We start from the raw sequence: 69,659 nt of genomic DNA on the forward strand, positions 1-69,659 counted from the left end.
CCTGCCAGGACCATCACAACCCATCCCTAACAGGTCTTCTTGCCCCCTTTCTTTCTGCTCCGACTAGATCATACAGTGGTTAGAATGCTGGAGCTGGTGCCAAGAGGAGCTGAGTTTGAATCTCAACTCAGTCATTTACGTACCAGCCATGAGACCCTGGGCAAACAATCTGCTTTTTGTCAGATTCAGTTGACCCATGTATAAAATGAGAATAATAGAATTCTCTAGGATTGTTGAGGATAAAATGAGATAAATGTAAAGCATAAAGTGCTAGATAAATGTTAGCAATTACTAGTTTAAAAATGATCATTTTTCATTACACTGCTGGCAGCCTAATCTTTTTTATGCGTAGATCTGGCTGTACCATTCTCCAGGTGAAGAATCTTTAGCGTCTAACCCATAGCCCACCAAGGAAAACTCAGACTCTTTTGCTTGACACTCAAGGGTATCTCACTGTACCCCTCCCTTTCCTGCTTTACTTCAAATTACTCCCTTGTATGAATTCTATACTCCTTTGAAAGTGGGCTGCTCTTTGTTCCCCAAACATACCCCGTGTTCTCTCACCTCTTCGGCTTTGCTCATGTTATTCCCTATGCTTGAAATGTCCTTCCTCCCCTACTTTACTTGCTGAATTCCTACCCATCTTTTAAAGTCCGATCAAACATCACCTCCTTCGACAAGCATTTCCCGACTCTTCCATCCCACTCAACCCCACCTTGAACTTTGTTGTGCAATGCTTGAATGCATTCATCACGTACTATCTTGTATTATAATCACCTCTGTTGTGCCATCACTTCCAGACCCAGCTGCACTTTTATTTCTCTCCTCCAACTCACTGGTCATGGTGGAGGAGTTGGAATACTCCTTGCTCCTCATCTCTTCCAGGCTTGCTCTCTCTACCACCACCACTCAATAACCTCTTTTCTTTTGAAGTTTATATAATCCATATTTACTGCCCAATCAAGATTCAGGTAGCAGTTACCTTTCTACCTCTATGACTCTTTTCTTCCTTCCTCAATTATCACAGTACTTATCTCACAGTCTTTTCTCCTCAACTCCTATTCTTATAGTAGGGGATGTATACACACATCTATGTATGCATATGCACACATGTGTACATACACATATATACGTACATGCTTGCACATATGTATGTATACATATGTGTGTATATTCCCACACACAAATAGATATAGAAACTCTCTCAAACACCTTAACCTCGACTTACTAATTTTCCATTATCTATTTTACACTACTTCAGCTATCCACAGAAATGGTCATACTTTAATCCTGCCATTACCCACAGATGTCCCACTTCCATGTTCACAAACACAAATTCTTTATCTAATCACAATCTATTGTGATCTTACCTCTCCCTCTGCCTTGCAACTCCAAACCCTGTTCTGTCCATGACCTCCAATCCCTCAACTCCTCAGTTCTTTTATTGGGTATCACCTCTGCACCAGCCACATTCTCCTCCCTCCTCCTTCTTGAGAAACCAGATCAACCCTACACTGTTCTCTTCTCTTGAATCCCTTGACCCCCTATTCTATTGCCAATCTTGCCTCAAGTCTCCGCCTTAGCCTACTCCCACCATCTGTTGCCTTTGCTCCTACTTACATCCTGGAACTAAGCTGTAGAAAATCACAAAACTGTGCTGACTGCGTCTACTACAAAGGTATGTTATATAATCTCAACCAGACTCCCATTGAAGCTTTTATGCCTCCCTAATTGATTCACTATGTCAGTCACCACCATGGTTTTTCATACTCTTTCATCTCTCCTCAAACCTCTCATGGCTTCCCCTTCCCACATGCTCTCAGCTAAAACCTTGCCTCATATTTCATTGAAAAAATTGAGGCCATTTGTCAAGGGTTCTTTCTTATCTTCCTCCTCCTCATCTCACATCACTCAGATTCACTCTGCTCTGATCTCCTTCACCCCTGTTTCCAGCAATTTGCTGGAGAATTTGCCTGACTTTCCTATTACTGCTGAGGGTACGATCATCTTCTCTGTCTCCCAGGGTCACAACCTATGTGTCTTCCTCAACTCGTCACTCACTCTCACCCATCCTATTCAATCTGTTGCCAAAGTCTGTCTTTCCTACATTTACAACATCTTTCTATGCCACTTCTTTCCTCTGATGCTGTCCCCACCCTGATGCAGGCCCTCATCAACTCCTGCAGGTTCTATTGCAATAGCCTGCTGGTTGGTTTTCCTTCCTCAAACTTCTCCCCACTCCATCCCACACTCCAGTCAGTTGTTAAGATGTCAATTGTTCTTAAAGCACAGGCCTGATCATACCACTGCCCTATTAAATTCCAGTGGCTTCCTATAACCTCTGGGATCAAATATAAAATCATCTGTTTGGCATTCAAGGCTGCTCTTCATAACCTAGCCACTTCTTACCTCTCCAGTCTTCTTACACCTTATTCCACATCCCAAGTACTGTGTGATCTGGCTTCTTGTTATCCCTTGAAGAAGGTACTCCATTTCCTGGCTCCTGGCATTTTCACTGGCTATCCTTCATGCCTAGAATTTGCTCCCTCCTATATTCTCTGGCTTCTTTTCAATTCCAGGTAACTTCCCACCTACCCATCTTTTCCTATCCCCTTAACGCTAGTGCTTTCCCTCTGTTGATTACTCTGGTTTATCGTGTTTATAGCTTATTCTACCTGGTTGTTTGAAGGTTGTCTTCACAATTAGACTGTGAGTTCCTTGAGAGTAGGGACGGTTGTCCCTCCATTTAGTACAGTGACTGGTACTTAGTACAGTGATATAGCAGGTACTTAATAAAGGCTTGCTGACTGACTGCTAAACTGTAAGCTCTACAAAGGCAGAGGCAATATCTTATTTATATTTTGTACTTTCTTATGAACAAACTGAAGCGCTCTGCATACAGTAGGTGCTTAATAAATGCTTGTTCAATGGATTAATGAAGTGAGGCTTTTGAAAAATTCTTAGGACAGTTTAAAAAAAAGACTCTTTGGTCCTTTATCCCACTTTCCAATCATGCTGAGTTAGATCTCCCAAAAAAGGCTACCTGAATCTCTCCCTCAAGGTTCTCAAGGTATCTGAACAGCTGGGCATTTTCTATGGCAATAGGATTAAGCCTAAGTTCTGCTATGTTCTCCCCAAATATCAATGACCAAGGATTAGCATCCCAGTATCATTTAACACAGGGGCAAACTATACTGAGGGATAAATCTGATCCGTAGGACCCCAAGCTAAGAATGGTTGTTACATTTTTTAATATAATAAGACTTTATTCAAAAATGTAAAAAAATTTCTTAGCTCAAGCACAGTTCAAAAACAGGAGGAGGGTCAGATTTGGACCATGGGCTGTGATCTCTGATTTAATCAATTAACATCAATAAGCTTTTACAAAGACACATTTACTAAGAAGATATTGCAAAAACTAAAAGTACAAAACCTCTCTCCCTAAAACAGTAGCATTATTCTTCCTTATATCACTTTAGTCCCCAGAATAGGCTTAACCATAAAGTGTTGATTACAAAGCATCACCCGACCTCTGTTCCTCTGACCTTTGGAATCTCACAAAGTCATTCCACCTGCAATACTCTACCTACAGGCAAGGAAGAACAGACAAAACAGGTTTAGAAGCAACAACAGGGCCATGTGCTCATGACTTCATGTCAACTTGGGTAGGGCTGTAGGCTGTTGGCTCTCTCTCTCCCTCCACCCCTTCTTGGAAGCTTATAGCCTAAGTCCTTGTCTCCTCATTGGAACACGGCCAAGCAGGAAAGAGAAAGAGGCTTAATTTGGCCTGTTTTGTTGTTGTTGTTCAGTCACACCCAATTCTTTTTGAGCCCATTTGGGGTTTTCTTAGCAAAGAAACTGGAGCGGTTTGCCATTTCCTTCTTTAGCTGCCCAGGATCACGCAGCTAGTAAGTGTTTGAAACCAGATGTGAACTTGGGAAGATGAGACTTCCTGACTCTAGGCTCAACACTCTATCCACCGGGCTGCCTACTGAATTTACCAGTTCTAGATCAGCAGCCAGTCCAAAGTCCATTTCCTTACTATGTGGTTATCAGAATAGAAGTGGCTATAGAACACCTGCATATATCCCAAAATAGAGTTGGGAGGAGAGTCTGTTTCTTTTCATTAGTCATTTCCAGAAGCATACTCAACAACTGTGCATGCTCAAAGGACTGAACCCTTCTTATACAAAAGCTACGTTATGAATTAGAAGATCAAAGAAGATTTATTGCTTACGGCACATAATGTATTGTTAACAAATACTAAGAAAGAAGACAGAGCTACTTTAATTTGACCTTGCCGACATGTATGTGCTTTTCAAATGATGTACTTTTCAAGCTAAAAGGTTAGGAGAAAAGGTAGAGAAGAAAATAAAATCTAAGAGGTGAAGACAAAGTAAGAGACCATCCTAACCTGTTTCCTCATCTATAAAATGAGGGAGTTGGACTCTAAGGTACCTTCCAGTTTTTTCATCTAGGATCTTATGAAATGAATGTATCTCTACCAGGCACAATGAATCAGACATTACTTTCAGGATGCAAAAAGGAAATTCTTTGTGTGAGGCCAGAGCAACTCTCAGTAATCTTTAAGAAATCAGGGATAATAGAAGAAGTGCCAGAAAACTTGGGAGGGGCAAATCACATATTTTTCTAAAAAAAGTATTTCTCCCATCTATTTGACAGATCTTTGGAAACTACAGGCGAATAAACCTGACATCACGAAAATTGCAAACTATTAGAGTTATATAAGGGGCCTTAGAGACCGTTTAGTCCAACTCCCTAATTTTACAGATAAGGAAATACTTTTTTAAAAATTTTGAAACATTTTATTGATTCAAAATTTTTTATATTACATTAATTTCCAATTATATCCTTCTTTTCCTCCTCAAAGAACCATTCCTTGTAATTAATGAATAAAAAAGAGAGGAAACAAAAACATTTTATCAGAACTAACTGACACATCAATTGAATCTAACAGTATATGTGATATTCTATACCTGTGGTTCACCCCACATCTGAAAAGAAGGTTTGGAAGTACATTTTCTCATCTCTTCTTCAATCATTCACTTTTTTGTTTCCTTTTAAATTGTTATAGTTATTATGTATATTGTTTTCCTGGTTCTGCTTACTTCACTTGGGATCCATTCATATAGGTCTATTCAATTATCTGTGAATTTTTTTTATTCATCACTTTTGGGGTAATATTCCATTATGTTTATACGCCACATTTTGTCTGGGCATTCCCCAATTGAAGGGCTTCTACTTTGTTTCCAGTTCTTTACTGCAACAAGAAATGCTGCTAGGAATATTTTGCTATATAGAAATGCTTTCTTTTTCTCTTTATTTTCCTGAGGCGCGTGGCTAGCAGTGAGATCTCTAGCATGATTCTAAATTCCTTGAAGGAATTAATTATTAAACTCATGAATCATGAGCATTTAGAAAAAGAGCGATGGTGCTTAGAAATCATGGGATTGTAGATTTAGAGCTGGAAGGGATTGTAGAGGTCATATGGTCTAACCCCTTCACTTCACACATGAGAAAACTGAGGCTCAGAGACATTAAATAAACTTGTCCATGGTCAGACAGCTACTAAGTGTCAGAAGTGGGATTTGAAGCAAGGTCTTCTTGGCTCCAAGCCCAGAACATACCCCACTATGGTTCACAAAGAAGTTATGCCAAAGTTGTTTCATTTGCTTTTTTGATAGGGACAGCTGGTGGTGTGGTAGATAGAGTTTTGGACTCCCAGTTAAGGAAGACCTGAGTTCAAATTCTGCCTCAGACATTATATTTAGCTATGGGATGCCAGGCAAGTTGCTTAACCTCTGCCTCAGTTTTTTTCATCTGTAAAATGAGGATAATAAGGGCACCTGCCTCACAGGGTTGTGGTGAGAATCAAATGATTGGGAGACTCAAGTTCATGTAAAGTGCTTTGTAACTCTTAAAGTGGTAGATATAAATGCTAGCTTACCAGACAGGTTTCTAGACTGGCAGACCGGAGTAATGATGCAGGTACGATGTGTCTTGATTTTAGGGAGACATTTGGTAAGTTTTATAATAATGCCATTGTGGAGAAAATGGAAAAAGATGGGAAAAAAATGTTAGCGTAGAGTGTCACCCAAAGGAAGAAAGGAAGGCAGGAAACAACTGTTTGTTTAAGTTCACACTATGTGCTAGTTACATGCTAAGTGCTTTAGGGTGTTATCTCATTTGATCCACACAAGTCTTAGAGGCAGGTGCTGGCATTATTCGCATTTCATAGTTGAGGAGACTAAGGCAGGCAGATTTGTTGTTGTTGTCCGGTGGTGTCCAACTCTTCATGACCCCCTTCAGGGTTTTCTTGGAAAAGATGCCGCAGTGGTTTGCCATTTCCTTTTCCAGCTCATTTTACAGAAGAGGAAACTGAGGCAAATAGGGGAAGTGACTTGCTCAGGGTCACACAGCTAGTATTAAGTGTCTGAGGCTGGATTTGAACTCAGGACTCCAGGCTTTGCACTCTATCCACTGCACTACCTAGCTGCCCCTAGCCAGACAGAGGACATTGATTAATCCTAGAAATATCTGGGGAGAGGTGTCTCAGTAACATGCTGCAGGGCTGCGCCCTTGGACCTGTCCCTTTCTATCTATAGTCAACAATTTGTTTTGAGTAGAAGACATTTTCTTTGAATTTTCAGATGGTACAGAGTAGTGAGAGTTGACTAATAACAGTTTAAATATTTCAAAACAGTTCAAATAGTTCAAAATACTAATAATTCAAAACCTAAAATTACCTTGATAGACAAAAAGAATGTAGCAACACCAGGATGAAATCTGACAGAGATAAATGTGGATTTCATTTAGATTCCGAAGATCAGTTTCACAAATACAATGGCTTAGTCATTTACAGGAAAAAGAAGGTAAGGGAGCGGAGCGAATTGCAAGCTCCGCACAAGTCAGGTGTGATACAATGGCCAAAAAAAGCTTATGCTACCCTGGGAGAGCTTAAGACGCAGAGCTTCCAGGAATAAGGAGTCCTATTCTATCTCACCCAAACCAGACCTATCTGGGTACTGTGCTGGTTCTGGACACCGAAGCTTAGGAAGGACATTGATAAACTGAAGGACATCCAGAGGAGACCAAACAGGATGGCCAAGGACCTTGAGGTCATCCCCTGAGCGGATCAGTTGAAGGAACCGAGAGTATTTACCCTGGAGAAAAGAAGGCTGGGGGAGGGGGTGGGGGTGGGTGGGGGGCAGAGACAGACCATAATAGCTGTCAAATATTTGAATGGATTGTTATGTTTGGCCCCAAAATTCTTGGACCAGAGTGAAAGGTATAGAAAGGTAGATTTAATTTCGGTACAAGGAAAAAAAAGTCCTAAGAATTAGCACTGACCTAGGGTGAAAGGTACTGTCCAGGGTGGTACTAAAAGACGGGGACGAACAGAGCACCGGAACTAAACTAACCCTCCTACGGTTCCTAGCCGGCCCTCCCAACGCATGGTCGCTCTAGGTCCCCACCCCATCCTGCCGAGGGGCTCGCTGGGAGTTGTGGTCTGAGGATGCCTCCCTACGCTTTCACGAAAGAGCGGGTAAAGGCGTGGACTCGGATTCCCAGCTTGCTTTGCAGCCCCGTTCTCCCTCCCCCTCGCCCCTCTCCTCGGTCAGTCCTGGAGACTTGACTGCCTTCCCTTCGTCTCCCTAAGCTCCTCCAGCCCCTCCAAGCCGGAGCTGCGGGGCGGGCGGCGGGGGCGCGGAGGAGGACGCGAGGCCGAGGCCGGGGTGAGTGTGTGCGACGGCGCTGGCGGGAAAGGGGGACGGACCTGGAGGAACCCGAAGTTGTGTGCGCGCGTGATGTATGTGATGCGGTGTGTATGGACTGTGTGTGGTGTGTATAACGTGTGTAGGGTGTCGTGTGTGGTGGGAAGAGCGTAGTGATGGGTGGTGTATATATAATGCGTGTGGTGTTGATGAAGTGTGGTATGCATTGTGTTTAGCGATGTGTGTAATGTATGTGCTATACATAGAACGGTGTGTGCGTGTCATGTGTGTAGTATGTTGTGTGCACAGTAACGTGTGTAGAGTGTAGTGGTGTGATGATATGTGTAGTGATATATGTTATGTGTGTAGGGTGCGGCGTGTACGATGTGTGTAGTGTGTGTGTTGTATGTGTAGTGACGTGTGTAAGGTGTGTAAGGTGTCTAGTGATTGTGGTGTGTGTGGTATCTACAGATGTTCGTGCCACACGCCTGTGCAGGGGGAGGCGCCCTTGTGCTGCATCCTCTAATCATAATTCTGTCGCGCTTTGAGGTTTGTGAAGGGCTTTCCTCACACTTCTTCCTTTAAATGCAAGAATCCCATTATCCCCCTTTGGTCAGTCACAGAGCTAGCAAGCATCTGAGTGGGTGCTTGAGGTCAATGCCAGTGCTGATTCCACTCTGCAGTGTTGCTTCTCCCCAAAGGGCTTTAAGATAAAACAACTGAGCTTCTGAGAGATGAAGTGACCTGCTCAACGTTTTATCGCTACTAGCTGGCTGAAATGGAACCCAAGAATTTAGTCCAGTTGAGGGAGGGGGATGTGGTCCCCCTCTTTTGAGAAGAAAGGATCTTGAGAGAGACTAAGAAGAGGGATTTGATTTTTAGGGAAAGAGATGAGGTGCATGGTAGTACAAAATCATAAAATTCAGACCTGAAAGTAATATTAGAAATCATTTAGTCTAAATCCCTCACTTATTGTCAGTCAACAATCATTTATTAAGTGCTTATACAAGCCAAGTAGTGTCCTAAGTACTGGGCGTACAAAGAAAGACAAAAAAACTCTACCCCCAAACAAAAACCCAGTTCCTACTCTGTAGGAGCTCACAGTCTAATGGGGGAGACGACATGTAAATAACTATGTACAAACAAGATATATGCAGGATAAATTGGAGGTAATCTCAGGAAGGATGAAGTTTTAGTGACTTTAGAAGTTAGTCCACCAAGGTTACCTGGGTGTTTGTTAAGTGGCAAAACTGGGATTCAAATCCAGGTCATAGAAAATTGGTTCAACGTCCTCATTATGCACATGAGGAAAAAGAGGTGAGGTGACTTGTCAAAGGCCTTAGGATGTGAATTCTGAGCTCCTAGATTTCAAATCTAGCACTCTTTCATCATGACTTTCTAGGGTAAAGCCATCGTGCAGTAGGAGAGGTAACATCTTGAAGCAGAACTTTGCTGGGAATTGGGAGACCTGTATGATATAATCTGCCCGTAGCTAGCTGCGTGACTGGGCAGGCCACTTAACCCTGTTTGCCTCTGTTTCCTCATCCGTAAAATGAGCTGGAGAAGGAAATGCAAACCACTCCAGTGTCTTTGCTAAGAAACTCCTAAACGGTCTGACACGACTGAACAACAAAAAGCAACAAAAACATGTATATACTGTGCTTTACAAATATTTCACATCATCATAAAAACATTCCTGAGAAGCATACAGGGCAGGTATCCTTGTCGCCATTTCTAGATGAAATTGAAGGGACTTGCCCAAGGTCACACATCTGATTAGGTATGTTTTCAAACCTATTGTCTGTCCACTGCTCTTCACGTTACATTGTATCATATCATATCACTCTCAGTTCTTTGCCCCAGAACAGTCTACTGAATTATGGGATGTCTGGCAACTCTCTAGATGAGATACAAAGAGGGCAGAGAGACTGGTGAGGAAGACAAGTAGATGCAAGTTAGATTTAGCAGAAATATGGGTTGATGTTGAAAGGAGAATGATGTTGGGGAGGATGGAAACGATGTTGACTGCTAGGTTGAGAGAGGTAATCTGTTGGTTGTTGACATTGATGGCGCTGCAAAGATTAATCCTGTATTTCTCCTCTCTCCTCAGATGATGGAGGGGACTCCGCCTCGGACCGGGCTGAACCGGGGACAGCTACAGTGCCGTAACCTGCAGGAGTTTTTGAGGGGTTTGAGTCCTGGAGTACTAGACCGACTTTATGGTCACCCAGCCACCTGCCTGGCTGTCTTTAGGTGAGAGAGACCCTCTTTGTGACAGGGACCCAGAAACTACTAATTGTGAAGGACTCAGAGGCTGATCCTGAATCACCATGAGAGAGATTGAAATGCCAGTCAGCCTGGCATGGGAGGAGGAAGAAGGGCCAGGATACTATCAGAGATGGTGTTTTGGATATAGGAAATTGGAGAGACCCTTGGTAGCAGAGAAACAGTTAGGGCAAGATGAATTATTATGCTAATGCCTCATATCTTTTTTTTTCTTTAAGTCTCAAGGATATTTTTATTGTCTGTTGTAGAGCATGGAATTTTTTTTTAAATTTAATTTATTTATTTAACATTTAGTTTTCAGCATTGGTTTTCACAAGAGTTTGAATTACAGATTTTCTCCCCATTTCTACCCCCCCCCCGATGGCGTATATTCTGGTTGCCCTGTTCCCCAGTCAGCCCTCCCTTCTGTCACCCCACTCCCCTCCCATCCCCTTTTCCCTTCCTTTTTTGTAGGGCAAGCTAAATTTCTACTCCCCATTGACTGTGTATCTTATTTTCTAGTTGCATGCAAAAAACTTTTTTTTTTTTGTTTCTGAACGTCTGTTTTTAAAAACTTTTGAGTTCCAAATTCTCCCCCCTCCTCCCTTCCCGCCCACCCTCCCCAAGAAGTCAAGCAATTCAACATAGGCCACATGTGTATCATTATGTATAACCCTTCCACAATACTCATGTTGTGAAAGACTAACTATATTTTGCTCCTTCCCAACCCATCCCCCTTTATTGAATTTTCTCCCTTGACCCTGTCCCCTTTCGAAAGTGTTTGTTTTTGATTACCTCCACCCCCATCTGCCCTCCCCTCCATCATCCCCCCCCTTTTTTATCTTCTTCCCTCTTATTTCCTGTGGGGTAAGATACCCAATTGGGTATGTATGGTATTCCCTCCTCAGGCCAAATCTGATGAGAGCAAGATTCACTCATTCCCCCCTCACCTGCCCTCTCCCCTCCTCCCACAGAACTTCTTCCTCTTGCCACCTTTATGCGAGATAATCCACCCCATTCTATCTCTTCCTATCTCCCTCTCTCAATATGTTCCTCTCTCATCCCTTAATTTGATTTTATTTCTTTTAGATATCTTCCCTTCATCTTCAACTCACCCTGTGTCTGATCTCTCTCTCTCTCTCTCTCTCTCTCTCTCTCTCTCTCTCTCTCTCTATATATATATATATATATATATATATACACACATAGATATACACATACATACTTATATATATATATATATATATATACATAACCATATATACATATGTGCATATTCCCTTCAGCTACCCTAATACTGAGGTCTCATGAATCATACATGTTATCTTTCCATGTAGGAATGTAAACAAAACAGTTCAACTTTAGTCAGTCCCTTGTGATTTCTCTTTCTTGTTTACCTTTTCATGCTTCTCTTGATTCTTGTGTTTGAAAGTCAAATTTTCTATTCAGTTCTGGTCTTTTCACTGAGAAAGCTTGAAAGTCCTCTATTTTACTAAAGTCCATATTTTGCCTTGGAGCACGATACTCAGTTTTGCTGGGTAATGCCTCATATCTTTATCCTATCTCCTACAGGGAGCTCCCATCCTTGGCTAAGAACTGGGTGATGCGGATGTTGTTTCTGGAGCAGCCATTGCCCCAAGCAGCTGTAGCCCTGTGGGTGAAGAAGGAATTTAGCAAGTGAGTCTCTCTGCCCTCCCCACATTCCTCTGGGGCCTTCTTCATTCCCTCTTCTCAGGTCCCCAAAAGCTTATGTCTTCTATGTCACTTCACTGCTGCTGTTTTAACCAGAGCCCAAGAAGAAAGCACAGGACTGTTGAGTGGTCTCCGTATCTGGCACACCCAGTTGCTCCCTGGTGGCCTCCAAGGCCTTATCCTCAACCCTGTCTTCAGACAGAATCTTCGTGTTGCTCTTTTGGGAGGGTATGTCATCTTTCTTTGGTACAAAATACTGTCCATAGGAATGGGGCTGGAGGAAGGTCTCCCCAAAGTACTTCTTGTGACTTCCACAGGTTTCGTAGATCTCCTCCCCTGCTTCATTGGATAGGTTGGCCTGAGATGTGGCTTAATCTAGGGTGATAAATGTCATGCTTGTAGCTGATGAGGAGGAGGGAGGAAGCTTTTGGTGTGGGGGACGGAGGGAGACAAAGCATATTTTTACTCTAGACTCATTTGGCCATAGGGGGAAGGCTTGGTCAGATGACACAAGTCAGCTTGGCCCAGACAAACATGCCCGGGATGTTCCATCACTGGACAAGTATGCAGAGGAAAGATGGGAGGTAAGATTCCCCAAGGCCTACTCCTCGTGTTCCCAGAGATTCCCTCAAACTTGTTTATCTTAAGATCTGTGTGTTCCCCCTAAATGCCTCCTAGCCTTCTATAGAAGCTCCTCTGTCCCCTGCTCCACCTGGATGAGACTCAGGCTTCCCCATCCCTCAGGTGATCCTGCACTTCATGGTTGGCTCCCCGAGCGCAGCCGTCAGCCAGGACCTGGCCCAGCTACTCAGCCAGGCCGGGCTCATGAAGAGGTGAGGCCAGGGGCCTGTGGGGCTCCCGCCTTCCCTTCTTCCCTGTGGGTCCTTGTTGTGAGGGTGGAGAGTAAAGGGGGTTTCTCAGGGAAAAGCCATGGGGGAAGGGTGAAACAAGGTGAAAGAATGTTAGGGTATGTGAGGAGGCTGTCGGTGAAGGGCCCAGAGTGGAACGATCAGCGAAATTGATGCTGTTTTTTCTTCTTTGCCCCGCAATGACCTTGTGTATGCCCAGTTCTGAGCCTGGAGAGCCACCCTGCATCACCTCTGCGGGCTTCCAGTTCTTGCTGCTAGACACACCTGCCCAGCTTTGGTATTTTATGCTGCAGTATTTGCAGACAGCCCAGGTAAGGAGGCTGAGCAGTTGCTGAGGTCACCAGCTGCTCCCCTGTGCTCTTTTGACCTCTCTCCCTGCGTCTCTGTTTTTCCCTAAGAGCCGAGGCATGGACCTGGTTGAGATCCTGTCCTTCCTCTTCCAGCTTAGCTTCTCTACTCTTGGAAAGGTTAGCAGGGAGTTGGAAGGGGGTATTGCAGATAGAAGATGTTGGGTGGAGGGGGAAGGGGAAGGGGCATGATGAGGAAGGAGATTTTTGGGGTCATGGAGGCAAAACAGCAAAACGTGGAGAGAAAAATGATTTGGGGAATTAAGCAGAAGAGGGTGAAATAGGGAAGGGGGGAGCTGGAAAGGAGAAAGCCATTTGGACATCTCAGCCAACCTTTGCTACCGCTCTATCGTAGGATTATTCTGTGGAGGGCATGAGTGATTCCCTTCTTAACTTTTTGCAACATCTGCGAGAGTTTGGGCTGGTGTTCCAAAGGAAGGTATGAGTTCTCGTATATATTTATTTAGTGCCTACTCTGTGCCGGGTACTGTGCTAAGCGGTTTACAGTATTGTTCCATTCAGTCCCCACAGTAACCCTGGAGGTGGGTGTTACTATCATTATTCCCATGTTATAGTGAAATTGAGGCAGACATAGGGTAATTGATTTTCCCAGACTACTAGGTCTCTGAGGCTGGATTTAACTTGTGTCTTCCTGAATTGATAACTAATTTATGAAGTTGTGAAATTGTGAAAAGGAAGCAGCCATTTCTGGTTCTTTGGGTGCTCACTGGGAAAGACCATGGCGGCAGTGATAAATGGAATGGCAGTCACACTTTATCAACCACTAAGGGTGTGAGGGCAAACAACACAGAAAATACAGAGACAAGTGGTGAAAAGTGAGGAGGGATACAGAGGCAGTGTGGGAACAGGGGCTGGAATGATGAAGTAAGGCAGGTGGCTCAGAGAAAAAGTTGGGGAGGCAAGAAGCAAAGCGTCTCACCCAAACAAACACTGATTAGATTTGGGAGCCCTCAGCTGCATAGCCTGATGGAAGAGTGCTGGGCTGGGGCAGCAGTTTGAGGGCTCATTTTTATATGTTTTAGAGGGGACAGACTAGCTCCTATCTGTGCCACCTTGGGCTTGGCTCATTTGAAAGTTATCACTAAAACTTCAGAGTTAACACATCCACATTATCTCTGAAACTGGAGGTCTGGAATTTGTCTGGGATTTACATACTATAGGACCAGAACCCTGGCAGCAGCACCTAGATGGCTTCGCCTGATTCAGCACATATTGCCAGGACGTGAATTTTGGTTAACATGATACAATTTGTAGGTTATGCTCCTTTGATCTTTGGGATTGTTTGTATGTGACTTCCAGCTTCCTTTTTGCAATCTCATATCCTGCTCTGGCCCCTTTGTAGTGGCTGCTTATAAATTTATGTGCTCTTCTGATTGGAATTGGGGTGGTGTTCAGGGGACCAGAGCAAGATACAATTTTAACACACTTCCTGACTCCAGGTCCAGCACTTTCTCCACTATGCCACCTAGTTGCCTCAATTAAAGAGGAATGGGGCTTTTTTTTTTTTTAATCAGTGAAGAGCAAGGGACTGGAGGCTAGACTTGGGTACCTGGGGCCCAGGATGGAGAGGCCAGACACCATCAAATGGCCCTCCTTCTTCTGTGCTTCCTAGAGAAAGTCTCGACGGTACTATCCAACCCGACTGGCTATCAACTTGTCATCAGGTGTTACTGGTGCTGGAGGTACTGCTCATCAGCCAGGCTTCATTGTTGTGGAAACCAACTACCGGCTATATGCCTACACTGGTGAGGTTGGAGGGATGAAGATGAAAACAGGTAGTCCGGGAGGGTATTAGAAGAAGGAAGGAGATGGGGAGGGAGGGGAGTGTGGGAAGAGGAACTGAAGCTTCTTTGGTCTTGTTTTTTCTTTGGAGATAGAGTCAGAACTTCAGATTGCACTCATTGCCCTGTTCTCTGAGATGCTCTATCGATTCCCCAATATGGTAGTAGCCCAGGTTACTCGGGAGAGTGTGCAGCAGGCCATTGCTAATGGTATCACAGCCCAGCAGGTATTGTCAACAGGTGGATAAGCAGGGAGGACTGCAGGTATTGGGGGTAGGGGTGATAGGGAGATAGCGTGATGGGATCTGTCAACGAACAGGTCGGGTTTTATTTGGGTGAGGTGGAGATGGGAATGGGGCAGATGGTTCAGGAGGGTAGCAGGTAAGGTGAATGGTGGAAGCCATTACTCTCAGATGGGGCCAGAGGTTGGGGGGTGGGGTGGGGTGAGACGGAATAGAATATAAATATCAGAGAATGTAGCCATTGGGGAAGAAATGGGAAATATAATCAGTAAAAGTAGTAGCTCAGCAGCAGAAGCTGGATGGGATAGGCACGGATGTTAAGTTGCCTATCGTGTGTGGAGAAAAAGAACAAATTAATATTTCAAGAGAAGCAGGTTATAGATTTCAAGATGACCACAGTAGGATGGTCTTACCCTCCTACTGTGGCCTTAAAACTATTCTCATGTGTTTCTTCAGATCATCCACTTCCTGAAGACGAGAGCACATCCAGTGATGCTGAAACAGGTCCTGAGTTAGGGGAGGCATTTGGATAGTGGGAAGGGAGCAGAGGAATGGGAGGAGGGATTTATCTTGGCAAAAAGACAAAAGGCAATGTTCAGTCCCAGCTGAAGGTTCTCATATCTACTCCAATCCCTTATAGACCCCTGTACTGCCTCCCACCATCACAGATCAGATCCGACTCTGGGAGTTGGAGAGAGACCGCCTTCGATTCTCTGAGGGTGAGTGGCAGGTAGCAATCAGTTGGCAGTTGACCCATTAGCATAACAGTTTTGTTGTGTTAGACTCTTAATTTCATCCATTTGACTTTACCTCCCAAGTGCCAAGTACCAAGGCTAGAATTCAGATTCCCCAATTCTAGACTGCTATTCTATCTGGTTTTCATAGTACCCTATTTATTGGTCTCTTTTTGTAGTAGATCCTTTTTTTAAAATTGCACTTGACTCTCACTGGTGTTAGAGTCCCTGAGTAGGGGATGTTGAGCTTTGCAAGGAGGCAGTCCCCAAACATGGTTCTTAGTGATGGTATTTTTAAAAATTTAGAGTGGCCAAGAAGAGTTTACAGAGCGGGTGACAAAGTCTATATAGATGTCAGAGGGGATAGAAGGCTGGATTTGGAGTCAGGAAGACCCAGCTTCCAGTCAACTCAGATACTTAATAGTATCATAGATTTGTAATTGGAAGGGACCTTAGAGGCTGTCTAGTCTAACCCTCTCATTTTACAGATGAGAAAATGGCATTAGAGGAAGTGACTTGCCTAAGGTCACCCAGGCAGTCACAGCCGGGATTGGAATTTAGGGCCTTGCTCTTCCAAATCCAGTGCCTTTTCCAAGCTGTGTTCTTGCCTCTAGCTCATCTAATGTATCTCTCTCTGCTTCATTTTTCCTCTTTGTAAACTGAGTCTAATAGCTGTAGTACTTAACGCCACAGCATTGTTTACCAAAAAGTTTAATATGGGTGAGACCCTAAATGTCAAGTGCTGTTAAAACTGCTCAGAAGCCAGGGAGTAGCAATGAATGGAGGCGTGCACAAGCATTAGTATTTTAGTATTAAAATTAGTATATTAGTATTTAGCATTGAGCTAAATGCCTGGGGTCGTCCCGTCCGTGGCTTTGGCTGAGCGTTGCGCGGCTTGCTGTCTGACCTCCTCTCCGTCTCTGTCTCCCCCTCCCCGCCATCTCTCGGCCTGTTCCCGGGGTCCCAGGCGTTCTGTACAACCAGTTCCTGTCCCAGGTGGACTTTGAGCTGCTGCTGTCGCACGCCCGGGAGCTGGGTGTGCTGGTCTTCGAGAACACGGCCAAGCGGCTCATGGTGGTGACCCCAGCAGGGCACAGTGACGTCAAGCGGTTTTGGAAGAGGCAGAAGCACAGCTCCTGAGCCGGTGTCGGGGCCTCGCGCACCCCAGAGACTGCCGGGGAGACGGCCTGGAGGGTGCAGCGGGCCCGCCCGGAGCCGAGCGGCGCGGGCACTAAGGCCGTGGGCGGCCCGGCCGGGAGCGCCATGCCCTCTGGCTACCCCGGGCAGGGGTGGTATCCTCACGGCCGCCGCGCTCAGAATGCCTGGCACTTGGCGTGAGCCGCAGGCCCTAGCACCTTTTTTTTTTATCACGTCGTAACTTTCCACGTCCAATAAAGTTTGTATAAACGAGCGATGCCCCGGACGCCGTCCGCCCCTCCCCCCGGGGCGGGAGTATTTTTTCCTCCTCGTGTTTCTCTTTATTGGGAAGTGGGCGGGGCTCCGCGGAGCGCATGCGCTGTAGCGGGGTTGGGGGGGGGGGAGGAGGAGGCGGTGCCTCTGGGTTGGCGCACGCGCGCCCTCTTGTTCTTTACCTGCAGCCTTCCCGGTCGCGTTCGTCTTCCGACAGCTTCCGCCTGGGACCCGGCCCGGGAGCGGGCAGGGCTGTGGGGCGACCTCTCGGTAACCTCGTGTCCTGTGTTCTTGGGGGGAGGTCGGACCCGAGGCTGTACGGAGCCGGCGGAGGATCCAAGGGCCGCTTAGGTGGGCGGGCAGCCCGATGGTGGGGGCGGGCATCCCGGGGCCGAGTGCGGTGTAGTCTAGGGAGCTGCAGAGCCTGATTTTGACGCTCTCGGTGTGAGGGGATGCAGACGGCTTCGTGACCGCCATTCACGTGCCGCTCCCTGCAAGGATTCCGCAGCGCTTTGCATGAACGAAGCGACATTCTCCGAGTCCCAGAGGGCCGAGCGCTTGCTTACCCCCATGTCATCCTGCGGAAGCAGGTTTACACAGGCCAGCGGACCTCCCCAGGGCCCAGCACTCTGCCCATGGAGGCTTGGCCACGAGCCACCTGGCTCCGTTAGGTTCTCTGACTCCGTTTCTTTTTAATTCGAGATAATACGGGGGAGCTGGAAGGGATCTCGGAAGTCAGAAAGTTAATCCAGCCTCACCATTATATTTTACGATCGAGGCGCAGAGGGCTTTTTTGGGCCAGGATTCAGATCCAGAGGCAATATGGCTCAAGTGGAAAGAAATTCTGGATTAGCACTTGGAGGGCCGGGGTTCGATTTCAGCTTTGGCTGAACGTGATTTTCGTTATTGCTTTAACCTCTTTGAAATGAAAATCCTAGAATTCAGGGTCGGAGGGACCTTTTTATTTTTAGATAGCACACTTATGAGATGCTTACTGTGTCAGGCACTGGTGATGCGAAGAGTAAAAGAGCAGCCTTTGTTCTCAAGGAACTTACATTCCAGCATGGGATGTAACACAAGCATATACAAAGTAAGTCCAAGATAACCTATCCTCTGACTGCAGATCTCTGATACCAGACTGCCTTCCTGATAGCATTAGTATTTGTTTTGGTGTATGGGCTGTTCAGGAGGACTAGCACCTCTGGTGCGAGGGCTTGCTGAGCCCTTTCAGGGCTGCTCGTCAGTCCGTGTCCACCCGGCACCCAGCTCTCACCTGTGGCTCCAAGAAGCTGTAGCATTTGAAGTGGCCACACCTGGGTAAAACTGTCTGCCAAGAGGCACTAAACCAGGTTCAGGGTAACCGGCAGGCCTCAAACCCATCCTTAATGGAATTACCATCCCAGACATGTGACGACTTCCCTGCAAGGAGCACCGTGGAGTGCTTGGAGTCAAGGTCATCCGCTGCATCCTGCGATGTCATTGTCTTCAAAAACAAAGGACAACAACAATAATGTATTTGCCTTAGTGGGTTAGTTAGGGGAATATAATACAATCTGAAAGTCTTCAAAAATCTTTAAGTGCTATGTGAGTATCAGCTATGGGACAGCCTGGTAGAAAGCTGGTCGTAGCCTCAGGAAGACCTGGATTCAAGGCCCTCCTGTGGCCTCTGGCCCTGTGATGGAGTTTTCCTCATCCGAAAATTTCTCCAGGAAATCACAGGTCAGCCCTGTTTCTATCCAAATTCCAGCAAATGAGTTTTTTAGGACTGCGCTGATGAGAGAAAGTGATTGGATTGGTAGAAGATACCTTTTACTAATGAAATCAAGTCTAGTCCAAAATAAAATGGAGATTTACAGTTTACAAAGTATATAAACACTTTATTTCAACAAGTCCAAGAAGAGGTTGTTTTGCGCACTTTGGAGCTAGGAGAGATACAAGTACAATGAGGCCCTCAGGAGCACAGTATATTCTTTATCCTTAGTCCTCATTGCTGCGGAGGTAGAAAGGGTTGGTATTTTTATCTCCATTTTGCAGATGAAGAAGCAGGCTTAGAAAGTTGTTCAGATAGCAAGCATTTTATTAAACCCTTAAAAATGACTTGTTCAAGGTCACATGGCAAGTCAGTGGGAAAGCCAGGACCAGAACCTGAATCTTTAGGTCCAGAGCTTTTTTTTTTTAATTGTACAACACTTTAAAAAGTATGGGAGTCCTAGACCTGAGGAGAAACTAAGGAAAGGCATAGTGAATAAATAGCTGGGCTTAAAGAAATGAGTGACTCGTCACTGAGGAAATAGAGGAAGGGGATTCTTGAGGCTTCTAGTGAATGTCCTTTCTCTCTTCCAGGAAGAGATCCTGGCCCCCTTCCTACCCAGCCTCAATGTCCCACTTGTCCTTGGCCCCTCTTCGGACCAAGCTTTGGGGACTGAAACCCCCCCAGAGTATTCCCTGGTCCCATCCTTTCTCCACTCAACCTTATCCTCATGGACCCTCTGTCCCCCAAAGGAATCGTGAACAGAAACAGAAGCGGCTTCGAGAAAAGCAGGGGGCTTTGGAGGCAGAGACAGCAGGGAAGAGCAAGGTAAAGAGGTAGAAAGGTTTGGGTGGTGTAGGGGATGCTTGAAGCCTGGTAAGTTTCCCCAAATCTTAACTGATTTCTTTTTCAGCCACCAACAAGGCCTAGTAAAAGCTGGACTGCTAAAGAGATAGTATTGTATGAAATCCCTACAGAACCTGGTGAAAAAAAAGGTAACAGAGAGATGAAAACCTTTTCTACCCCTTTGTCTCAGTACTTTAGCTGTCTAATAAAGACATACTTGAACAAGTTCAGGAATAATGGAATTCTTTCTTCCATTTCTTCCCCTAGATGTCACAGGGCCCTTGCCTCCTACATACAGTCCCCAGTATGTTGAGGCTGCCTGGTACCCTTGGTGGGTTCGAGAGGGGTTCTTCAAACCGGAATATCAGGTCAGTAACTAATGTCTGTGGCAGTTGTATTGGGCCCTGGGTAAACAAGATCCCTGCCTTCATAATGCTTATAGTTTAGAATTGTAGGATAATGGATTTAGAGCTGGTAGAGACCATCTAGTTCAACTCCTTAGGTTTATAAATGGGAGATCTGAGGCCTAGTGTGGTACAGGTCAGACAAGTAGGAAGTTCCAGATTTGGCATTTGAACCCGGGTCCTTTGGCTTCAGAGCTAGTCCTCTTTTTAACTTTCTTGGGCTGCTATTCCAGTCAAGGGACAAGAAAGACACTAGTACAGGTATGAAACCTGGTGTTACACAATAAGTACAACAGAGAACTACAGAACAAAGTGCTACGTTGTATCAGGAGGGCCGAGTTTATAATCTCAAAGAAGATCATAAACATGTCTGAAAGGTTCGGAATCGCCGGATAGAAGAAACTCTCATAGTAGAAGGCAGAAGAATCAAAACATTTATTTAGGCTCAACAGTAACCAACCCATGAACCAGCAACCCCATTTTGATATGTTGGTCATAATCTTCCAGGCCCAATAGGTACGCCTTGAAAGAGTAACCAGGAGGCTACAGAGAAACATGATTGCGTAAAGCAAAATCATGTTTCCCCCTTGATGGTAATAAGATTACCCACTGGACTGAAGTCTTTGTTCAGCTTCCTCCCGTAGATCAGCTCTGCTGCTGGCAGCTCCTGCCTCAGCTGTGTCTGTTTCTGAAACTGAAGCTGCAACTGAAACTGACGATGTAACGGTCGTAACTGCCTCTGTAACGGTCGTTGTAACTGCCTCTGGCTCCAACCGGAAAAGGAAAGAGAGGAAGAATCTTCAAGCTGTCCTCTCCCCTCTTATAGGGTTTCTGACATCATCAAGCTCCGCCCAAATGACCAGGGCCGATTGGTTCCTGAGTTGGCTCCTCCCCCTAGGGTAGACCAGGTTCTGGAGCTAACACCTCCCCTCAGCCAGCCCCATGACTCCCCACACAGGAAGCCGTCTGCCTCCCGGCATGCTCCCCGGGCCTCCTGCCCCGGAAGAGCAAGCCACAGTGTCCAGAGGCTCAATGAGGCAAGCTGAGCCATTCAAAGAAAACAAAAGCCATTATGGCTACATTCCACCCCTTGTTATAGGATACATAATCTAATCAGCCATGTATCCTAGAACATACATTGTGATTCAATTACAAAGGAAACTAAAACATATCATTCATTATAAAGCAAAACATATCATTTGGTGACATTCCTAAACATTGGTTTAACGATTCAAATGCGATCCACCCCTAGGTCCCAGCAAGATAATCTCTTCAATCAATCATCCCCAAAATAATTATTAATAATTCAAATGTCCACCCCTAAATCCTTGTATCCATTACATAGGATCAATAATATCATAACAATAAAACAACACAGCAAGGATAACACAAAATAAGTAAACAGAACACTATCATCATTTCCACCCCCCCCCTTGAACGATTGGGGCTCAAAATCTTGGGGTGAGGGGTGAAGGTCTCATTTTCCATAGCTTCTTCATGCTGAAATTGGATGTAGAGATGGCCCTGCCCCCAAAAAGTCCCATTCCAGAGGTCATTTCTTTAACAAGCTGGCAGGAATTCCAAGAATGCTACATGCTTAGGCAGTCACCGGAAAGTGCAGGGTGCTTAAGCCTGAAGGAAACAAAACTAGCAACAAGGTTAGCCAAAACAAAGGACAAAAAGAATAGACAAGTATGGACTATAATTCTTCAAATAAAATCATCTCAAGTTTGGTTGAGATTTCAGTTATGCAAAGATCCAACATCAGAGCCAAACTCAGGTGGGAAATGTTTCTTTTCAAAAGGAACATAATGAGGAAGCCAAGAGGATCCTACCCTAGATAGAGACTAGGATTGTCCTCCCAGCCTTTCCCCAAATGTACAAGTTTTCATCCGTTGATCACACAAGGTCACCTTCACTCTGAGTGGCTTGTGGGCTTGCAGGAGCAGTTCTTATTTCCCTATTTCTCGTGTTATCAAGTCCTTTATACATTCTGTATAATTCATTGGTTGGAATTCCATCTATCATTTCAAAACCTACCCCTGCTCTCAATAAAGTAGTAAACATTTCTTTCCTTGTTACTCTCCTTTGGCGCCAAGTTTGCTGGTTATACACTCTTCTCTCTCGAGGAGATCTATCCCTTCCCCAGTCACCTAAGTCATATAACTGTAAAATCTTATTTATCACTGTTGTAAGACGGCTCCCTACTTCTCCAAGCAATAAATTCAAAATTAGTTGTTTATAAGCAGGGGGAGCTGTCCTAATTATTAAATTCCTATGAGACAGTCCCATTGGATCATTGTAATATTTGTCTGCAGTTCCTATCATAATGGCAGTCTTCATTACCTCCTCCTTTAGTCTCATGATACAATCTCTAAGTGAATACCAGGGTCTGTGCTCAGTGGGCCACATAGAATCAGTATCATATCTCTTATTGCATCCCACAGCGGCTAATGCCAACAGAGTAGTCTTGCTATCACCATCTCCTTGCTGATGATGTTCCCTAAAAGCTTGTTGAACTAGAGGATCATGGCTGATACCTATGAATCTCATGCAGTCTGTCCCATCTACTGATATTCCACCGGCCCCTTGATCACTGAGTCTTACCATCCAAGATATCAATGGTTCTCCTATTCTTTGGCTGAATCTACTCAAAATATCTGTGACCTCTTGCGGTGAGAAATCTTCCTGAATTTCCCTTGTAACTGAATCTTCACCTCGGGTTTCTGTCTTCCTCCTTTGTATGGGTCGAGCCCTTGTCTGATCATTTAACCATCTCCTATTCTCTGTGTGAGGCACATCCTGAACCCCAGTAGTGTTTTGTGCCTCAGCCGGCTCTTTCTGGGCTGGGTTGAAATGCACTCTGGGCTTTTTTGGTCTCCTGTTGCTCTTAGCCACATTAATAGAAAAGTTCTCATTTGAGTCAGTTTGGTCTTCTGCTATCTGAGATTTCCCTTCTTCCTGTGGGGTAGGAGTGCCCCCATGTCTTTCACTTAATCTCAATCTTTCGTATACTAGCCGGTAGGCTGATAACACTATCCAGCTTTGCCTAGATAGTGATGCCCCTGACTGAATCCCAACTTCTCGTAAACACTTTTCTAAATCCCTAGGATCTCCTCTCCGTAGCCTTGGTTCCCAGTTTTCACAGGGTCCAGCTTTTTTAGCCAATTCTTTTGCTAGGGAGGAATAAAATGGATCCTCCCATCCTGGGATATTTATCTCTTCCTCTGAAATTGTTCTGCTTCTAAATAGAGATCTTATACCTAGCGATCCTGTTCGTGACGCCAAATGTATCAGGAGGGCCGAGTTTATAATCTCAAAGAAGATCATAAACATGTCTGAAAGGTTCGGAATCGCCGGATAGAAGAAACTCTCATAGTAGAAGGCAGAAGAATCAAAACATTTATTTAGGCTCAACAGTAACCAACCCATGAACCAGCAACCCCATTTTGATATGTTGGTCATAATCTTCCAGGCCCAATAGGTACGCCTTGAAAGAGTAACCAGGAGGCTACAGAGAAACATGATTGCGTAAAGCAAAATCATGTTTCCCCCTTGATGGTAATAAGATTACCCACTGGACTGAAGTCTTTGTTCAGCTTCCTCCCGTAGATCAGCTCTGCTGCTGGCAGCTCCTGCCTCAGCTGTGTCTGTTTCTGAAACTGAAGCTGCAACTGAAACTGACGATGTAACGGTCGTAACTGCCTCTGTAACGGTCGTTGTAACTGCCTCTGGCTCCAACCGGAAAAGGAAAGAGAGGAAGAATCTTCAAGCTGTCCTCTCCCCTCTTATAGGGTTTCTGACATCATCAAGCTCCGCCCAAATGACCAGGGCCGATTGGTTCCTGAGTTGGCTCCTCCCCCTAGGGTAGACCAGGTTCTGGAGCTAACACCTCCCCTCAGCCAGCCCCATGACTCCCCACACAGGAAGCCGTCTGCCTCCCGGCATGCTCCCCGGGCCTCCTGCCCCGGAAGAGCAAGCCACAGTGTCCAGAGGCTCAATGAGGCAAGCTGAGCCATTCAAAGAAAACAAAAGCCATTATGGCTACATACGTGAGCTGTGATGGGGAGTCAGAGAAGACTTCTTGGAGAAATGTTTGAGTTGGGCTTTACAGGGTGAGTAGGGAGTCACCTAGGTAAGAGGGGAGGGGAGGGAGGACACTCCTGGTAGTAGAGAGCAGTGGAAGCCAAAGCCCAGAGGAAGAAGAACATGGATCCTGTTTGGGGGTTAGAGAGCTGTCTAGTTTGGTGGGAGCACAGAAAGTGGAGTACGGCTGGAGAGGCATGTGCTGTTCCTTTGGAGAGGGCCTTTAATGCAAAAGGCATGGCAGTTTCAGATTTCCTTGGAAGGCAGCAAGGAGCCTCTGAAGATATTTGTACAGAAGAGTAACATGACCAGATTGATACATGAGCTAGAGCAGGGCTGTCCAACCCTAGGTTTTTATTGAAACAATAGACAATTTATTTTGGTTTGCCATTTTAGTGAGAGCTCTGCTGTAGGCGGGCCGCATAAATCATACTGCTGGCCTGCACATGGTGGACCACCCTGGGCTAGAAGGAACCTCAGTCTCTCCAGTCCTACTTCCTCATTTTATAGCAGAGGAGGCTGAGTCCTGATTGATTTGGCCAAGGTCACACAGGTAGGAAGGATCAGAAATAGAATTTGAACTCAGGTCCTAGGATCACAGATTTAGAATTGGAAGGGACTTAGAGGCTAATCTAATCTTTCATTTTACAATTGAGGAACTGAGGCCCAGAGAGAATAGAGGTCTTGCCGCAGGTCACATGGTTAGTGAGGAGCAGAGCCAGGATTTGAACGAGGTCTTGTTTCCAGAGCTAGTACCTCCTCTGCTATGCCATGCTCTCTCCCTGGCTGGATTAGTGTGGGGAGAGTGGAGGTGGGAAGACTTGGTAAGATACCGTTGCAGTAATCCCTATTGGGTGATAATGAAGGCCTGTATGAAGCTGGTGGCTGTGAGGATAGAGAGGAGGAGATGCAAGTGCGAGATTTCGTGAAGGTGGAACGGGTAGGATTTGCTTAGACTTGGGAGTATAGGGAGAGGGAACTTCAAAGTTTTATGCTTGGGAGACAGGGAGGATGGTAATAGTTTTGAGTCAGAAATAGGGGAGTCAGAAGGAGGAGCTGATTTAGGGCAAAAAAATAAGCCTGGTTTTAGGCTGAGAAAAGCAATGAAATTGGTGAGTTCTGAGCCTTGAGATCTGCAGCTTGTGGCCTGCTGCCTTGAGGAATCTGAAAATTTCTGTGCCTTCCTTCCAACAGCACCTTAGTTCTGGAGACACCAGGGGGCTCTCTTGTCCTAGGGTAAATACCTTTCCTCCACCTATCTTTTATTCCCAGCTCCTCTCTGACTTTGTCTTTTGCCTCCCCTCCTAGTCCCAGCTGCCTCAGGCTACAAGGGAGACCTTCTCCATGTGTATCCCACCCCCCAATGTCACTGGTTCCCTGCACCTTGGCCATGCTCTCACTGTGGCCATACAGGACGCTCTTGTGCGATGGTGAGAAGGAGAGGGGAGTGTGTCTGGCTCTGTAAGATGGGGCTAGGATAGTGGTGGGGATGAATCTGGGATAACAGGTGGGGTTGGGCCATGCAAGTACTGAAGGGTCATGGGATTGCTGGGATGAAGTTAAGCAGGTAAATGAGGTTCTGGGTCCTTCTGTCACAGGCATCGGATGCGAGGGGACCAGGTACTGTGGATCCCAGGTTCAGATCATGCTGGCATTGCTACTCAGGTATTTCTCTGACCCATTTCCCTCCATCGAGATATTAGAGATTTCCCTCTTTGAAGCCATTTGACCTCTCCATCTTTCCTCTTTCCCTTCCCCAGGCTGTGGTGGAGAAGCAACTATGGAAGGAGCAGGGAATAAGGAGGCACGAACTGAGCCGAGAAGATTTTCTGAAGGAAGTGTGGAGGTGGAAGAAAGAGTAAGTCTGGCTCCCTAGTCTCCAGCTCTTTTCCCCATATTCCATTCTCTCCAGGGTCCTAAATATCCAGCTTCCCTGTCCTGACCCTCCCCAATTTTCTTCCCTGACAGTTAAGCAGAGGGAGTCACTGTACTTTTTTTCCTGGGAACAGAAAGGGTGTTGAGATCTATGAGCAACTACAAGCCTTGGGGGCCTCTTTGGACTGGGATCGAGAATGTTTCACCATGGATGCTGTGAGTACCAGATGCTTTGGTCTCGAAAGGGAATCTTGTATTAGGTGATGAGAAAATGAGAAGTGGGACCTGAATAGCCTGGCATACTTAGGTTCCTAGGAGGGGTGACAGAACATGGTGGGGTGAGAGCATAAGAGAGAGGAAGGAAAGCCAGGGATTACTAGGTGTGAACACAGACCTTCTTTCAGCGTTCTTCAGTAGCAGTGACAGAGGCCTTTGTCCGTCTGTATGAGGCTGGGCTGTTATACAGGGACCGGCAGATCGTCAATTGGTCATGTGCTTTGAGGTCAGCCATCTCAGATATTGAGGTAAGTGTGATGTTGGAGTGAGGAGGTTAGGGGATGGGTTCAATTTTATTTACCCGGAGGGGAAAGGGTAGTTGGACTTTTGGGCCTCTCAGTTGGGGATTAGAGGTGGGTTAGGGAGAGGGTAGTCAAGGAAGAATATAAACTAGGAGACCTTTGAGGCCATGAACACAGAATGATGACACCAGTCTTTCCTGATATACCCAGGTGGAAGGGCGGCCCCTGCCTGGCCGAACAGAATTCTGCCCTCCAGGCTGTCCCTCCCCTGTCTCCTTTGGCCTCCTTGTTTCTGTTGCCTTTCCAGTAGATGGGGACCCTGGTGAGTTCCATTTGTTCTCTCATCTGACTTAGTGTGACCTAGTCTTTCTTCTTTTTATCTGGAGTCTCCTACTTTCTGGCATGGAGAATGGGAAGGGAGTGGTGGTAACCTATTACTAGGTGGTAACCTAGTCTTCATTCCACAATTAAGATCTTCAAACTAATTAATCAGTAAGCTTTTATCTGGCTGCTAGTCTGTCTGGCGTTGGTCACTGAGGGGATACATGAATATCTTTTCTCTACTCTCAAAATAGGGAGACTAGCCTGACACCCATGAAACAGAATAATTCAGTGTCAGACTGTGTGGTTTGGACTGTAAGTGCCTTAGTGCAGTAAGTCATTGTGAGCTAGAGCAGTCAGAGTCAACACCTCGGAGGAAGGACTTGCCCAGGACTCCAAGGGATGGGTTAGATTTGTGGTGAGGACTGTGAACACCTGTAGAATATCCTGCCTCTTCCATTTCACTTGCTGGGCATTTCACAGTTGATTTTGGCTCTGAGAGGGAGTTCCAATCCCAGCCCCTCCTGCCTGCTTCATCTACTCAAACTACTGGGGATTTCTGATTGTCTGGACATTCAGATGACTAGAAAACCCCATCTCCTAGGAGTGCCGATCCCTATTTTACATAGTTACTTTTGAGGAAGCTGTTGTTTAGTTTGGGTGCCTATCCCCAGTTCTTCCAGATTCTTCTGGGAAATGGGAAATTGATTCAGGTTTGGTTGTTTGTTTCCCTAGATACAGAGATTGTAGTGGGGACCACACGGCCAGAGACTTTACCTGGAGATGTAGCTGTGGCTGTTCATCCTGATGACCCCCGATACACAGTAATAAATGACTGCCACTACCCATCTGACCTCCTCACACTCCTGGTCTACTCTGATCCCCTCGAAGATTCCAGTCACTTTTCCTTGGCTCCATTTCCTTGTCTCAAGACCACCCCTCATTTTCTTACTGGTCCTGATCCACTTTTTAGAATTGTAAAATTATACAGTCCCCTGGAAGGGGAATCAGAAATCATATGATTGAACTTCTCTTTTCAGATAATGAATCTGAGGTCCAACAAATGTGTCTATACCTGATCCATAGAGAGCACTTAACAAATGCTTGTTGAATGACTGACTAATCCTTTCTTCCCCTCTCCAGCACCTCCATGGGCGCCAGCTCTGTCATCCACTAAGTGGCAAGCGCCTTCCCCTCATCACTGACCCTGCAGTTCAGCCTGACCTGGGCACAGGTTTGTGGAGACTAGGAGAAAGGAAGGAAGCTAGGGGAAGAGCAGGGAAGGGGGAGAGAGACATGGAGATTAGGGAAGAATGAGGAAATTTGTGGGGAAGTCTGGGAGGACAACAAGGAATAGTAGTGATACCCCTTACATTTGTGTAATAATTTGCATAAATGTTACCTAGAGATAAGCATGGCCCCCTTGTGAGATGGGCCAGATAGATATCCATTTTTCAGATGAGGAAACAGGCTCATGGTTGTTAAATACCCCAGCCACATGGCTATTAAGTGGAAGAGCCAGGATCTGAGTTCATGTCTTCTGACTGGAAGTTTGTGTTTCTCCCTGCACAGAGGCATGGAGAGGAGAGGGTAGATTTGTGGAACTAAAGATGGGTCTTAGGGAGGGAAAATCGAGGGCCTGGTTGTGTCCTTACTGCTATTCCCTTAGGTGCAGTGAAGGTGACCCCTGCTCACAGCCTTGTTGATGCTGAGATTGGGGCACGACATAGGCTGGTCCCTGTGAGTGTCATTGGAGAAGATGGGACCATGGTCTCCCCCTGTGGGGATTGGCTGCAGGTAGTACCACACCTTTAATTTCCTGCCTTGGTTTCTGGATCCTACTATGTCCTTTCCCACTCTCCAGCCTCCAGATCCCACAGACTCCTCTGTTTCTACAAAGAACTTTTCATTACAGGGTCTTCACCGATTTGTGGCCCGCGAAAAGATTGTGTCTGTGCTTAAAGAACAAGGGCATTTTCGTGGCATTCGGGACCATCCTATGGTACTCCCTATCTGTAGGTAATTCTCTTCCTCCATGACCCTTACTTCTAAAAGGTAAAGGGGGTGGGAGTAGAGCAGAAAGGACTAAACTTTTATTAAAGCAGAAGGAGGGTAGGTTAAACCACCCTGAGGAAGAGGAGGGGTATGGGATATGAGGAGAATGAGCATGAAAGAGAATGAATGAGGCCTCACTCTTCCCTCTGTAGCCGTTCTGGAGATGTGGTGGAATATCTTCTCAAAAACCAGTGGTTCTTGCGATGCCAGAAGATGGGGGAGCAAGCTGCCCAGGTGAGGCCCAAGTGGGGACACCACGTAAGGGACATGGGAATGAGGGAGCCTGGGAGTCCCCTTTCCTGAAGAGGCCTCTAGTTTGTAGTAGCTGGATGAGGGGCTGTCTGGTATGGAGGCACGAAGATGGTTGTGATGACCTGAGCAGGGCCCAGGAAGGTCAGGTTTGTATGGCTGTGTCCTCTGTGACTCTCACTCTGACTGGGATCCTAGTAGAGGAGACCTGAGCCTTGGAATTACCTTATTTGAGACTAGTTTACCCAGTGGGATACAAGAACAGGGGTCATTGCCTGAAGTCCACCTTTCTTTGCAGGCTGTGGAATCGGGGGCCCTGTGTCTCAACCCTCCCTTCCATCAGAAGAATTGGCAACACTGGTTTTCTAACATCAGGCAAGTAGAAACACTGGTGAGATTAAGGAAGAGAGAGAGAGAGAGAGAGACAGAGACATCTGTTCATATTATAAAATAACTTTTTTTTTTTTGTGGTGGTCTCATCCACAGTGATTGGTGTGTTTCCCGACAACTGTGGTGGGGACATCAGATCCCAGCCTATCGGGTTGTTGGAAAGGAGGTAAAGGGGGCGAGGTGGTTTGGTTTCCTAAGGGCAATGGAGAGGGTAAGAAACTGTGGAATTACTGTTCCAAATTGTCTTGTTAAGTCTTGCTGCCATCCATTCCAAGTTGCTCGTTTATAGGGAGACAGCGAAGAACGTTGGGTAGTAGGTCGATCCGAGGCTGAGGCTAGAGAGGCAGCTGCAGAACTCATAGGAAGACCAGAGAAGGAGCTAATTTTGGAGAGGGGTAAGTAATTGGGCTGGGATGGGAGGCTTATTCCTGGGTGCCTGAGGAGAGCAGATGCGGAGTTAGGGAAGATGGGAGAGGGTGATTGGGAACTGTGGGGGGAAAATGCAAAGGGGAATAAAGGAATGGAGTCCTCAGAAAACTAGATCCCAACTGTTCCTGTTCTCACTCCATCCCTCAGACCCTGATGTTTTAGACACCTGGTTCTCCTCTGCACTTTTTCCCTTCTCTGCTCTGGGCTGGCCCCAAAAGGTGAGAAGGGTTAAGGAGATGTAAAATTGATGACAGTAGGGGAAGATGTCATGAGACTGAGGATGCTTGGAAGATGGGGACCAGGAGCAGAGATTTGGGGGCTTGGAGGAGAATGTTGGGGGTGGTTGAATTAACCCTTCATTCTATCTCTTTTGTGTTTCAGACCCCAGATTTGGCTCAGTTCTACCCCTTGTCCTTGTTGGAGACAGGCAGTGACCTTCTGATGTTCTGGGTGGGCCGAATGGTGATGCTAGGGACCCAGCTCACTGGACAACTTCCATTTCCCCAGGTAACCTCTTCTCCAGTTCCCTGTCCTCCTTCCCATAGCTGCCCGGCTGAAGAGAGACAATGTTTCAATATGTCTCCCATGGGTCTGTTCACCTCTGAAACCTAAGGAAAGGGGATCCTAAGGCATCCACTTCCTAGACCTCTGTTCCTGTGCCCACTTAACTTCTATATCCCTCACTTCTGCCTAGGTGCTTCTTCACTCCATGGTTCGGGATGGGCAGGGCCGCAAGATGAGCAAATCTCTGGGGAATGTGCTCGATCCCAGGGATGTTATCAGAGGGGCAGAGCTACAGGTCAGGTGGCTGAACCAAAGGTGGGGAAATGAGTTGGAGGGGCAGGGATGGATTTTGAATAAGAGTGGAGGGACTTATGGTGGGGGATTGGGGCTAGGAAAAAGATTCTGTGGAGCAGTAGGTGGATTCTCAGATAGAGGCCATGTATATTATCCCTATAGGTGCTACAGGAGAAGTTGAAAGAGGGAAACTTGGATCCCAGGGAGCTACAGATTGCTGCTGCTGGACAGGTAGAGACCCAGGTGTTTGCTGCTCACCCTTCCCCAAGCTATATAGCCCCTTAGAAACACAGGTATCTTGAACCTCTTCTCCTTTGCCTGTGTATTAGCAAGGCCATAATCACAATATAGATGTTAACTGTCTATAAGAGAGCGAACTAGAGCTAAGGGAGAGAGCAGACATGCAAGCTGTGAGTGATTGTTGGTGGCAAGGCCCCAGCAGGGGGTGCAAAGGATATGGGATGGAGTGGTTCTCGCTGTGATATTGTGTATTGAATTCTTTGCCGCTGTAATGGATTGGGCTTATTGGTTTTGCGACCTGGTTCTCTGTTGTCTGAATAAATGGTTTACTTCTGCCTTCTCTATGGAGAGTCTCTTATACTTTGCGATACAGAACCACGTAGGCATGTTGACAATTGTCGTCTGTATTGTGATTATTGCCTTGCTGATACAGCCTGCCGGCCCTAAGCCACCTTTTCTCTTTTCTTTTCTCTGCTTCCAGAGGAAGGATTTCCCTCAAGGAATCCCTGAGTGTGGTACAGATGCCCTGAGGTTCATCCTCTGTTCTCATGGAACACAAGGTAAGACAGGGTAGGCAGGTTGGGGATAGATTCTGGAGATAGAGAAGGGCGATTGACAAAGCCAACCCCCTGAACCCTCTCTACCACACAGGGGATGACATAAACCTGGCTGTCTCTGAGGTCCTGAGCTCCCGCCACTTCTGCAACAAGATCTGGAATGCCATGCGGTTCATCCTTAATGCCTTGGGAGACAGATTTATACCCCATCCCGCTGAAGAAGTGGGTGTTGGTTGTCTTGGGGGAAGAGAAAAGGGAGTCATGGTGGATGGTGGTGGGATCGGTTGTCTGGACGTCTGAGTTGTTGAGCACATCCTTTGCCCTATAGCTGTCTCCCTCATCTGCCATGGACGCCTGGATCCTCAGCTGCCTGGCCCTCACTGTAGGGGAATGTGAGCGAGGCTTCCTCGCCCAAGAGCTGTCTTTCATCACCCATGCTTTGCACCACTTTTGGCTCCATAAACTCTGTGATGTTTACTTGGTGAGCCCAGGGGGCAGGAGGCACAGGGGCAGGGTACCATTTTCCTCTATGATTGTCATACTCCTTAGTTTACCTCAGATCTCATGGTTTTCCATGGTGGAACCCTCTTGGGACATTATATGTTGATGAGAGAGGGAAAAACACAAGTTAGTGTTTGTTTCTTTTCCCCCTTGGATTGGTCCTTGGGAGCCTACATACGAGAGTCCCTCCTCCATCTCCTGCTCAACCCCGGCCCTCCCCCCCCCCCAATTGCCTGGGAGGATTTGAAAGGAACAGTCAAACAGATGCATTTTTGAAAAATTGAGGCAGAGGAGCAGGAAAAAGATCTGAACCTGTTTATCTTTATGAGTATTCTTCCCGGGGACAGTGAGAGAACTGAGAAGTCAACCTAGTGTGCTCTGGGGCGCAGTGTGGGCCACTGGAACAACTAACATGTAACTCTGTACACTAGCTAATATGAACTGATCGTGCAAAAACGTAATTTCAGGCAAAGCCAGCGTGGGGGAGTCGTGCAGTGAGTCCACCAGGGAAAGTATTGTAAATGCGTTTTCATGACCTGTGTGATCTTGGTATAGAGACCTGGTTTTCTGGGCCTCAGCTGGACTAGACGATCTCTAAGGCGGGCCCGTTGCAGCTCTGAACTCTGTGACCCTGTGCTTGTTACTGTCCAATTTGTAACAAGTAATCAGCAAGGCTTGGAGAACTTGTGGTTGAGATTGGTAATGTTGTATGCATAATATTTGTTGTGAAGGAGGTTATAATTTGCTGGAGGTAAGGGGGTGACTCAGCAGAGTTTTCTAAGTCATGCAGTGGCTCTTCCCTGACCTAAGATCCCGGGGAAAGGCCCTAGAACTGTCTTAAGACTGAGTCACCCGTTGGGGAGGGAGGAGAAGGGAACTGGGACCATTGTTTTGGGGTCCCCTTTTCTTTCCCAAGCTATGGAATTGGGGTGGGGGATAGTGAGGAATAATTGGGGTACCTAGCTGACATTGGCCCTTAATTTCCAGGAGTCAGTGAAACCTGTGCTGTCAAGGTCACCCCAAGCCCCTGGACCACTGCAGACCCTGTACTCCTGTGCAGATGTTGGGCTTCGTCTCCTTGCCCCACTCATGCCCTTCCTGGCTGAAGAGCTTTGGCAGCGATTGCCTCACCAACCAGATTGTACCCGAGCTCGAAGCATCTGTGTTGCCCCCTACCCCAGTGCCCCAAATCTGGTGAGCCACATTCACTTCACTGTGGTGCAGCCAAGGGTCCTAAGTTCTGAGCCCCACTTTTCCACTAACATATTGTCTGTAAAATGATGGGGATGGACTAGATAACTTTTAAGGTCCCTTTTGTCCCTAACATTCTGTAAGTTAGCCTCCTTGGCCTCGGTTTCCTCATCTGTCAAATGACAGGACCGGACTAGATGTAAGAAAGGAGGTTCCTTTCAGAGCCACAATGTTCTGTGGTTCCGTGTATTGGGGAGGATTTGGCTGAAGTAGTGAGAGTTGTTGGGAGATAAAGGATCTTCTAGAAGTGTTGGTAGCATCATGTTACACACATTTAGTAAGAGCGTCTTCTCAAGGCTAGCTTATTACTGCTGTGGGGTAATAACAACCTTTTAAGTTTCGAGGGAATGTTTTATTATCAGATGGTCTTTGTTATTGTGGACCCTTCCAGAGCTGAATCTGTAAGAGCTCATTTGCTGCTGTAGAGTCATCTCCTGTCCAGGGTCACTGGATTACAGTACAGCGGGGCCCCAGGGATCCCTTCAGAAACATAAGGATGGTCACACATGATTGACCCAGCCTAGGATCGGAGAGCAAAAGTTAGGGAAACATATTAGTTTTCCTCAGTCACTGGTTACAGATCTACCGGTATTTCATCTAACTTCTTGAACCTGGTTTAAGTCTTTCCTATGTAATGGGGTGTGAGTTCTAGGTTAGAGAGATGACCAGGTGAGACATAGTCATCTGGCCTCCTAAGCAGACAGCAGAGGTAGAGAGAGACAAGTTCATTCTTTAATAGGCTCTCTCTGGAGCTCACACACATGTGGTCTGTGATTGGTCCAACACCCGCAGGAGCATTGGTGTCAGCCAGAACTGGAACAGCGATTTTCTCGGGTACAAGAGGCTGTGAAAACACTAAGGGGGCTCCGAGCCACGTACCAGCTCAGCAAGGCCCGGCCCCGAGGTGAGAATTGTCCCTGGATACCTAGGTCCTTGAGGAGAGAAGGGATTGGTGGGTGAGAGATGAGAACTAGAAATCTAGTCACCTGTAGGTTGCTGAAGGGTGCAGAGGCTATGATAAGGGGAGGGACCAGATGCCTAATGTTACTGCTTTTGAGTCTCCCCTCTCCCCATCATCTTGCCCAGTGTTGTTGCAGTGTTCAGAGCCCAAAGAGCAGTGCTTCTATGAAGATTTCCTGGAGCCACTGGGCACCCTGGCCCATTGTGGGACTGTCAGCTTCCTGCCCTTCGATAAGGCATCTCCCCAAGGCTGGGCCCAGGCCTCACTCAACAGTACCACCCAGGTCTACATGGAGCTGAAGGTGAGGGTGGGAAAGGGAAGCAAAGAGTTTGGGAGCAGGGGCAATTGGGTGAGTAAGGAATTAGAAGGAAAGAGGTGCAGGGGATGGCTGGGTTAAACAGAAAGAAAATGGAAGATGTTGTGGATGGGAAAGAGAGGCTATTGTACAGAGGGTAGATCTGAGACATCTAACCCTGTTCTCTCCTCAGGGTCTGGTGGATCCTCACCTCCAGCTTCCTGTCCTGCTTACCAGAAGACAGAAACTCCAGAGACAACTTGATAGCCTTACAGCCCGGACCTCAGGCGAGGGGAATGAAATGGTGCAGAGAGAGCGTAAGGTAAGTTCTTGGGAGAGTGAGGCAAGATACCTGTGGTCCTTGGAGGAAGGTGGGCAGGGAGGCCAGCTACCTAGATCATCGCCTTTTATCTCCCCAAGGTCTCTTCCCTCCTCATGGAGCTATCAAAGTTGGACCAGGCAACCTCTCACCTCCAGCAGCTGATGGATACAACTCCTACGGAGCCATGAATTCTGCCTGTGTGTCCCTTCCCTCTACGAGACCTGTCTCGGGGTGTTGCTGGGTGACCAAGTCGTGGGGAAATCCTGTGGGACATTCATAATTGTCATAGCCTCCTTCAGCATCCTGCCTTTTTTGCATTCTCAGGAGTAAGATAATTTAAAATATTTTTTTAAGTCAAGGCATCTGGTGCCTTTTTTGTTCTTCCCAAGTGGTGTCTTCTTTGCTCTTCAGTTTCTTTGAAAAGAATTCTACCTAATCTTGGGGCTGCTTTTGGTTCTGGGATTGGGGGTGAAATTTGGAGTCCACAGACCATGGGGTGAGGTGCTGGGAATTAGTGCCTCAGGCTTCCTCTTCTCTCCTAAGGCCAGAGGGCTTGACCATGTTTTGACTTCTCCAGGCTTTTTTACCAATCTGATGGTACTCAGCTCTTCCTTCAAACAACTTCCTAGGAAAAGAGGGGAGAGATTTTACCAGATCTAAGGACTACAATGAGGACCATATTAAGGGACACTTAGCTCCAGAAGTGGGGTGCAGAGTCTGGAGGATAAACCGCCTCCCTCTCCCCCCGCCACCACATTGGTGGACTGGTGGTTGCAGTATGACTGTCCTGAGATGTTGTACACAGTTAGAGCCACAAAAATTACCTCCTCAATACCAATTTAGTATTTTCCTGCTCCTAAGTAGTCCCCCAAAGACAGTCAGCAGGCATTTATTAAGCTCCGACTCTGCTAGACCCTGTGCTAAAAGCTAGAGAGATACAAAGAAAAGCAAAAGCACAATGGATGACCTAAGGAGGGAGGCAAATAACTGTGAACACCCCAGATAATATGTACAAAGGAGGTAAACTGAAAGAAATGTTTGGGGTGTCGGGGTGGGGTGAGCTGGCCTCTTGAAAAAAAATGACGGGACCAAACCAGAAAAAAAATTTTAAGTTGTCAGGACCTACTATACACAGTCCTATATTAACCAAACAGAGCAGTAGGGAAGTTACTTTAAAAATACAAACTATATAATATAAAATAACCCAAACTAACAAAATGTTTTAGGACTATTGTTTATTACACAAAAGGAATATGGTTAAGTGCTTTCTTAATTTTTGAGAATAATCTGTATGGCATTAGCATTAATTGTTTTTGAAAAGTTTGATAGAATTCTCCTTTGACTCCTGTCAGGAACAGACTATCTTTCGCCTTATGTTGTTCTTTTTCGGCTAAATCTATTTCTTCTTCTGAAATTATGTTGATTGAAAAAGAAAGATGTTGCTCGGTGGGACAGAGCAGATGGGAGAATCAGGGACAATGGAACTCAATAACTTAGTGTTCTATAAACCAGAAAACATAAATTACTTAGGAAAGAACTCCTTGTTTGAAAAGATTTCTGGGAAAACTAGGAAGCGCTTTGGCAGACATTAGTCTTAAATTTAAACTTTATAGTATATTCTATTCTAAATATTAAAGATCATTTGGTAAAGCAGTTCGAAGAAAAACGTCATAGACCTCATAGTTGTTGGTAGGAAATGGATTCTTAAACAAAGGGTAGAGGTGATTACAATAGGTGACTGTTCACGTGAAACTGAAAAGCTTCTGCATAAGCAAAATTACCACCTAGGTCAAGGGAAGTGGTCTAATGGGGAGAAGAAGGCTTTTGTGTCAAATTGTATTTGGGAGGAGATAATGAGTTTTTTAAATGGGTTGAGTTTGAAATATCAATAGGAGAGCCAATTCAAGACTTCCAAAAGGAAGTCAGTGATGTGGTCTTGGAGCTTGGGCTGGGTGTATAGATTGGCACAGAGATGGTAAATGACTTGTGGGAACTAACCAGCCCCCAGGGGGATTGTGTAGAGGTGGATAAAGGGGGCCCAGAACAGAGCCCTGTGGTATATTCACAGTTAGTGGCTGTGGTCTGGATGAAGATATAGCAGTGTAGACCAAAAGAACAGTCAGAGAGGAGAGAACCAGGAGAGAGTAATGTCACAGAAACCTAAAGGGAAGAGGGTGATCGGTATCGAAGACTCCAGAGAGATCAAGGAATATCAGGATTGAGAAAAAGCCATTAGATTTAACAATTAAAAGAACTTTTGGGGGGGGGTAGGCAGGGGTAACTTTGGAGAAAGCATTTTCTGTTGAATGGTGAGATTGGAAGCCAGATTGCAGAGGATCTAGAAGACACTAGAAAGGAAGTGGAAATAGCTAACAGCTTTCCCAAGGAGGTTAGCTGAGGAGAGAAAAAATGCAAGACAGTGGCTGGCAGGGATGGAAGGATCAAGTGAAGGTTTTATGAGAGTGGAGGAGACCGGTGTGTATGTAGGAGGCAGAGAAGGAGCTGATCTCTCTTTAATAGAGATTGAAAATGATAGTGGGGGCATTCTGCTGGAGAAAACAGAAGGTGATGGAGTCATGGGGTTTGCATTGGCAAAGAAAAGGGCCACTTTTTCATGTGAGAGAGGGATGAAGGAGAGATTGTGGAAGATGTTTTAAGTGATTTGAAAAGGGGAAAAGAGGGAGCTCTAGGTGAATGGCCTCTTTTTTTTTTTTTTAAGTGAAATAGGAGTTCAATTCCTCAGCTGACAGGGTGTGTAGAGGGGGAATACCAGGAGAAGTTTAGGGTAGAAATCAAAAGGTTTGGAACAGTCACTGTAGTGAATGGAACAGTGAAGTGCTTAGAAACGGATAGGGGTCATAAGGCATAGGGAAAGATGGAACAATAAAAGCTTATGATCAGATAAAGGAATGTAGGGTTTGTGAACTTGGAACACTTGTGAATGAAGTCATGACCATCCCTATAGGTGAGGTGGGGAGAGGTAGTATCTCATGGTAATTGACTAGCTAGAAGAAATGGGAAGTTAGGGTATTTGAGGTAGCATTAATACATAGACTTAAGTCTATGAGGGCAGATGGGGGTGGGGGTGGGGGTAGAGGGAAAGGTAGAGAGAAAGCTTGGGAGCCAGGCACTGAACACATTGAGGAAGGTCAGAGAATGTTCTCTGGGTTGATAGATAGTTGCCACTGGCATCTGGATTGGGTGATAAATTTGAGAAACAGGAACTCCAAAAGAGGACAGATTGCTTAGGACAAATTGATGGTGGTAAAGAGAGAGTCTGGAAGTGGCCATGGAGTGTAAGGAGTATTCTGACTTCCCAGTCATAACTAGCAATTTGGGGGTGAGGAAGCACAAACACAAAGGGTGGCCAGGGATGCCTTGTCATCTGGAGCAAGCTAGGACTCAGTGACTGAAGATGGAAGAAGTGAGAAAAGAAAAGTTTAAGGTAAAAGAAGTTATTTATGGAGCAGACATTTCAGAGAGCATAGCTGAAGGAGTAGGTGGTTCGTAGTGAGATGTTGTAGGTGTGGGGTTGAGCATGGACAGCTGGAGATGGGGACTGGGGTTTGGACATCAGCATGAAAGGGTCCAGAATCATTGTGATAGGAAGAGTATGAGGGTGTGGGAGTACGCTACCCACTGAGGCATGAATCCAGGCAGAGTATTAATGATTGGAGAGATGTCTGTTAGGGGAGGTAGTGATAATGGCTGGATATGATGACTGACTGCATTTCAAAACTGGATTGGAATATTTTGTTTCCAAATCCAGCATTGAGAAGGCTGCCAGATGTTTGAGTCCTGGAGGAAAGCTGAGATTAAAGAACCACATGGCTGCTCTCACGCCTTTTGCAGTACAATGATCATAGGCTATAGAGGATGTTGGTTCCTGATGGGAGCTTCGGGAGGTGGCAGAACTGAAGAGGAGTGGGTGAAGGTGATGGCCAAGGGCTCCTCTATTGCCTGTAGTAAAACCCATGGGCACAAACATGGAGATCTACATGCCTAAAAGCCCACCAACATCAAGAGCCTACTATCTACATTGAGGCAGCTTGCTATAGGGATACAGATTTGGACTTGGGAATCAGAAAGACCTCATTTCAAATCTTGTGTCAGACTCTCGTACTAGCTGTGTGACCCAGGGCAAGTCACTTAATCTCTGTCAGCTTCCACTGCCTCATCTGTAAAATGAGGGATGGTAACATCTCCCTCATAGGAGTGTTGGGAGGGTCAAATGAGATTAGGTATGTAAAAGCACTCTGAAAGCCTTAAATCACAACATACATGTTAGTGATGATTATTTATGCAACAGACAACACTGCCTCACTCTCCCATCCGCATTCTTTTGCCTCACCTCTCTGGAATGTCACCGCACTTACCTGTCCTCCTCTTAGATTGGGCCTTTTCCGTCAACCCTTGAAAGCTAGGATATTGGAGGGAATTCTCATTTCAAAGAATCCTGCTGTCACTTGCACGATGGCAAATATAGTTCAGGAGCTAGGTGTTCAGTCCTTCAGTTCCTGGCTCATCCTTCCAGCATTCCAGTTCTCTGAGATTCAGTCATCCATCCCCAGCATGATAAAATAGAAGAAATACTGTATTTAAGAGTCAGGAGAAATGAATTCAAGTTCCAACCCAGCCAATAATTAGCTGTGTGACCTTTGGCAAGTTGCTTGAACTCTACCTCATTTTCATAGGAAAGTCCAGTCCAGTCCAACCTTTTCATTTTACAGATTAGAAAAATGAGGCCAGTGATTCGTTTAAGATCACACAAGTGATAAGTAATGGCTCCTGGGATTTGAATCCAGGCTTTCTTAAATTTGGGCCCCTTTCCTTTTTACAGTACTGCTTTCTCCAGGAGTCAGAATGTTTAATTTTTAAAGAGAGTTGACTCTAGAAAGTGAACTGAACTCCTTAACTATAAAATGGCAGGATTGAATTAGATATGCTGTAAGGTTCTTTTCATCTCTAACACTGCGAACCTAAGCTACACTGTTTCTCTCAGAGACTCTGGCTTTAAACTTTGTTTAGGACCTTGGCCTCTTACCTTTGGCATGTGGCTTATTGGGGAGTAGCAGGGGGAAAAGCAACCGAGGACAGAATGGAAAAGAATGGAAAAGGACTCCTGCCTTCACCCCCAGCCTGCTCTTGTATGTTCTACTTTGCCCCAAGTCTGAGTCTGTACTAACACTTAAACCAGGATGAAAAATGATAAAACAGTATATCCAAAGAAAACTGAGAAAAATGATATGGCTTATGATTGTAATACTTTCAGTCTGACCTATTTAAATGTTATTGATTGCCCCAAATGGAGAACAAATGAAAAAATAGGTATCAACACTGGTGGAAATTTGTAATCAAGAGGAGTAGGAAAAAGGAAGACAAGTTAAAGCTTGGTGAGAGAGCCAACTAAGCAAAGTCATCTGGAGTGTGTTTGAAGATGAAGGATGACAAATGAAAAATGGGGAGAAAATCTGTATAGATTTTTCCAACAAACTTTTCACTATGGAAAGAAAAATGGGAAAGCTAGTTGTACCAAAAGAGGAGGTGCTCTCAATGTCTGCTTGGAGCATTGAGAGATCTGTTCTTGAGGTATATGAAAGAAAAGGAAAAAATCCTGAACCTTTTTAGTTGAAAAGAAGGTGAAAGTAACTGATCAGTTACTTTTACATCAGTAACTGATCCATGAACATTTACTTTCCCATCAATATAAAAATTTTTATGAGAATAATCTACATATGTCTCAAGAGTAATATTGATGTGGATGCTAGAAGAGAACAGGTACCAAAAGAGAATCAACCAAGAAAACAATGTGTGTGTGTGTGTGTGTGTGTGTATGTGTACATATGTAATGACCATAATAATATAAGCAAAAAACAATTAAGCAAATGATACAGAGAATACAAGATCCCACTGTGCTTATTTATTGGCAAAAAAAAAAAAGCGTTCAATTGGGTAGAGCAAACTGCACAAACCAGATGTCTTTGATGCAAATGTCAGAAGTACACAAAAGACGTAAGAGCGATGACCTTGCTTAATGGCTCTGATTATTAATATTAAGTGAAGTATAAAATAGAGTGAGATAGACTTGTCAAACTGTCCAGTCAGATAGGTGGATCATAAGATCATAGGTTTAGAGCTGGAAGGAACCTTAGAGATCGTCTTGTTCTGCCTCTTCATTTTTCAGAGGAAGAAAGCAAAGCCCAGAGAGGTTGTTGCCTTTCCTGGGTCAAACAGGTAGCAAGCAGCAGAGCAGGAATTTGAACTTTAGTCCTATTGATACCCCACCAAGTATTGCCTCTGTCCTCCAAAAATACTCCTTCCTGCAGATGCCATTGTTCTGGTTGTATCAAGCTGCAACTCTTAAACAAGATGCATAATCACTCTTTTTAAAGAAAAAAAAAACCCTTGTTTTAGCTTCTGAATTGTCTTCTTCCCCTTCTGCCACCCAGTGAGAAGGCAAGAAAAACAAAGCCTGTTGCACATACATGTATTCATTCAAATCAGATTCCCCAGTTAGCCTCCCTCCTCCTTCCTCTCAAAAAGAAAAAAAAAAAAGAAAAGAAAAAGAAGGAAAAAAAAAAGAAAATATGCTTCACTCTGAATCCATCAGCTCTCTGTCTGGAAGTGGATAGCATGTTTCATCATGGGTCCTCTGGAATTGTGGTTGGTGCTGATGAGATTTGCTAAGACTTTCAAAGCTGATTATCTTTACAATATTATTGTTATCGTATAAACTGTTCTCTTTCTGCCCACTTCATTTTGCATCGGTTAATCTAAGTCTTCTCTGATTTTTCCAAAGCCATCCACTCATCATTTCTTACAATGTAGTATTTCATCACCTTCCTAGAACATAACTTGTTAAGACATGACCCAATTCTTTACCACCACAGAAAGAGCTGCTATAAATATTTTTATACGTATGGATCCTTTTCTACGTATGGATTCCTTTTTCTTTGATCTCATTAGGTTATAACCCAACCTAGTGGTGGTATTTCTAGGTGAAAGGTATGCACAGTTTAATATCTTTTTCTGGGCATGGTCCCAAATTGCTTTCCAGAATGGTTGGACCAATTCATAATTCATAGCTCGACCAACTATGCATTAAAATACCTGTTTCCTTCCCCACCCCCATCCCCCAACATCGTCACTTTTATTTTTTTGTCATCTTAGCCACTCTGATGGGTATGAGGTGGTATCTTAGAGTCGTTGTTTTAATTTACATTTCATTATTAGTTAGACTTTTTTCCATGTGGCTGTTGCTAGCTTTGGTTTCTACTTCTGGAAGCTGACTTATTTATATCCTTTGGCCATTTATCAATTAGGAAGTGGTTCTTTTTCTTATAAATTTGACTCAACTCCTTATATATCTTAGAAATTAGACCTTTATCAGAGAAACTTGATGCAAATTACCGCTTCCCTTCTAATTTTAGTTGCATTGGTTTTAAATGACACATAAATCACTCTTAAGATTTTGGGCTTAATTATCCACACTAGAAAAGCCAAATACACGAAGAAGAATGCCTATTGTGCAACTATGCCGTATAGTTAGATGAACAACCTGTAGAATTGATCCAACAGTACACACATCTTAAACAGACACATTAATTACACCTTAACCTTAAGACTCAAAGCCTTATAAAGATTCCAGTGGTTAGTCACTAAGCATTTATTAAGCACCTACTATGTGCCACACATTGTTCTAAGAACCAGTGATACAAATATAGCTAAAGACAGTCCCTAGCCTCAAGGACTTCGTAATCTAATGGGGAAAGACAACAAACAAATATGTATAACTAAACTTTATACAGGATAAATAGGAAATAACGGAGGATTTGGGGAAGGCTTGCTATAGAAGGTGGCGTTTTAATGGAGACTGGAGAGGAAGCCAAGAGAACAGATGAGGAAGGAGAATGTCCCAGGTACAGGAGACAGCAGAGATGAGATATGAGTGTCTTGTTCATGGAACAACCAGCAGGCGAGTGTCACTGGATCAGTATGTGGTAAGATGCAAAGTTCGAGAAGACTGGGAAGGTGGGAGGGGTCTAGATTATGAAGGGCTTTGAATGCCAAACAGCATATTTTGTGTTTGATCCTGAAAACCACAGGGAGCCATTGGAGTTTATTGGATAGGAGGGTGAAAATCACTTTAGTGGCTGAATGGAGACTAGATGGAGTGGGAGGAAACTTGAGGCAGGCAGGTGCACCAGCAAGCTATAGGGACAGTCCTGTAGAAGCCAGAGGGATGCCGCCATCAAAGGACCAACTGTGGATGGACAGTTAGCTGGACCCAGAAGTGATCAGGAGGAGAATTGGCTGGATCGTCACCCCTAAACTTAGACCACTCTTAAACCATAGCATTATGCCAGTGGAAAGGCATCACAGTGTGTGGGGTAGACACTTGTCCTCAGAGTCAGGAAGACCTGGGTTCAAGTTTTGCCTCTATCACGTACTGGTTTTATGACCCTGGATGTGCCACTTAGCCTCTATTGTCCAGAGTCCTAGACAACTCTCAAGATATAAGCTGCAGAGAAAGTGCTGGCTCACATTGGTAGGGAAAGTTCTTCACCAGGACCTCCCTCCATTGATCATGATAGCTTTTAAGGTTTACAAAGCCCTTTACATAACATTATTTAATTTGATCCTCACTACAGCCCTGTGAGGCAAGTGTCACCTTCCCCATTTTACAGAGATAGAGAGGTTAAGGGACTTGCCTAGGATAATCAATTCAAAGTGCTGAGGATACAAATAAGCAAAAAAAACCCCCAGAAACAAAAACCCCAAACCGGTCCATGCCCTCAAGGAGTTTACAGTCAAATAGGGGAAGACCACACAAAAAGAATCTGAAAAAGGGGGAGAAGAAGGGACCAGGGGACATGTTCCATATTGCTGAAGTCAAGGGGAACAGCTGGTGGAGAATGGAGTTACCAGAAAGGTTGGGTTATTCAGCTGTTTCAGTTCTGTCTGATTTTTTGTGACCCCCTTTTGGGGTTTTCTTGGCAAAGGTACTGGAGTGGTTTGCCATTTCCTTCTCCAGCTCATTTTACAGATGAGGAAACTGAGGCAAACAGGGTTAAATGACTTGCACAAAGTCACACAGTCAGTAAGTGTCTGAGGCTAGATTTAAATGTAAGTCTTCTTAACCCCAACCCTGGCATTCTAACTACTGCCCTAGAACCCTCTATAAAGGAAGACTTTGGGAGAAGTTTAGTGCTCTGCCCTCCAACCCTCCAGTCAGAGGGGAGAGGCAATTGAGGGTGAGTTAAAAGAGTGTTAAATATTAAAAATACCAGCTAGTAAGTGTTAGGCAGGATTTGAACTCAGGTCCTCCTGACTCCAAGAAGTCTAACACTGTATGCTCTGTTCTACTTAGCTGCTCCTTAAATCCCTAGTCTGCTTTAAAAAAAATCTTCCAATGATACTGTATGGTTGCAAGAAATGCAATGCTGATCTCCAAAAAATGAAATCTAAGGATCACTCAAACAGGTGCCTGGTGGGCATGAATGTACTGCCGCCCTCCTGGAAACATGAGGAATTAGGTATAAGTCGCGTAAAGTGTGTCATCAGAGAAAACCATGAATAGAAAAAAAGGATGGGTTGGTTATAAAGTAAAAGCTGGGGAAACTAATGAAGTGCCCACTTATTCCATTGGTATCTACTACAAGGCACTAGAGGAAGGTTCAAGACCCACTGTGGTGAATTTAGAAGAGGTCTTAGAGAAGAGCCTCACAATGGCCAGGCATTGGGTGAGCTTTGCCCTGCATCACTGGAGGAAAAACTCGTGTGAATGGAGTCCCGGATGCCTTGGAGTTAGGTCCCCAGGCTCCCCATTCAGGTTACTTATTTGCACTATTCATATCAGTTCAAGTGATTTCGATAAACTTATTCACTCCAAGCTATGAGTAACTGGTAAGACTTACCATTACCTCTCACAGGGGTATTTACATTTTAACAGTACTTAAAACCAAATGAGTAAATATCTGATTGTAGAATTGCAGAAAGTGTGCCAGGCAGGGAAGGCAATTTAGAGGATAAGGGGCCTTTTTAGGGACCCTGAAATCATTCCATTGATTTATAAAGCCAACATAGGCTGGAAGCTTGTATTTTGGGGAAAAGGGGAACCAAGATGGGGAAGAGGCTGAATAAGAAGGCCTCCCAGTTTCTAAAGTAGAGAAATTGAGGGACTAGAGGAAATAGAGCCAAGCTTTGAACCCTCATCCTCTGCCTTCAAACTTCTTCTGCTCATCCCTAAGGGGTCAGAAAGGGTGATTAGTTGTTCTGTTCCCCTTTCTTCCCCAGCTGTCTTTCCTCTCCAAAGGCAGGTGCATGTAACTCTCCAGGTTTGCTTTTCTGGAGTCTTGAGCTCCTTAAATGCCATTCTTCTCTTCTCCCTGAGTCTTGGCTCCATGCCCTTTCTGGTCACGGTGACCCTGTCTTAGAGGATAACCTAAGGAATGCTTATATCATTATCTTGGATTTACTCAGCGCCCAGCTCCACCCTGGAAGCTCTGGAATGAGGAGATGAGAAAACAATTTTTTTTTTTTCAAGTGGAGATGCATTTGGCGTCTTACTTCTTCTGCTTCCACAGTGGACTTCATGCTCCTTGACTTTTCTCTAAAGGGAGAGGTGGAATAACAGGGAGGTGTGACTCCTAGCACATAGGCATCTTGGGAACTACTCTGGAGTGAGGAAGTGAGATCCTGCCTTAGGTGAGGAAATGGGAAGTCACCAATAGTTATGGGATGGGGCAGGGTGACAGTCTATCCATCCTCTGAGAAATACACATGTAGGCTCCACCTGACATTAGGAAACCAGAGAGTCAAACAACATGTTGTCTTCTCCAGTCCTTAGTTGTCCTGCTTCTGTCCATTTCCTAAACAAGGTACTAGGAGAGGAGAGAAAGGGTCCTTTAGACCTGGGGATAACACTGGGGAACAACATGGGTAGGAGAGCTGTAGGAACCTAGGGAATCAGATGGTCACAGCACCACCACCACTCCCCTGCCCCACTCCACCCCTCACCCCCACCCCCATGCTCCTTATGCCTATGAGGTTTTGTTTGTCTCTGTATTAGCTCACAAGTTCAACAGTCCTGAAACTAGCAACATAAAATGTTAGACCCTCATTTTACAAATGAAGAAGCAAGTATAGAAAAAGGAAAGTACCTTCCCTGTGGTCACAAAGGGGCTCGGGGCTCCTGATTCTAGAAGCTAGGCGTATTTTAGAACATTAGGAGAATCAGGGGTTTTCTGGTCCAACTCCAGTTTTCCCTTCTATCCGCCCTTCCCCCTCCCTGCCCACTGCCCAAAGACACACAGAGTCACATCAATATCCACATCTTTATTAAGGTGCCCAGTGGGGCTAGTGACTGTGAGGCTGAGTCAAGCATTAGCCCCCAAATGCCATTGTTTGGGTGTGTGGATATCTGAGGGAAGAAGTTTGGGGTCTATGGTACCATCCCTGGATGGCACTGCTGCCACCTCCTTTAGCAGGTGACATGATGAGGTGACCCTGGGCTTTGGAGGGTGATGTTGGTCCCTGATGGGAGTTTCAGGAGGTGACAGACCTAGAAAAAAGGGAAAGGCAGTAGGAGGCAGAGGGAGGGTGATGGGATCCCCAATTCCTGGTCCTATGAGACAGATGGATAAACATACCCTAAACCTGTTCTGTACCCCTAATTCATTTCCCCCCACCAAACTCTTGCCCCTTGCCTCACTTTTTAGGCCATACCTCCTTCAGAAACTCCTGGAAATGGGGGGCTTGTGAGAGATTCCCAGGAAAAGAGTCCTGCAACTTCAGATGCACGATGGTCCTGGGCCCTAGGGGACCACAAGCATAGTTCAGGATCTAGGTGTCTGGTCCCGTGGACTTTGAATCTTCTCATTTTCCAGTTCCTGCTTTCCTCCGGGACCCAAATGTCCAACTTTCCAGCCCCTTTGAGGGACCACCCACCCCCTCCACTTAGGGAGCCAGGCATCTATCCCTCCCACTCCTTTTAGGGCCCCAGGGGTCCTTCCCCTCAGTTCTTTCTCCCTCTGGGGGCCAACTCTCCACCTCTTACCTGTCCCTTGTGGCTTGTCAGGCAGGATTAAAAGGAGGCAAAGAAGCATCCAGGACTCCATGGCGCAAACTGATGACTGGGAGGGAGTGTGTCCCCTGCATTCCAAGCCAACCCTTTCCTCCCTTCCTCCCTCTTCTCCCCCTGCTCCTCACTCTACCTATGCCTGCCCTTCTATGCCCCCACCTTCTCTACATACTTAAGCCTACACACTTCTGTTTTGGGGGAGATGGAAGGGGGGGGCTAGTTAACCGGACTTTCTAGTTTTCCTAGTAGAGCTATGATGGACTGTAGGGTGGGGGCAAATCATTTGAGTTCTGGAGGAGACCAAAGGGTGGGAGATTTGATGCTTGAGACCTTGAGTATGGGAGGAAGTCAGATTTCATCGACTGCAGGATAGGATGCTTAGGTTGGAAGGGACCGAGGATTGATTGAACAAGGGTGGGGATGGAAGTATAGGTGCTGGGGAGAGGGAGGCTGAGGTGTTCTTGTTGGCTGTTCCTGGGCCCCACCCCAACCATAGCCTCTCGTTCCTTCTTAGAGATTAATTATTAACCTCAATTAATTCCCCTTATTCACACCACTAATGGTCTTAGGAATGTGGGCCCAAAAGGGAGGGGTGGGGTAGACAAATTTCCTGAGGCCCTAATTGCCCTAGCCCTGGTGGCTCCTTGAGTAAGAAATCTGGAGGAGAATTCACCTCTGAAATGTTTTACAAACCAGAAATACATACACACAGAGATGCATTCACTCAGCCTGGGACATTCACCAGACACTCTCCTTTCTCCCAGCGCCCTCCTGCTACACTCAAACTCAACACATACAACTCAGCAGACCAGGCACTCAAACACTCTGGTTTCCTAAGGATATGCATACATAAACAGATACGTAATGAGGTTTCCTCTTCTTGTCTCACCCTGCCCTGAAGCATTCCCTGCTTCCTAAACCCAGACATATAGCTTCCAAAAAACCACCTTTACACATCGGACAGACAAGGAAGTTTAAAGAAAGAAAAGAACCTACTGGTGCAGATACAAAAGAGGAGTCAGAAAGAGGCCAGAAAAGAGGCAAAAAGTATCATAAAGTATCCCATAACCTAGGGACCATGGGTGACAGAGCACCCCAATGAGCCCCACTCCAACATCATAACTAACATTCATAGACGTGTCTGCTGCGTGCGCGGTCCTGTGATAACTGCTATGCGAATATCATCTCCTTTGAGCCTCACAGCAACCTTGGGAAGCAGGCGGTGTTATTACCCCATTTTACAGATGGGGAAACTGAGTTAAACATCACACAGCTGGGAAGTGTCTGAAACTGGCTTTGAACTTGGGTCTTCCTCACCTTTTTTTTTTTTCCTATTTGAAAGAAAATTTTATTATCAGTACAGTTGAAAATGACAATACACACAGGCACATCCAGGGCCATTTCCAGTTGTCCTGATCTATATCTGGCCACTGGACCCAGATGGCTCCGGAGGAGAGAGTGAGGCTCCCTCACTTAAATCCAATTCACTTGCATGTCATGGCATCGCCTTCCAGATGTCATGGTTCTCTTCGAGAACAAAGGGCAAGTAACAGCTCACAAACACAGGAGGCTATTGTCTCAGAGGTTCTCACTTCCTCCCCCTTGGAATTTCAGGGAGAAAACAGTTAACTCTCCAGTAAGACTTAAGCTCCTCTGCCGCAGGGTCCCCATTTGACCTCTGGGCTTCCTGAATTTCTTCATCTCTCTTGGCCTAGTCAAGGACTGAAAAACTTTCTTCCCTCTCTCCCCCCAAGACAGATTCCAAGAGGGCTAGACAGAAGAATGCTCATCCTTTGTAAACTAGCAGTCTTAGGCTTGGATCTTCTTTTACTTGGAGTTGCTTTCTCTCTTAACTGTTTATAAGCTCCTTGAGAGTAGGAGGTGTGGAAGTCTCCCCAGTATCTCTGGAGGTCTCCCTACTGCCTCTGGAGGTCTCCCTAGTATCTCTGGAGATCTCCCTATTATCTCTGGAGGCCCCCAGTATCACTGGACGTCTCCCCGCTGTCTCTGGAGGTATCCCCGCTGCCTCTGGAGGTCTCCCTTCTGTCTCTGGAAGTCTCTCCAGTCTCTCTGGAGGTCTCCCTACTGTCTCTGGAGGTATCCCCACTGCCTCTGGAGGTCTCCCTACTATCTCTGGAGGTCTCCCCAGTATCTCTGGAGGTCTCCCCATTGTCTCTGAAGGTCTCCCCACTGCCTCTGGAGGTCTCCCTACTATCTCTGGAGGTCTCCCCACTATCTCTGGAGGTCTCCCTACTGTCTCTGGAGGTCTTTCTAGTATCTCTGGAGGTCTCCCCACTGCCTCTGGAGGTTTCCCCAGTATCTCCTTTGTCTTTTTTATCGCCATCACCCAGCATGGTTCCTGGTACCACCACCTAATGGCCCCATTAGCTCTTTAGTTCAGGGTTTGAATCCCACCTCTGATGCAAGGTCACCCATGATACCATAACCTTGATGGACCTCAGTTTCCTCATCTGTAGAAATGAGGGAGTTGGAATAGACGGCCTCTGAGGTTCCTTCAGCTCTAGATTTATGGTCCTGTGTGAAGTGAAGTAGCCAGAAACCAAGTTAGAGAAACACCAGAAACAGCAGGAAGGAACAGAATGGGAGGAATATATTTAGGAAGGGAGACACCATCATTCTCCACTTGCCAAAAAACCCCCATTGGGTAGAAGGGCTAGCTAGGGATATCCTAGGGATATCCACCCCTGGATAGGGTGCTGGACCTGGAGTCAGAGTTCAAATCCAGCCTCAGACATTTACTAGCTGGGTGACTCTGGGCAAGTCACTTAACCCTGTTTACTTTGGTTTCTTCATCTGTAAAATGAGCTGGAGAAGGAAATGGTAAACCACTCCAGTGTCTTTGTCAAGAAAACCCCCAGAGAGGTGAGAGAGAGTTGGACATGACTGAAACACAACTAAACAACAGCAGAAGACAAAACGAGAAACACATTAGAATGGAGCGCGATGATATCACTCATTTGTCTCTCTCCCAAAGGGTGAAATCCCTTCTTCCCTCCAGGATGAGGTTCTGGGTGACTCAGGGCCCTCATCTTGGGGCTTAGCTTCCACATGCAGGTCTAATATCTCCTGCCTTGTTTCTGCTCTCCCACCTCATCATCATTCTTATTACACTAGCCTCCCAAGCTTCCTGAGATGCTTCCTGGATGCAAGCAGGAGAGATAAGCCCTCAGTTTGGACTTCGGCCTTCCCAACGTTGTATCAGTCCTCGAAGTCTTTCCTCAAGTCCCGTGATCTCTTAGGTATCGGGAGTTCACATTCACCAGGCCCAGACTCACCTGCCCTGCTCCCCTTGGGTATCTCGATACATAGTCAATGAATCAATGAGCCAGCAAGCATTTATGAAATGCCTGTTATGTGCTAGGCACTAGAGCTTAGAATCTATAGTAGTCCCCAACTGCTACACTGTCCAGGAGCCAGAGAGGACAGCAGATTTGGGTTACCAAGGAGAATTGGGTCTGAGGGGTGGACACTTAAGTTCCAGGAGAAACTGGAGGGCCAGGAAAAGGGAAGGCTAACCTCTTACTCATCCCCTTGCTCGACCTGCGTTTCCCAGAAACTTGGTGGGATGGGTTAATCTTCTGGGGACAGAGTGGTGACCTCTCCCTGGGAATGGAGATCCCAGTGTTGATGGAATCCCTGGCACACCTGAATTCCCTTGGAATCCTCACTAAGACTCAAAGCTTTATAAAGGGTCCAGATGGAGCCAGAGGGATATCGCTGTCAAAGAGCCTTGAATTCAGCACCATGGAGGTTGCTTTTATCCTGCTTGTTGGCTTGCTGGCCTTGTCTGGAAATGGTGAGTACTGAGGGTCCCTGAATGCCCATATTCTGGGGACAGGGGGATGGATTCCTGGGTTCTGAGGAAGCACTGAATTCTTGTATTTCTGTTCTTTTCAACAGCTCAACTGATCCAACCAAATGCCCCTGGGACTATCTCTGGAGGTCTCCCCAGTGCCTCAGGAGGTATCCCCAGTATCTCTGGAGGTCTCCCCAGTGCCTCTGGAAATCTGCCCAGTGCCTCTGGAGGCCTCCCCAGTGCCTCTGGAAATCTGCCCAGTGCCTCTGGAGGCCTCCCCAGTGCCTCTGGAAATCTGCCCAGTGCCTCTGGAGGCCTCCCCAGTGCCTCTGGAAATCTGCCCAGTGCCTCTGGAGGCCTCCCCAGTGCCTCTGGAGGCCTCCCCAGTGTCTCTGGAGGTCTCCCTAGTGTCTCTGGAGATCTCCCTACTGTCTCTGGAAGTCTCCCCAGTGCCTCTGGAAATCTTCCCAGTGCCTCTGGAGGCCTCCCCAGTGCCTCTGGAGGGCTCCCCAGTGCCTCTGGAAATCTGCCCAGTGCCTCTGGAGGCCTCCCCAGTGCCTCTGGAGGGCTCCCCAGTGTCTCTGGGGGTCTCCCCACTGCCTCTGGAGATCTCCCCACTGCCTCTGGAGGCCTCCCCAGTGCCTCTGGAGGTCTCCCCAGTGCCTCTGGAGGTCTCCCCACTGCCTCTGGAGATCTCCCCAGTGCCTCTGGAGGTCTCCCCACTGTCTCTGGAGGTCTCCCTACTGTCTCTGGAGGTCTCCCCAGTGTCTCTGGAGGTCTCCCTAGTGTCTCTGGAGATCTCCCTACTGTCTCTGGAAGTCTCCCCAGTGCCTCTGGAGGTCTCCCTACTGTCTCTGGAGGTCTCCCCAGTGTCTCTGGAGGTCTCCCTACTGTCTCTGCTGGTCTCCCTACTGTCTCTGGAGGTCTCCCCACTGTCTCTGCAGGTCTCCCTGCTGTCTCTGGGAGTCTTCCCACTGTCTCTGCAGGTCTTCCTACTGGGTCCGCAAACATCCCAACCATTTCTGGGGATCTTCCTGGAGGTCTCGCAACTTCCTCTGGAGGTATTTCTGGAAATCTCCCAACTGTCTCTACAAGTCTCCCGACTGTCTCTGGAGGTATTCCTGGAAGTCTTCCAACTGTTTTGCAGGGGCGGGGGGGTTATCTGGATGTTTGTCTCTGTAGGTCCCCCAGCTGCCTTTGGGTATTGCTTTGAAGGTCTCCTAACTGTCTCTGGGGGTTTTTATGGAAGTCTTCTAGTTGCCTCTACAAGTCTCTTAATTGCCTCCAAAAGCCTCCTTGCTGTTTCTGAGAATATTCCTGAAAAATCTCCCAAGAGATTCAGTGGCTTATGGGTACTTTCTTTTTGGGGAGATAGTTCTGTATTTCAGAATTTTGCCCTCAGTCTCTGAGGATTTTCCTGGAGGTCTGCTAGATGTAAGTTCTCTGGGAGCATTTCCAGAATCTCTAAGGCTCCCTCTGGAGGGCTCCAATATTATGAGATGATCTTTCTTTTGTCTAGCTCTGCAGATATTCTCTGGGTTTCTACTTATGAGGGTCTCTTGAGTGATTTTCCGATTGGAGCTCTGACTCTCCCTGAGGGTGTCACTGGAGCCTTGACCATAGTCTGACTGTCTGTCCCTGGAGGGGTGCAAACACACCCCTTGTACCCACTGCCCCAACTCACAGAGCTTGGGCTGGTTGTGCTGACACACCTAGTGAGGGGAGCAGCCCTTCCTCCGGGGGCCATATTCGATGCTCCTGGGCTCTGTTCCAAAATTTCTTCCTAGTTCTTGGTCTCTTATCTGTTTCTCTACCAACCATCATCCTCACTTTTCTGAGATCTGTCCTTCTCTTCTCAGGATCCTCTGGAACTGTAACATCTGGTTCTGGAGTTATCACCACCAGAAGCCCGGAAACTTCTACATCTGTTCCAGCTGTCTCTGGAAGTACTTCTTCTACGACAGGTAGAACCACTAGTGTCCCCTTGACTTGTAAGACACTGCCCTTGGTACCAGGGTCATTTCCAAAGATGGTGGTGGTGCTGGTGCCCAATGTCTAGTTCTATCTTGACCCACAGTTCCCATCTGTGTTCTGTCCTGAAGTTGATCCCATGCCATCTAATTGTATCTTTGGGTGCTAAACATGGAAGTTCCTCCTTAACCCTCCCCCCGAGCACACAACCAGGCTGGACAGTCAGTTTGGGGCTGACTGTACATTCCAGAATTATTCCTATTTTGTCTTGTAAGTTCTATCCCTCTTTTGGCTGCAAACATTTCATCAAATCCTCTCCTTCCGGTCCTTCTCCATCTTCTTACCACATAGACTCAAATTGTTGCTAGGTTGAGGCAGCCAAGTAGCCCGGTGGGTAGAGTGCTAGATTTGGAGTCAGGAAGACCCAAGTTTAAGACACTCACCTAAGTCTGTGACCCTGGGAAAGTCACTTCACTTTTGTTTAACTCAGTTTTTTCATCTATAAAGTGGGATAATAACAACACTTACCTCAAAGGGTTATTGTGAGGAACAAAAGAGATAATTATATGTATCTAAAGCGCTTTATGGACCAGGAAGGGCTATGAAGATGCTAGGCATTGTCGTCATTCAGATGTAATAAAACCAGAAGCAATTCCAGACATAATCGTTTGGTCCAGGCCCTAGCTAAAGGGTGAGTTCCCCTCAAGCCCATTCCATCTGGGGATAGCTCTAATGGTTGGATTGAGCTGAAATTAACTGTTGGTCCTTGTTCTTTTCTCTGCAGTCACCCAATAAATCTAATCCATCTTCCCCATGACAGACTCAAATATTTGAATACAGCACAGGAATCATGGCCTTCCTCTTAGTCTCCTTCCTCACCTTTGCCTTGGTTTGTAGTTGGGAGAGTTGGGGAAGTCCTTCTCTCCGACAGGGCAGGCACATGGGGAAGGAGGCATCGTCCTGCTCCTTCTTTCTGTCAGGGATCTGGGAAGAGATAATAGTGGGACAGTGCTCACATCTAGGTCTTCTGGTTAAGGTTAACTTCAAAAACAGAAGGATAAGGCTTAGCCAACACTGCGCTTCATACATGGTAGGAGCTCAATAAATGTTTGTTAAGCTTATTTGGAGAGAAAATGATGTACACAGAAGCACTTACAAGGGCAATGATAGATTATCATAAAGTTAGTTTCAGAATCGAAAAGGATCTCTTCCTCATTTCACGGGTGAGAAAATGGAGGCCCAGAGATCATCCAAGTGGCAGAGCTGGGGACAAGAGCTCAGGCCTCCTGACTCCTGGGCAGACACTACTACCTCTACTCAGAAATAAAGAGACACACAGAGATAGAGCTAGAGAAATAGAGACAAAGAAAGCTACAGAGACATGAGACATCCTGGAGATATTATTGGTGGAAACACACTGAGTGAAGGATCCACAGGGAGACAGTGTTCCACGAAAACAGACATGAACAGAGAGAGACGTCAAGGAGACACACGGACACGCACACACACCAGGGATTAACCCACAGATGTTGGTCGAGGGAGGTCTCCTCAGAGCCCCTGATCTTTTGAGTAACCTTGTCTTTCCAATCCCCAGCCCAGAGCACGACCCTCAAACCCCAGAACAATGATTTCCCAGACTGGGCCATTGTCCTGGTCACTCTGGCTGCAGTGATAGTTGTCATCCTCCTCTTATTTCTCTTTTGCAAGGTGAGAGGGCCAGGTGGGCTGGACACTTGGTCACTGAGGGAAGTAAGGAGGAGGGAGGTGAAAGCTGAGTTCTCAGTTGGGGACTTAGTGCCTGGGCTCCACAGGGGGAAGGAGAGAGGGGAGAAGTGGGTGTTGGACAATTAGGCCTTTAAGGAAGATGACCCTCTAGGGACAGCTAGGGATTTGGAGATTCTGGGCTGCCGAAGGGAATGCAGGTTCCAAGAAGACAGTTGGAGGCTGTAGGCTAGAGGGCAAGACTCCTGGGTTAACCCTTTGTATTCCCTCATTTTCCAGGTTTGCCGTCACCTCCGGCAGAATGTAGACTTGGCCCCTTACTGCTGCAGCACGGAGAGAGTGGGCCAGAGCTACAACACCAAATAGGGGTGCTGGGACCAGGACCCTTGAGTCCCTTGCCCTGAGACTTTAGAGATAATCTGAATTTCTCACCATTCGTCTCCTCCCAAAACTTCCCCATGTTTTGACTCCTTCAAGGAAAACTGCTGCCAGTCCCACCATTTTCACTCCATTGGTGACCATTAGGTGTCTGTCCATGCCTCTATTTGGGGGCTGGGGTGGGGGTTTGAGGAGGAAGGGAGTTAAGCCAAGTAGCCTCTGGCTTTAGATTGCTTTGGATGCCTGCTTCTTTTTGCCCTGGGAGTATGAGAACCTCCTCAGCAGTGTCCTACCTCCCCACCGACAAGCACTTTTACTTCCATCCAGTCTCTGGGAGTGTGAGAAAGCATCCTTCCTCAAAGCCCCAGTCACTTAGGACAACTTCATTCAGGGCCTTGGGGCATAAGCCACCTGCTTCCCAGCTCACTCACTAGGGAATCTTTGGCTGACTTCAGCCCACCCTCCTCTCCTCCACCCTCCTCCCTCCTTCCCTTCTGCAGGCTGGTAATGAATAAATTCTGTTTTGAAATGGCTGGTTAGACCACTTTGGGTGGGAAGGGAGGGAGAGGCCCGCTGAGAGCCTGGAGGGAGCAAATGGATGAGCAGAGATCAGCCTCTCCTCCCTCCTCCTTTCTCTCTTGCTTGTGAAGCTCTTCCAGCTCTATTAAATAAAGCACAAACTTTGAAGGCTTTCTTCTGTCTGTTGTGTTTCCTTCTATCCTGTCTGAGCTCAAGCCCAGCACCCGTCAAGAACAGCCGTCCTTTTTCTGCCATACTACTCTTATGTAATAAGAAGGTTGTGTGCTTCCGCAGATCCCTCAAAGCAGTGGAAGGCTAGAGGGACAGAGAGTCACCAGCTAGGTCACCACTCATTTATTCATTCAACAAATATTTATTAAGCTCTTATTGTGGGCAAAGGATCAGAGGCCTGGGTCCCTAGGGAGAGTGGGCACTGAGGTAAGGTGAGGTGAGGTGAACTAGTCACTTGAATCTTGTAGGGCTGAGATTAAGTCCACTTTTCTGCCTCAGTTTCCCTGTCTCCTGTGGGCTGGCTGGGAGATAAGATGCTTGGGTTCTTGAGGAGTCCAGTCATGGCCTGCCTCCCAGGAGCCTCATTAATCTCTTGTTAATCATTCTAATGAGCTGTTCACTTACTCGCCCTCTTCCCACCCAGCCTGGCCCTACCCAGGGCTTAGAGGCTGGTCACGTTAAACAAGAAGAGAAACTCATGTGTCCGGCTCCCACGACCCATTTGCTACCTTTCTACTCTACCTCCATCCCTTCTGGTACCTTGTACCTAGTTTTTCTCCTCACGCCAGTTACAAGTTTGACTTAGAGGCTGTCTCTTTCCTTTCTGTTTCTGTTTCTTCTCAACTCCAGCTTCAACCTCCAACTCCTCAGGAACCCAGGTTCACACTTTGCCCACTTCCATTTCCCTCAGGTATCCAATCACCCAGCTAGAGCTGGGTGGAACCCTTTCCTTTCTCCTGGGAGAAGGCATAATGATACCCCTACCTGGAGGAGATAATGGGAGGTGCTGAGGGATCCTGGGACTGAGCTGTCTGAATATCTTGGTATAGGGCACAGTGAGGAAAGAAAAGGAAAATTGGGCTTTGAGGGCAAGTAGGTCCGGAAAGATTCAGAAATGTCGTTCTCTATGTTTCTGGATCACGTTTTTCTCTCTCTCTTCATGTCACTGTCTTAAAAAATGTTTTATTGGTTTTTTAATAACATTATTACCTTCCTTGGGCTCTGTCCCCCTCCCTGTGGAACCCAAAATCCTCGCTAGGTCTGACAGCCTAGGCCTCATTCCATACCTACAGTTTGCCACTTTGCTGCCAAGAGCAGAGAGTCATGCTTCCTGTTAGTCTTCTGAAATTAAGACAGGGCCTTCCATTAATTAGAGCCTTGAAGTCCTTGACAGCTGTCTTCTTTTCCATTACCGTGACTCGTGTTTGTTTCCTTGCTTCTGCTGACTCTGCCCTGTGCTAGTTCAACTGAGTCTTCTCAAGTTCTCCTGGAATTCTTTATATTCATTTCTTCTGGTTTTGTTGTTATGAAGTCATTTCATTTGTGTCTGACTCTCTGTGGCCCCATTTGGAGTTTTCTTGGCAAACATACTGGAGTGGTTTGCCATTCCTTCTCCAGCTCATTTTACAGATGAGAAAACTGAGGCAAACAGGGTTAAATGACTTGTCCAGGGTCACACGGCTAGCTACTATCTAAAATTAAATTTTAACTCAGGTCCTTCAGACTCCAGGATGGGTGCTCAATCTACTGCACCACCTGGATGCCCAAAATATCATGGCCTGTAAGGGCCATTTCTTCATTCATTTTTTATGGTTATATTCAGTTATATTCCATGGCATTCATTTAGCACAATTTGTTCAGCCATTCTCCAAGGGTACTCGATTCCATTTTTTTTTTTGCTACCAAAAATTCTCTCTTTTAAGTAGTAATTTTATTATTAATAACTTTTGTTTTTAGGGGCAGCATGGCATAGTAGATAGAGTGGGGGCCTCAGAGCCGGAAAGACCTGAGTTTAAAGTGCCGTCTCTGACACATACCGCCTGTGTGACCTTGGGCACGGTATTTAACTTCTCGATTCTCTAGGCAACCGTTTAAGACTATAATCATGGAGAAGGTACTGCCCGTATTGATAGAGGGGATTTTCTCACCTGGGACTTTCCCATGTCAGTGAAATCACAGCTCCTGTCTCTATCCCAATCACCTGTCTTTCCCAATTCAGCCCCTCAAAGTCACCTTGTATTAGAAAGAATTTTAAATAGTTTAGCCAAATTAACTGATGTTGAAAAAGTTTGACATTGTTGGTGGTGTTCTGTACCCATCATCCCCCACTTCTGCAAAGAAGGGAGAGAGGCGTCTTCTCATATGGTTCGTTGGGGGTGGCGTCAAACTTGGTTATTACAGTTTCATAGCATTCAGTTTCCATTGTTTTATTGTTGCAGAAGGTGCTGTTACAAAATTCTCCCTCCCTCCCCCACATATGAGACATTTTCTTCTGCCTTTGACCTTCTATCCCCAGGGCCCGGTGGTACCCACACGGAGGGGACTGCTTTCTCCCCTAGGTATCTTATCTCTGTGACTCTCTGCAGGCCCCAGTCATCCCAGGCCTTGGTGTGCCTCTTCCAGAATTAAGACCCCTTAAGCACTTCTGAGGGGAAGGATGGCATCTCTGGAGGAATGGCCACCCACTCTCTTTACCAGAGATATCAGTCTGTCTTCTGCCACAGCCTCCCCCCAACTGAATTGGTCCCAGGTGCAGGTGTGGTTAGTTCCATCTCTACATGCTCCGGTCGCTTTCTTACCTATTGTCCCTGTCTGAAAGCCTTGGTGTCAGCTAGGCTCTTCCTTTAATTACCTCTGTCTCTGAGTGTCAGTTTGTGAGGGTTTCTATATCTTTGATCTGTTCCTCCACATCTTTGAGTGTCTTTCCTCTAAATGTCTCTGGCTTGAAATATTTTGGATGGTTTCTCTGAATGACTCTGTACAAAGGTGGCTCCGCCACCTCCCTCCCTGCTCCTGCACTGATACATCTGAACAACTCCACCCAGCACAGAAATGATGACCGTGTGTGAGCAAAGGGTGTGGAGCAGTTCCAGGTGGGGGACAGAGCGGGAGCAGAGGGGGGAAGTAGAACATGATCATCGGAAAAGGGTTAGAATATTAATCTCCACCCATCCAGTTTCCCAGTTTTATTCTCTTTCTCTTATCACTCCATTCTCCCAAATCTATCTCCTACCCAAGCCATGACCAGTCACCCTCCAAGGCCCATGTTCTGCTCTTCCGGATACCACCACTCCATCAGGCATCTAGGCTTCTTCTGGCCCCATGACGCAGATGCAGGTGTGGTTTCCCCTTATCAGTTGCCCCCTCCCTCTCTGTGCGCTCCCTCTTGGGAGTGGAGCAGGAGCGTTTGTTTAAGATTTTAGGCCTGCGAGGGGCCTAAGTCAACTGACGTCAGTCCTGGTCTCCTATAAAGACCAAGACTCCTGGCCCTAGGGCCCCTAATCTTGGTCTGAGTTCAACATGGTCCAAATGACCCACCAACTGCTCCTTGTGTTCAGCCTCTTCTTCCTTCTAACTTCTTGGATAGAAGGTAAGGAATTCTAGGAAGATGCAGGAGTGGGGAGTGGGGGTTATGTGTTCATGTGGGGGGACTCAGATGGGTCCAGTGGGTGAGGATTTCCTGGAGCCTCAGCAAAAATAAAGATTATTGAATAATTAATGGTGGAGGGTAGTAATCTGTCTTTCAAGTATCCTGCTTTCTCTACCTCCCCACCAGTCCTCATTTAGGAAACCCAGGCAACTCACTTCTAGTCGATCTTTTTCCCTCTCTTCCCCTCAAATTTCTATCCTCCCCAGGGACCCAGGTATTAAGCCTCCCATCCTTATTGGGGCAGAGAATTAGTCTAGTAGGCCATGTTAATCCCGGCTCAGTCACCAGTTTGCTATATGACTTTAGGGATGTTAATCCCTGTGCTGCCTCTTTCAAACAGTAGTTGAAATGCTCAGATGAGATGATGTTCATGAAAGAGTTTTGAAAAGAAGGAAATCCTTTGTAAATGTAAAGGATTATTTCAGTTTATTTGGGAAGGAAGAGATGTATAGCACAGGTCAGTGGAAGATGTCTTCCACAATGGAGATACAAAGAAGGGATTGTGGGAAGAACTGGATCTGGAATTTCCTTCCTTGTGGTTGCTCAGGATCCCACAGGTAATAAGTGTCTGAGGTAGGATACAAACCTCACATTTTCCTGACTCTAAGATCTGGGTCCTTCTAGTTTTAAGGTCATAGAATCTAGCTCTGACATTGGGCAAGTCACTTAATCTCTCTATGCCTCAGTTTCTTCATATGTACCGTGGGAATAATTATACTTTTCCAGGCAAACAAGCCTATTAGAACCTCACTGTAATATCATTTAATTGGTCACCTACTTTCATTATTCATCTAGAACTTGGTGTCCCCTTGTAATGTTGCTTCATCTAAGTTATTTTTAAAGAAACATTTAATTTTATTTATAGTATTGTAGAATCATAGTATTTTTATTTGGAAGTGACCATACAGAGCATATTGTCCAATTGCACCACTTTACTGATAAGGAAACTCAGGTTCAGGGAGGTGACTTGTCTAAAGTCACACCAGTAGTGAACATTAAAGTTTAAATGTGAGTTACTATCATTTCCCACAGGGTTATACAGCCCTGTTAGCTGCCTGAAGGAATACTAGCCTCTGAAAGGTACCGATGAGGACATTTTGCCCTCATAACAAGAATGGGCAGTAACCTATCTTTTAATTAGAATAATCTCTGGGATTATTATTAGTGTTTTAAAAAGGATTGAATGAATATTAATAGCCGCAAGTGAATATTAATAGCTACAAATACACAGACTTTTCTATCTCAAAAAAATTTTTTTGTGGGAAGAACCAGCATTGAAAGCTTCTTTGAAGAAGGTTTAAGAAACAAATGACATATCACAAAGAGCAGTCTCTAGAAGACCATGTTATCGCAGTCATACAAGTGACTGAATACGAGAGTATGAGATCCCACTGTACTTGTTTTTTTGTTATATTAAAAGGTATTTGATTAAATGATATTTCCCATGAATATGCCAAAATCATTTAAGATCCATTGAGAGAGGGTAGCAATGGAGGCAACATTTTTTTCAATAACCCTTTGATTGTTAACATCATGGAGGCAGAAAACAGGAGAGGTATGTTTGATGTGGGGGTATGCATGCAAACAGTGTTTGCTGCTGTTATGGATACTTAGAGCATAATCCAAAAGAAAAAAGGATTCACCAAAGAGGTTGAGGTTCCTGTTTGCTATTGACAATAGTCTATCTTCATCCACCCTTAGATTATTGCAGAGCCCCTTCAATGAGATCCATAACTACTCAAAAGAGTTTGGGCTAATCATACATAAAACTATATGGATGAAGAATTTCTATTTTCCAAGAAGATCCTGTGTAGTTGGATGGACAAGCCATAGAACTGGTCCGACAATTCCATGACTTGTCCTTCTTACTGCAGAGAATCTTCTTGGAAAATAGAAATTCTTCATTTGTGTGTGTGTGTGTGTGTGTGTGTGTGTGTGTTTGTGTGTGTGTGTGACAGACAATGTGTACAAACAACAAGCCGGATTTCGAATTGAACAAGACGAGAACTTTTGGGAGTTTGTGCAGTTCTTTTAATGGCCCTGAGTGTCTGGCTGAAACAAATACCCATCTTTTTTTTTAAACAACAATATTCTTTTAGTGATCCTGTATGGTTTCAGGTCTTGTATTACTATAGTCTTCAGGGAATTAAAGTTGAGGGCCATCAAACGAGCAATAGAGAGACACATGGTGGGTGGGAGTAAGCGGCAGCACATTAACAGCCAAGAATTGTGATGAGAAAGCTATGTAAATAATGTCATCAGAGAGATGCGTGACTGGAAAGGAAAGCGGGTTTGTAAGAGGTGGGGGACAACTGGTGGATAACTGGTTCACAAGCTCCATTGGTATTCAGTGCCAGAAGAATTAGAGGAAGGCCCTCAGCCATATTGGGTGGGCCTCCTGGGGGAGGATTTACAGGAGGACATGCACAAGAATTTCAAAAGATGGTAAGTCATGTATGGGGGTGGGGTGGGAAAATACGCATTTATTACAGACCTACCATGTGACAGGCACTATATTAAGCACTTTACAAATATTATCTCATTTGATTCTCACAACAACCCTGGGAGGTATATATTACTATCCCTCTTTTACAACTAAGGAAACTGAGGTAGATCAAGGTTAAGTGACTTATTCAGGATCACATTGCTAGGAAGCGTCTGAGGCTGGATTTGAACTCAGGCCATGGATGAATTGTGATTTGTCACCAATGAGATTATAACTCCATCAACATACAATATATGAGAAGAAGGACATTGTTTTCTGACTCAGCTTCCCTGTACATGAAACTCATTTTTCCTCTTTTACTTTCAAACAGCTAGGGCATTTTTCCTCCTTGTCTCAGTCTAATTTTCTGCCATCTTGGTGAATTTCTCCTAGGGAAGGCCCAAGAGCAAGAAACCTATAAAGGGAACGAGGGGGTGATGAGTAATATTTGTTGTAGATAGGCAGTATGGTATGCTGGAAATAACACCAGAATTGATGTTAAGAGAGTCTTAAAATGGAATCCCACATCTGACGTTAGTTGTATATGTCCCCATTTCTTCATCTGCTTCATGGAGTTGTTATGGGGACCAAATGAGACAACATCTGTAAATTACTTTGTACATACCTTCAGTTATCCAAAATTAATACCACCTATTATATATACTGGAAAGCTTCTTAATTAGCATTTATCTCTCCTTTTCTATCTGTTCTTTCCTTAACACACACACACACACACACACACACACACACACACACACACACACGTGACCAGTGCAGGAGGGAAAGGATGAGATAGAGAATCAAAATTTATTAATTAGCTGCTGCGATAAAGCTGGTGTGTAGCGTATTTGTGGGTTAGAGCACTAGCATCATTATGGAAGTAGGTGGTTTGGGGGTAGTGGGGAGGGATAATCTCCTAATGGATAACGAATAATGGGAAGCAGATAAGAGTATTGATAAGAACTGAAGTGAGATGGAGGCTATGGAGCTGCATGATTGGGTCATTCAAGGGAACAGGGAATAGACTGGGATTAGGAGAGGAAAGATCCCAGAACTGAAGGCTTAGATGCTGGAATCCCTTTGGGAAACAAAGACTAGGGTAAGGGGTGAGAAGAACAAAGGCCTGGATGGGACTGGATGCTTTGGTCCCTAAAGGAAGTAAGTAAAGTTGTGTGTATCAGTAAGGCAAGATTCATGACCTCGAAGAGGACCATGAACATGCCTGTATAGTTTGGAATCGCAAATTATAAGAGCTTCTCTAGGTAGAAGGCAGGAGAAGTATAACATTTATTTAGACATCAGAGGCTCAAATCCCAGAACCAATAACCCCAATTTGACATAGTAGTAATTATATTCCAAAACCAGTAAGTCCGCCTCAATGTAGCACCAGGTAAATTATAACACAGTATTACAGCAAGAAACCAAGTCATCCTATAACCTTCTCCCCTGCTGGGGCCTTCTTGTAAACAATTATGAATCCCAACTGTCTGCTTGCCTGCATTCTCTCCCCCTTCAGTTCTCTGGTCTTCGAAGCTCCCTGGTTTCTACACTCCCCTCTGCACTCTCTCTCCAGTTCTGTTGACTTGGAGTTCTTACTCCTTCTCCTTGGGCTGAATTCTGACCTTACAATGGCTACCTTCTGGGTATATATACTCTTTTTAGGGTGTGAGGGCTTCACACCCAATCAGTGAAATGGTGTAGGCCTGGGGCTTAATACTTGGTAAGTAAAGAGGGTAGACCTGAGGCTTAGTGCCTAGTAGGTGAAGGGTGTAGGCCTACCTACAAAGAAATCTCAAATCAAGCTTCCCTTAGCTAGCCCCATCTGAGGCCTATTTAAGGGGTGGGCAAGATCTTTAATCACTGATTGGCATCACAGGGTGTGTATGTGAGATTTAGAAGTCTGATGCATAGATACTGAAAGGAAATGGAGATTGAAGTGTAGCAGGGGTGAGGAGTAGGGAACCAGATACTCCAAAAGGGAGTTTAGAGCTGGTGGGTGTGGGGTAGCGGTTGTGCCAGGTAGAGTGAGGTCTGTAAGGCTGAATACCTGTGTGTGCCACTCATGAGCACTGAGATGAGAATTGTTGATTTGAAAAGTACATAAGAGTAGGGGATAAAAAGCCTACCTTATGATCAGGATGACCTGCGTTCAAGTCCTATCTCTGATACACATTGGCTGTGTGGACCTTGGAAAATCATTTTCTCTCTCAGTGACCCCAGCAACTATCTAAGACTAAAAGTTGCAGATTAGTTGTTGAGAGGGAGTTTCCTAATCTGGAATTTCCTTATATTGAAGAAATGAAAGAAAGAAAGAAAGAAAGAAAGAAAGAAAGAAAGAAAGAAAGAAAGAAAGAAAGGAAGGAAGGAAGGAAGAAAGGAAGAAAGAAAGGAAGGAAGAAAGGAAGGAAGGAAGAAGAAGAAAGAAAGAAAAAGAGACAGAGAGAGGGAGAGAGAGACCTAGAGACAGAGATAGAAGGAGGGGAAGAGAGAAAGAGAGAGACACAGAGAGAGACAGAGATAGAGACACACACACAGAGAGAGAGAGAGAGAGAGACACACACACACACATACATACACACACACACACACAGAGACAGAGGACAGCGAGAGGGAGACACACACACAGAGAAAGAGAGAGAAAGAGAGAGAGAGAGGAAGTAAGAGACAGAGAGAGATACAGAGAGACAGAAAGAGGAAAGGAGAAAGGCGGGGAGAGAGGGAGAGAAGGAAAGAGGGAAAAGGGGCAGGAGGGAGTGGGGAGGGAGGAAGGGAAGAAGAAAGAAAAGGAGAGAGGGAAGGGGGAAGGAAGGAAAGGGAGAGAGGGAAGAAAGGAAAAGAACGAAAACAAAGAACATAGTACATAAGTACATAAAAAGTACATAAAGAAAAGTACATAAGAAAGTACATAAGAACATAGAAATTTCATTGAGTATTAACCCTGACTCTGACAGAGGCACCAAAGGATGGTTTGTGGAGGATGATGGGATTTTTCTTCTGCAATGTCTTAAACAAGTAAATGAAGCAAATCGAAAACTCTTTTGACAGTCTAAGTGGCCTTGGTGATTCATAATTAGCTTACATTCCACAAACATATTTTCCATATCTAACTGGCCCCTAGAACACCGACTTTCCTCTCTCCTTTTATAGACTTAATCCTCCCCTTCCCTAATCCTCCTCCACCTCCAGTTATCTCATTGACATTTATCCTTGAGAGCTGATTGAGCCGTATTCTTTGCTTCCTTAGAGGCGATTCCCACATGTGTTGTGACCTGTGATTTCCTTAGCGTGAGGAGCTCTTTCTGCCAGGGCTGGTCTGGTCCTCAATTTAGAGACATGGAGGTTGCCTGTTGGAGGAGCGCCGTCAAGTTAAGCACTATTGAGTTAAATTACTTCTTTAGAGTCGCATGATCACCACCACCACCACCATCATCATCATTATTGCTAGCAGTCATGTAACCCTTTAAGGCTTTACAAATGTTATCTCATTTGATCCTTACAGCAACCTTGTGAAGCTGTTGCTATTATCATCTTCATTTTACAGAGAGGAAATTGAGGCAGAGAGAGGTTAAGTGACTTGCCCAGGGTCACACAGCTAAGAAATGCCCAAGTCTGGATTTGAACTCAGGTCTTTCTGACTGCAGGTCTAGTGTTCTATCCACTGTGTCACCTGGTTGACATCACGTGAGGCAGGACTTGAATCTAGGTCTTGTCTGCGAGGCTGACTCTGTATCCGTTACTCCATGTTGGCTTTTACATAGTAAGCATTTAATAAATGTTTATTAATTGAATTATCATGCCATTATCCTAGTAAATACCATTCATACCATTTATATTTCACAATAATTGATTCCTGGGGAAATTAATTTACTGTCAATGGCTAATCTCTTGAAGAGGATGGATGGCCATTTGTCTTAATAATGAATCAATAAATCTACAAGCATTTATTAAGCACCTCCTATATGCCACCTACTGCACTTGAATTGGATATACAAAGACAAAAGTAGAAGTCTTTGTCTTTGAAGGGAGAAATGTGTAATAGATAGATGGGTATATAGAAAAGAGACATTAGCTAATTTGAGAAGGGAAGTTACTAGCAATTGGGATGAGGGTTGGAATAAAAAAAGATTCCAAAATATGACCTGGCCTAAGCTAGGTGGTTTAGTCACTTAGTGCTTGGAGGTGAGGGGGTTGCTAGACCAAATCATTTCTTGAGGATCCTTTCTAGTCACAGGATTCTATGATTTTGTGATCACGATTTTGACAGTGATTGTACTCTAAATTCAGAAAGCATTATTAAGTACCTATTGTATACAGAGCTATGCCGGACACTGGGGAAGATACAAAATTTAGATAATATTTAGTCCTTGCCCTCTTGGACTTTAGAGTCAAATGGGGGAGGGAGAGGAATAAGAAACATATACTAATAATTATAATGCAAAACAAAATAAATATATGAAATACTAAAGTGCTTACATAAAGTCCAAGGGGAAAGATCATCACTGATTGGGCCTTGAGGAAGGTTTCTTGAAGGAAGTGGTATATGGGTTAGGCCAAGAACTTGAGACAAAGTAGGAATGGTGGGCATTTCAGGTCTAAGGGGTAGGGCGAGCAAAGGACTGTAAGTAGGCTGTAAGTAGTAATATTCTGGAAGGAAAGAGTGAGAAAGTTGGCAAACTGTGCCAGACCATGAAAGGCTTCAAATGTCAAGGTAAAGAGCTTGAACTTTACTTAGAAGGCAGTAAGGAGACTTTAAGATTATTTTGGTAGTTGTATGGAGTTGAATGGGATCTCCACATCTGGAGATTGCTACAACCTAGATGGGTTGTGGCCTTGTCCTGGGCCCTCTCCTCCTCTCCCTTCATACTTATCTCACCTGGTGATCTTTTCAGTTTTCTAGGATTTAATTATCATCTCTATACTGATGATTCCCAGATCTATATATCTAGCCCTAGTCTCTCCTGAGCTCCAACCCCATGTCACCAACTGCCTTTTGGACATCTTGAATTGATTGTCGATGGGCACCTCAAATTCAGCATGCCCAAACAAAACTCATTATCTTTTCCCTAAAACTCTCTCTGAACTTCCCTCTTGCTGTTGAGGGCATAACCATCCTTCCAGTCATTCTCTGTTCCTCACTCTTACCCCCTTCATATAGATAGCACCTTGTCAAATATTCTCATTTCTTCTATCACTATACCTCTCCCCATACCTCTCCTTCTCCCCACTCATAGAGCCACAATTCTAGTTCATCCCCTGACAACCTCTTTCCTGGACTTCTGTAATAGCTTTTTATCTAGTCTCTCTGCTCTAATCCACCCTTCATTCAGCTGCCAAGATTATTTTTCTGAAGGTAGGTCTAGCCAGGTTACATACCCTCTGCTCGATAAGCTCCAGTGACTCCATGCTACCTCTGGAATCCAATTTTAAAATCTGTTTTGTATTTAAAGTTCTGCATAATCTGCCCCCTTCCTACATTTCCAGTCTTCTGACCCTTGACTCTCTGTATGACCCACTTACACTGGACCACTTGTTCCTTGAACATGATGACCCATCCCTCAAATTCCTGCCTGTGTGCTGGTTGTCTACCATTCCTGGAATCCTGTGCCTCCTTACCTTGACCTCTTAATGCCCTTCTATTCCTTCAAGATTCAGCTCAAAGCTCACCTTCTGATGGAGACTTTTCTTGGTCTCCAGGAGGGAGAGGATGGGGGAGAGAATTATGATACAGCCCAGATGTGGCACATTTGTGTGTTGGAGTGCCAACATCATTATGGCAGTAGGTGGTTTGGGGGTAAGGGAGAGAGACACCCTCCTAATGGATAAGGAATGCTAATGCCTTCCCAGATAATGCTTTCCCCTTTCAAATGACTATCTATTCTCTTTATATCTTGTATGTATCTAGTCATTTACATGTTGTCTCCTCCATTAGAATGTATTTATTCTATTTGAGGTTAGGGATTTCTTGGTAGCCTCAAATTTAGCACAGTACCTGACACATAGTAAACACTTAATAACTGCTTGTTGACTGTGAAGGGTGTCAGTGGTGGCAGTAGACATGGAGAGGAGTGTATAAATGTCAGAGATATTTTGGCAGTAAAACCGACAGTACTTAATTAATTGGATATGACAGAAGATGGAAGATTCGAAAACAACTCCAAAGCTTCAAACATGGAAGATAGATGGGTGACAGCACCACTAGCAGAAGTAGGGAAATCAGAGGGAAGAGAATATGAAAGGGCGGAAAAATGATGATCTCAGTTTTGTATATGCTGAGTTTCAGACGCTGATGGTACACACAGGTAGAGATCTGGGTCAGGAACTCAGCAGAGAGGTCAGCTTCGGGGGTCGTGTAGATAGAGGTGGTCATGAAAGCCATGAGAATGTAGGAAGAAAAGAGGGAAAATGAAGAAGAAGCAAATGAAACAGAGATGCATTAGTGGACAGTTGGGAGAGTGAAACTGTTGTGTCCTGGAAGCCAAAGAAAGAGAGAGTATTTAGGAGGGGGATCATTAATGATATCAAGTGCTGCAGAGATGTCAAGGAGAATGAAGATTGAGAAAATGTTGCTCTATTTGGCTGTACGGAGTGAGTAGCAGAACCTTTCACTCTAAATCCCCTTTTCTCGTCACTAAAAGAAAGCTGTCTCCTTTTTCTTCTTAATCACTTTGTGATAACTGGAAAATTGGTGATAATATTTGGTGAGAGAGCCAATAAAGCTCAAGTAATAATCCAGAGAGCTGCCGTGAGTGGGGGAGGAGGAATAAGGATGGAGAGAAGAAGCCCGTGGAATGGATTTGTCTCTCAATCTGGGCAAATTCCTTCTGCCCTCTGGACCTCAGTTTCTTCCTTGGAAAAATGAGGGAGTGGGATCAGATGATTTCCCAGTTCTAATATTCTAGGATTTTATGACAAGAAGAGTGGGGAGCAGGTGTCCAGAAGGGGAGCCAGAGAGAAATCGTCTGACGCTGTAGTGTGAGGGCTTGGGGAAGGAGCTAGGAAAGCAGGAAGACCCCATCCCAGGCTGTGTGTTACCATAGTCCTTACTCCTCTCAGAGACCCAGGAGTCCAGCCCCTGCTTCTGCTGACCCAAGGCATCTGTCCTCTCTATTGCAGACTTCCACATATACTTTTCCCAGGATCCTATTTGCCTAAGGGAGCCAAGTGTCTATCCTCCCCACCTCCCCCTTTCCCTTTCAAGGACCCAGGCATCTGCTTTTAACTCAGGCCCCAGCTCTCCCTCTAGGTGCGAAGAGGGGAGAGTTGAGGTTTTCTGAGACTTGGAATAGAGCCAGGCATGGCCCGCCCTTAGCTAACAGGGATTGGAAATCTTAGCCGCAGATTGCTAATATCTCTCCAGCTCTCACTGGCTCTTTTTCTCCCAGGGAGCAGAGACATTTCCCCAGTCACCACTGGCTGTTTTCTTTGGGGATTATGGTTATATCTGGCCCAGTACAGCCAAGTTTTCCCCAACACCCTATCTGTAAACATAGCCAGATCCCCTCACTGAGCACAACTACCTCAACTCCCAGCCGAGTTCCCTTCTTACCCTATACCTCTCCTTTCCCCACAATCAAGGAGACCCTCATTTCCAGAGTCAGAATTCCAATTATTGGCTCCTCAGTCCTAGACTACTTAGAGAAGGAAAGGAAAATCCAACAGAGATGAAACTATAACCAAGGTTGGGGCAGGGTAGCCTTTTATCCAACCCTCAGTCTCCCCCCTAGAAGTAATGAATCACCCCAGAGAAGGGTTTTGTACACCCCTACTGTGTCTCTCTACCTGTCCTTTTCAGGGACTTTGCTCAAAGTCTAACCTTGACTCCTCACATTCCAATAACTAAAATGGTATTAGAAGGGTGTTAGATTACAGGAAAAGAAGTAAGGATGGTTTTGCCCTTCCTCCTGCTTTTGAGTTCCACTTCCAGGAGAGAAATGAGACAGGGACAAGACACAGGGGTACTCGATGGAGTACCATAGGAAATGTGAACTTCTGGAGGGCTGGGGAGAAGTATGTGGATGAACTCTTCTGCTTCTCTAATTTGCAGGTGCTGCCTCATCTGATGAGCTCTTGACGACCCTT

The 69,659-nt window shown here is 45.6% G+C and overlaps 3 protein-coding genes across 4 annotated transcripts; 2 read left to right on the forward strand and 1 right to left on the reverse strand.

Annotated features, from left to right (window-relative positions):
- The first annotated feature begins 7,602 nt into the window (after positions 1-7,602).
- On the forward strand, positions 7,603-17,094 carry GTF2H4 (general transcription factor IIH subunit 4). Its single transcript, XM_036766929.1, has 14 exons — positions 7,603-7,757; positions 9,847-9,989; positions 11,574-11,678; positions 11,790-11,921; positions 12,181-12,277; positions 12,438-12,526; positions 12,762-12,873; positions 12,961-13,029; positions 13,265-13,348; positions 14,543-14,675; positions 14,808-14,938; positions 15,410-15,457; positions 15,594-15,672; positions 16,655-17,094. Exons 2-14 carry the CDS (start codon positions 9,847-9,849, stop codon positions 16,825-16,827), a joined length of 1,395 nt encoding a protein of 464 aa, XP_036622824.1. The 5' UTR covers positions 7,603-7,757; the 3' UTR covers positions 16,828-17,094.
- A 91-nt stretch (positions 17,095-17,185) lies between these two features.
- Positions 17,186-35,303, forward strand: VARS2 (valyl-tRNA synthetase 2, mitochondrial). 2 transcript variants are annotated; one of them, XM_036766927.1, is made up of 30 exons: positions 17,186-17,448; positions 19,441-19,675; positions 19,761-19,842; positions 19,961-20,061; positions 25,492-25,613; positions 25,782-25,848; positions 25,944-26,041; positions 26,193-26,274; positions 26,463-26,582; positions 26,787-26,898; positions 27,633-27,721; positions 28,041-28,131; positions 28,567-28,694; positions 28,813-28,916; positions 29,105-29,186; positions 29,500-29,576; positions 29,688-29,757; positions 29,881-29,986; positions 30,168-30,238; positions 30,402-30,527; positions 30,715-30,819; positions 30,981-31,049; positions 31,540-31,618; positions 31,710-31,837; positions 31,944-32,096; positions 33,104-33,310; positions 34,160-34,271; positions 34,454-34,629; positions 34,817-34,945; positions 35,044-35,303. In XM_036766927.1, exons 2-30 carry the CDS (start codon positions 19,475-19,477, stop codon positions 35,131-35,133), a joined length of 3,177 nt encoding a protein of 1,058 aa, XP_036622822.1. In that variant the 5' UTR covers positions 17,186-17,448; positions 19,441-19,474; the 3' UTR covers positions 35,134-35,303. The 2 variants fall into 2 exon arrangements, with proteins under 2 accessions (XP_036622822.1, XP_036622823.1); XM_036766928.1 differs by having other exon boundaries at positions 17,277-17,367.
- Positions 35,304-46,427: 11,124 nt separating this feature from the next.
- Positions 46,428-47,064, reverse strand: SFTA2 (surfactant associated 2). The gene is made up of 3 exons (XM_036766655.1): positions 47,004-47,064; positions 46,673-46,761; positions 46,428-46,508 (listed from the first exon to the last, which is right to left on the reverse strand). Exons 1-3 carry the CDS (start codon positions 47,062-47,064, stop codon positions 46,428-46,430), a joined length of 231 nt encoding a protein of 76 aa, XP_036622550.1.
- Between the last annotated feature and the right edge of the window lie 22,595 nt (positions 47,065-69,659).

This window comes from Trichosurus vulpecula, chromosome 7 (assembly GCF_011100635.1).
Source record: "Trichosurus vulpecula isolate mTriVul1 chromosome 7, mTriVul1.pri, whole genome shotgun sequence".
NCBI classification, from domain to species: domain Eukaryota; kingdom Metazoa; phylum Chordata; class Mammalia; order Diprotodontia; family Phalangeridae; genus Trichosurus; species Trichosurus vulpecula.

What these genes read in the sequence shown, in the direction of transcription:
- GTF2H4 (XM_036766929.1), top strand. Translation starts at nt 9,847, where the DNA reads ATGATGGAGGGGACTCCGCCTCGGACCGGGCTGAACCGGGGACAGCTA. An exon ending in GTGAAGAAGGAATTTAGCAA is followed by an intron (nt 11,679 to 11,789) that starts GTGAGTCTCTCT and finishes TGTTTTAACCAG; the next exon opens with AGCCCAAGAAGAAAGCACAG. An exon ending in ATGGTATCACAGCCCAGCAG is followed by an intron (nt 14,939 to 15,409) that starts GTATTGTCAACA and finishes GTGTTTCTTCAG; the next exon opens with ATCATCCACTTCCTGAAGAC.
- VARS2 (XM_036766927.1), top strand. Translation starts at nt 19,475, where the DNA reads ATGTCCCACTTGTCCTTGGCCCCTCTTCGGACCAAGCTTTGGGGACTG. An exon ending in TCCAGTAGATGGGGACCCTG is followed by an intron (nt 26,899 to 27,632) that starts GTGAGTTCCATT and finishes TTGTTTCCCTAG; the next exon opens with ATACAGAGATTGTAGTGGGG. An exon ending in ATCGGGTTGTTGGAAAGGAG is followed by an intron (nt 29,758 to 29,880) that starts GTAAAGGGGGCG and finishes GCTCGTTTATAG; the next exon opens with GGAGACAGCGAAGAACGTTG.
- SFTA2 (XM_036766655.1), bottom strand. Translation starts at nt 47,064, where the DNA reads ATGGAGTCCTGGATGCTTCTTTGCCTCCTTTTAATCCTGCCTGACAAG. An exon ending in TGACAAGCCACAAGGGACAG is followed by an intron (nt 46,762 to 47,003) that starts GTAAGAGGTGGA and finishes GTGGTCCCCTAG; the next exon opens with GGCCCAGGACCATCGTGCAT. An exon ending in TCCAGGAGTTTCTGAAGGAG is followed by an intron (nt 46,509 to 46,672) that starts GTATGGCCTAAA and finishes CCTTTTTTCTAG; the next exon opens with GTCTGTCACCTCCTGAAACT.